Source organism: Pituophis catenifer, unplaced genomic scaffold (assembly GCF_029215685.1).
Source record: "Pituophis catenifer annectens isolate HBS135680 unplaced genomic scaffold, rPitCat1.0.hap2 SCAF_6, whole genome shotgun sequence".
Lineage (NCBI taxonomy): Eukaryota > Metazoa > Chordata > Lepidosauria > Squamata > Colubridae > Pituophis > Pituophis catenifer.
The window spans coordinates 97,500,315-97,554,600 of NW_027256886.1; the positions used below are offsets into that span (position 1 = coordinate 97,500,315).

General features: G+C 43.8%; 2 protein-coding genes across 4 annotated transcripts; one reads left to right on the forward strand and one right to left on the reverse strand.

Annotated features, from left to right (window-relative positions):
• Positions 1 to 8,920: 8,920 nt before the first annotated feature.
• On the reverse strand, positions 8,921 to 26,065 carry DYDC1 (DPY30 domain containing 1). The gene is made up of 5 exons (XM_070946013.1): positions 25,919 to 26,065; positions 24,581 to 24,703; positions 13,713 to 13,808; positions 13,274 to 13,390; positions 8,921 to 9,049 (listed from the first exon to the last, which is right to left on the reverse strand). The coding sequence occupies exons 1-5, from the start codon at positions 26,063 to 26,065 to the stop codon at positions 9,008 to 9,010; spliced, it is 525 nt and encodes a 174-aa protein (XP_070802114.1). The 3' UTR covers positions 8,921 to 9,007.
• Positions 26,066 to 46,107: 20,042 nt separating this feature from the next.
• On the forward strand, positions 46,108 to 53,697 carry EXOSC3 (exosome component 3). Of its 3 annotated transcripts, XM_070945482.1 has the most exons (5): positions 46,108 to 46,424; positions 46,984 to 47,133; positions 49,681 to 49,832; positions 53,137 to 53,223; positions 53,532 to 53,697. In XM_070945482.1, exons 1-5 carry the CDS (start codon positions 46,131 to 46,133, stop codon positions 53,617 to 53,619), a joined length of 771 nt encoding a protein of 256 aa, XP_070801583.1. In that variant the 5' UTR covers positions 46,108 to 46,130; the 3' UTR covers positions 53,620 to 53,697. The 3 variants fall into 3 exon arrangements, with proteins under 3 accessions (XP_070801583.1, XP_070801584.1, XP_070801582.1); XM_070945483.1 differs by lacking the exon at positions 53,532 to 53,697 and having other exon boundaries at positions 53,137 to 53,268; XM_070945481.1 differs by lacking the exons at positions 53,137 to 53,223; positions 53,532 to 53,697 and adding an exon at positions 51,013 to 51,801.
• The last annotated feature ends 589 nt before the right edge of the window (positions 53,698 to 54,286 follow it).

Genomic DNA, 54,286 nt, shown 5'->3' on the forward strand with positions numbered 1-54,286 from the left:
CCAATGAACCTGGAGTCAGTGGGGACAATCAGCATGCTCACAAGAGCTGATCATCTCTGCTATTGGTTGACCCACATCCCCTCATACAGAGACTCCCACACACCTGGATGGCTCTCAGCCAATTGGAGAGCCTTCATAGCAATCCATAAGCAATGTGTGGCTCTCCAAACTCAGACGGAGAACCAGATCCGGTTTGATCCGGTCCAAACCATCAGATCAAAGGAGCAAGTCATCACAGGTAGTCCTCAATTTATGACACAACTGAGCCCAATTTCTGCTGCTTAAATGGTTAAGTGTTTTTCCCCTCCTTTTACATCCTTTCTTGCCACGGTTGTTAAGTGATTCAATGCAATTGTTAAGTTAGGAACACGGTTGTTTGGTAAATCCAGTTTCCCCATGGACTTTGCTTGTCCAGAAGGTAATAAATCTGAACCACTTGCCAAGTATTAAATTTTTTTTTTTTATTGCAAAAGTTTTACAATTACATTTTCACCCCTTTTTTTCACCCCCCCACCTCCCTCCCCAAACTTCCCGTCCTCCCTAACCCTCCCTAATCCTCCCCCCCCAGACTTCCCTATTATGTACTCATAACTAATAACACTGATATATAAACCTGAACCCATCCCTCCCCCTATATAATTTTTCCTCTTTTTCTCTTTACATTAAGATATTTCTAATACATTATTTTCAAATAAAAGCTATTTGATACTTTCTAGTTTGGTATTTGTTCTGAACATATTCTATCCACCTTTTCCATTCCCATTCATAAGTCTCTTGTGAACAATCCTTTAAGTATGCTGAAATCTTCGCCATCTCTGCAAAACTAGCCATCTTCAAAGTCCATTCCTCGATAGTAGGCAAAGCTTCATTCTTCCAATATTTACCTATCAACAATCTTGCTGCAGTTATCATATACAATATTAGTTTTATTTCACCCCGTGTAAAACCCTTAACTATACCCAATAAAAACAATTGTGGAGAGAATTGAATTTTTTTCTTCAAAACATTCTGCATAACCCACCATATTTTTATCCAAAAAGCCTTAACTTTCCTACAGGTCCACCAAACATGATAATACGTAGCATCCAAACATTCGCATCTCCAACATTTTGGCTGAACATTAGGGTACATACATGACAACTTTTTAGGATCTAAATGCCATCTATAAAACATTTTATAAAAGTTTTCCCTCAGGTTCTGCGACTGTGTAAATTTAACATTCTGAACCCAAATTTTTTCCCATGTTTCCAACATCACTGGTTCTTCAAAATTTTGTGCCCACTTAATCATACAATCTTTAACTAATTCAGTTTCTGAATCCCTTTCTAGCAAAACATTATAAAGCCTTTTAATATGCATTGGACCTTTCTCTCTTATATGTCTAACCAATTCTTCCTCATGCAACATAATACCAGTTTTTTGGTCCTCTTTCCATCTCAATTGTAGTTGATTATATTGTAACCAAGTTAAATTAATTCCTTCATCCAACAGTGTCTGTAATGTCTTCAGCTGCCATCTGCCCGCATCTGTAAAAAGAACCTCTTTATATAAAAACCCCCCGAGTGACATTATATTTGTATTCCACATAGTATGACCAAGATCCAGCCATAACGGTATTTTGTAATCCCATTTGAGTCGGTGCTTCTTCCAAACTCTCATCAAAGATTCTCTAAGTATATGACTTTTAAATACTTTGTCTACTTTGTCGTCATAGAATAAATAAGCATGCCATCCAAATTCAAGATCAAAACTTTCTGCATTCAGTATTCCAGTCTTTTTACTTCCAAACCAATCACTTATTAAAGTTAAAGCTGCTGCATCATAATATAACTGTAGGTTTGGGAGTTTAAGGCCTCCTCTTTCTGGAACATCTTGCATAATTTTCAATTTCACTCTCGGCTTCTTCTCATTCCAGACAAACTTATTCACACCAGACTGCCAAACTTTCAATTGTTTGTCACTTTTAAGCACCGGAATCATTTGAAACAAAAACAGAAATCTTGGCAAAATGTTCATCTTAACTGCTGCTATTCTTCCAAGTAAAGACAGTTGCAGCTTTTTCCAAGTCTCCATGTCTTTCTGGACCTCTCGCCACAACACCTCATAATTATTTTGGAACAATTTCATGTTTGATTCTGCAACCTGAACTCCAAGATATTTTACCTTAGGTACAATTTCAAAACCTGCCCTCCTTTCAAGCTCGTGTTTACGATCTTGTGTCATATTTTTAACTATCATTTTAGTCTTTTTTGAATTCAGTCTGAAACCTGAAACTCTACCATAGTCTTGTATAATGTCGTTCATCAAGATTATTGATTCCATTGGTTGTGATAGGGTAACCACCAGATCATCTGCAAATGCCTTTATTCTATAATCCTCTTGCCTTATCATTATACCTTTCAAAATTTTAGAGTCCCGTATTGTATTTAGCAAGACTTCCAATGTTAAAATAAATAAAAGTGGGGACAACGGACATCCCTGTCTTGTTCCTTTTTCAATTTTAAACTCAGTCGTCAGACTTCCATTAATAATAATCTGTGCTTTTTGCTCTTGATAAATTGCTGAAATCGCCTGTATAAATTGGTCCCCAAAGCCCATCTTTTTTAAAGTCTTTAGTAGAAAATTCCAATCCACTCTATCAAAGGCCTTCTCTGCATCCAGAAAAACCAGCACTGCAGGGATCTGTTTATTCTTATCAAGATATTCCAATAAGTCTATTACTTGCCTTACATTGTCCTTCATATATCTGCCCTCAATAAATCCCGCTTGGTCCTCATGAATCACCTTTTGAATTACTGGCATCAACCTGTTGGCTAATACCTTCGCATAAATTTTATAGTCTGTGTTCAAAAGAGATATTGGTCTGTAATTCTCTGGTTTTTTAGGACCAACTTGTTCTTTTGGTATCAAAGATATATAAGCAGTTGTCCAAGATGGGGGTATTTTACCCCCTTGTTGAATATTGCAAAATAAATCTCTAAGTTGTCCCACCATTTCAGCTTGTAAAGTTTTATAATACACTGCAGTCAAACCATCCGTGCCAGGAGCTTTGGCTGTTTTTAACTGTTTAATTGCTGCTGTTATCTCCTCCTCTGTTATAGGATAATTCATTCTTTCCTTTTGTTGATCAGTAATTTTTGTAACTCTCTTATCATTTAAATATTTTTCTATAAGTCCATTCTGCACCTCTTCTTTGGCATATAGTTTAGTATAATAGTCCACAAAAGCTTCTTTAATTAAATTTTGTTGAAAAATTTCTTTCCCTCCAATATCAATACTATCAATAGTCCGTGTACTTTGTTTTTTCCTCAATGTATAAGCCAACCATCTGCCCGGTTTGTTAGCGTTGCAAAATGTATTATGCTTCGCGTATTGTAGGCTTGTTGCAACTTGTTCCGCCATAAGCATTTGAAATTGGTCTTTCAAAAGTTTTATAGCACTTCGTATTCTTTCATCTGTTGGATTTTTAATAAGTAACTGTTCTTTATTCTTTATTTATTTATTCTTTATTTCCATTTCCAACTCAGATCTTTTCTTTTGTCGGAACAGTCTATGTTTAGAATTCATGTAGATAAGTACCCCTCGGAGAACCAGATCCGGTTTGATCCGGTCCAAACCATCAGATCAAAGGAGCAAGTCATCACAGTAGTCCTCAATTTATGACACAACTGAGCCCAATTTCTGCTGCTTAAATGGTTAAGTGTTTTTCCCCTCCTTTTACATCCTTTCTTGCCACGGTTGTTAAGTGATTCAATGCAATTGTTAAGTTAGGAACACGGTTGTTTGGTAAATCCAGTTTCCCCATGGACTTTGCTTGTCCAGAAGGTAATAAATCTGAACCACTTGCCAAGTATTAAATTTTGATCATGTTCACACAGGGATGCTGAAACTGTTGTGTGAAAAACAGTCACAAGTCACTTTTTTCAGGGCCATTGTAACTTCGAATGGTCACTACACAAACTGTTGTAGGTTGAGAACTACCTGTCCCAAAGGTGTCTTTTTTTTTCCCCAAAAGACAACTGGATTTTGCTTCTCATTTTGCTTCTCATCCGAGAAGCTTCTTCGGTTCTGACTTCAGAACCGAAGAAGCTTCTTGGATGAGAAACGAAATTTCTTCAGGGAAAAAAAAATTCCAATTGCCTTTTTATTTGGGGGGGGGGGGAAGCACCTTTGGGACAACCATGACCTGAATGACTGAGAATCTCCATGGATTTTGAGGACTCCCTCAATTCTCTGTGGCGTCAGTAAGGTTGATCTTACTTATCATGCCGTGGTAACCTATTTCTTTAGGCAATTAAAAAAATTAGCAGCTGATGATCTGAAAAATCTGTGGTGTAGGTGGTTTTCTGCATTTTTCCCCTGAAGAATAAATCTTTTTCTTTTATATGTGGACTCAGGGGCATAGTCGGAGATCTTTGGGTCCCAAGGCAAAGTTTTCATCCTGCCCCACCACACCCCCACCCAACCACACCTGCTGGTGAAATTGCTCAAGCATGGAGTTCTCCCTGGGCTGTAAGAATTGAGAAGGGGCTGCAAAAACTTAAGAAGAAAGCTTCTCCTTCTCCTCCAGTAGTGCAGGATCTTTCACAGGTCTCTCTCTCCTTACCTTATCTGTCACTCCCTTTAAGATCAGGCTGACCTCTTCTCTTCCTTACTATTTCTGGACTGAAAAATTTCAGGTGTCCACTAGATGGCATCAAAGCACTAGAAATTGCTGAAGCACTTTGCTGCTGTCTAATGGTCATTCCACAGCATTGCAGCCCGACTATAAGAGAATAACAGGAAGACCTTGAAGGTTTAAAGAGGCAACTGGACTTTCTGTTTTTTCTTTGAAGACACTTCGCTTCTCATCCAAGAAGCTCCTCTGAAGGGAACTGAAGAAGCTTCTTGGATGAGAAGTAAAACACCTTCAAAGAAATTAGGGGACTGGAGACTAAAACATATGAAGAATGGTTACATGAACTGATTCTTGATGAACATATCTTTTCTTTTATGTACACTGAGAGCAAATGCACCAAGACAAATAACTTGTGTGTCCAATCACACTTGGCCAATAAAAAATTCTATCCTATTCTATTCTATGGCTAATCTAGTGAAGAGAAGGACCAGGGGAGACATGAAAGCCGTCTTCTAATACTTGAGGGGCTGCCACAGAGAGGAAGGGGGTCAAGCTGTTTTCCAAAGCACCTGAAGGCCAGACAAGGAATAATGGATGGAAACTGACCAAGGAGAGATTCAACCTAGAAATGAGGAGGAACTTTCTGACAGTGAGAATAATCAACCAATGGAACAGAAGTTGCCTTCGGAAGTTGTGGGAGCTTCACCACTTGAGACTTTCAAGAAAAGATTGGACTGCCATTTGTCAGAAATGGTGTAGGGTCTCCTGCTTGAGCGGGGGGTGGGGGGGTTGGACTAGATGATCTATAAGACCTTCCAACTCTGTTAATCTGTTAAAAACCAGAAAGTCCAGTTGCCTCTTGAAAACAAACCTTTGGGACAACCATGACCTGAATTACTGAGAATCTCCATAGATGACAAGGGATCTTGAAGTCTTCTTCTCACTGCTCGAGCGGGAGACTCTATACCATTCTGCATAAATGGCTGTCTAATTTCTTCTTAAAAGAGCACCCACAACTTCTGAACGCAAGCCATTCCATTGATTAATGGTTCTCACTGTTAGGAAATTTTTCCTTAGTTCTAGATTGCTTCTTTCCTTGATTAGGTTCCATCAGTGGTGGGTTGCCCCTGGTTCGCACCGGTTCTATAGAACCGGTAGTAAAACCGGCAGGAGGCTCCACCCACCGACCCCGACATCATCAAAATACTTCTACGCATGCACAGAAGCTTCTGCGCTTGCGTGTGGCCCCGGTATTAAAGGTAAGTAGAACCCACCCCTGGGTTTCATCCATTGTTTTTTGTCCTGCCTTCAGGTGCTTTGGAAAACAGGTTGAGCCCCTCCTCTTTGTGGCAGCCCCTCAAATATTGGAAGACTGCTATAATGACACCCCTAGCCTTTCTCTTGTCATTAGACAAGATATGCTCCATTTCTGCGACTATTCTTCATATATTTTCCCCTCTAGCCCCCTAATCAGGCAGGGGGGCAGAGGTCGACCCCAAGGTGCCTTGTTTGTGGGGTGCCACAGGGGTCGGTCCTCTCCTGTTCAACATTTATGTGAAGCCGCTGGGTGAGATCATCCGTGGCTTTGGGGTGGAATTCCATCAGTACGCTGATGATACGCAGCTGTACATCTCCACCCCAGGCCATCCCAACGATGCCCTTGAAGTGATGTCCCAGTGCCTGGAGGCCGTGCGGATCTGGATGGGGAGTAACAGGCTTCGACTCAACCCTTCCAAGACCGAGTGGCTGTGGTTTCCGGTGTCCCGATATAGCCAGCTGGTGCCATCGCTGGCTATTGGGGGCGAGTTATTGGCCCCCACTGATAGGGCTCGCAACTTGGGCGTCCTCGTGGATGCACGGCTGTCTTTAGAAGAGCATATGACGGCCGTGGCCAGGGGGGCTTTTTATCAGGTCCGCCTGATTCGCCAGTTGCGTCCCTTTCTGGATCGGGATTCCTTACGCACAGTCACTCAGGCACTCGTCACTTCCCGCCTGGACTATTGCAATGCTCTCTACATGGGGCTCCCCTTGAGGAGTACCCGGAGGCTCCAACTGGTGCAGAATGCGGCCACGCAGGGGATTATGGGAGTGAGGGGTCGCTCCCATGTGACACCTCTCCTGCGTGAGCTGCATTGGCTCCCAGTGGTCTTCCGGGTGCGCTTCAAGGTGTTGGTTACCATCTTTAAAGCATTCCATGGCATAGGACCTGGGTATTTGCGGGACTGCCTTCTGCCGCCGATAGCCTCCCACCGACCAGTACGCTCCCACAGAGAGGGACTCCTCAGGGTGCCGTCAGCCAGGCAATGTTGGCTGGCGACCCCCAGGGGGAGGGCCTTCTCTGTGGCAGCTCCCGCCCTCTGGAACGATTTGCCGCCAGAGATACGAAGGATATCGGATCTCCAGGTCTTTCGCCGTGCCCTGAAAACTTTTCTTTTCCATCAAGCAGGGCTGGCGTGACCCCCCCTTTTTTTTTTTAGTTTTTTAGTTGTTTGGCTTTTAATCTGTCAATGGGTTTTAATTCGAATTGTTTTAAATTTGGGCCAAAGTATATAATTCTTTTAATAATTTTAAATTTTGTATTGTTATGTGTTTTAGTTCTGGCTGTGCACCGCCCTGAGTCCACTAGGAGAAGGGCGGTATACAAATTGAATAAAATAAATAAATAAATAAATAAATAAATAAATAAATAAATAAATAAATAAATAATTGTCTTTGTTGCTCTTCTCTGTACTCTTTCTGGAGTCTCAACATCTTTTTTGTATCGTGATGACAAAAACTGGATGCAGTATTCCAAGTGTGGTCTTACCAAGGCGTTACAAAATGGTATTAACACACTTCATGTGGATCTTGATACTATCCTTCTGTTGATGCAGCCTAGGACTGTGTTGGCTTTTGGGGCAGCTGCAGCACACGGCTGGCTCCTACTTAGGATAGCTGTATGATAGCTCTGATAACTGTGATCATTATGAATGATAACTAAGATAGCTTTACTGCATGTGATCAAGATTGTCAAAGACTTGAGGCTGGCATGAGTAGCAAGGGAAAGACCCTGTATTTGGCGACCCCCAGGCAGCTGCCTCTACTGCCTTTGCTTTATTTATAGCACTGCATGGATTCAGATTCTTGATATCAGTCTGGCTGGTTAAACATCTTAATTGAATTCAGCTTTATTCTGGGCTCCCTATCAGTTTTCACTCTGCCCAGATCTGGTCAGATGGCAACAGCTGTGACAGACATATAACTATCAATGCATTCTTTACAGTGGTTGTGCAGGACGTCTCAAGTTTAGCTAAATGAACCTGCTGGAATTAGTCAGAGGGAAGGAAGGAGAACCGGTCCATATGTTTGCATTTTGATACCAGCGCCCAAAAATTCCTCCTAATTGTACCTAGATGATGTTTTCTCCAAAGCACGCTATGGATATCAAAACAGTGGTAGCAAATTCATCCATGTTGTTTTTCTCCAATAGGTGTAATTTTGTCACTCCCCTGCTTTGAAGGTTCTGTTTCATTGCTTATGTATAAGGGAGTCCTAAAAGTGGAAACTTTGAGATTACAGGAAGGTGGATCTGGAATAAATGGGGGGGGGGGGGCTTCCCAAGTGTAGGACCATTTTGACAGAAGAACCAGTTCTTCAGACAGCTTGTGATCTGCTGTTCATAAACTGTGTCTGGGAGTTCAGGTCTAACACTAATGATGTTACCTAGTTGGGTAATGAAATGTCTGCAAGAAAACAATCAAGCTCAGAGAGCACCAGGGACCCATCCTCCTTCTCCTCCTCCTCCTCCTCCTCCTCCTCCTCTTCCTCCGTCCTCCTCCTCCTCTCTCTCCCTTCTAGCATGGATGGTGTTACCTACTTGGGTAATGAAATGTTTGCAAAAACAAAACAAAACAATCAAGCGCTGAGAGCACCAGGGACCCCACAGCCCTCCTCCTCCTCCTCTCCTTCATTTTCTCCTCCATTTCACAAACCTTCTAGCACTGATGGTGTTACCTACTTGTGGTCTGCTGTTCATAAACTCTTTCTGGGAGTTCAAATCTAGCACTGATGATGTTACCTAGTTGGGTCATGCAACGTCTGCAAGAAAACAACCAAGCTCAGAGAGCATCACAGACCCCATAATTACATGAACATCACCTCTTAAAGTTGAAAATGACTCTAAGAAACTCCGCTTAGATTTGAGATCAACTCTAAGATAATATAATTATCTCACCATCATATCATTATATCTTCCAATGAAAAAATGAAACATGAAGCATGTTATGCTGCACTTTATTTATTTTTAAATTTTCAATTCACTTAACTGTATTAACTTATTCTAAGTCTCCTTGATGTGTTCATCTATGTTTGCAGAAAATCATAATGTTTCTGGAATTGACAGGAACAGATTTATTGTTCTTCCTCTGAATCGGCTACAGTAGTGAAGGCATGCTAAAAAAAAATTAGAAAAAAGGAGAAAGAGGGGAGAAAGACTGAGGAAATTTTGTAGGATTATTGGAATTTTTAAAGCCCAGCAAAATCCCCCTGATTATTTATTTCTCTATTAGTCCTTTGATGCCACCACAATAAAAAAGAAAGAAAAATTTGTAGCTTGCATTAAAAATGTACAAATTAAAACACCCACAAAAAATATAAAAAATGACCATTAAGAGAATGCAACAGGGAAAAAAAATGTACAATGTTAGAGAAGTATAAGAGATAATTGCAGAGAGTAATTATGGCTGCAAGTAGCTTTCTTCATGCTTTGGCTTTTAAAAGTTTTAATGAAATACAGGCAGTCCTTGACATACAACAGTCCATTTAGTGACCGTTCAAAGTTACAACAGCGCTGAAAAACACTTATGACCGTCCCCGCAGCATCCCCATAGTCATGTGATCAAAATTCAGGCGCTTGGCAACGGACTCATATTTATGACGGTTGCAGCATCTTGATCCCCCTTTTGTGACCTTCTGACAAGCAAACTCAATGGGGAAGCCAGATTCACTTAACATTGTGTGACTAATTTAACAACTGCAGCGATTCACTTAGCAACTGTGGTCATAAAATGGAGAAAACTCACTGAACAAATGTCTCACTCAACAACATACATTTTGGGCTCAATTGTGGCCGTATGTTGAGGACAACCTGTACAGTAAAATACAAACAGAAATGATAGATGGAGGATGGATGGATGGATAGAGAATACAGAAAAGCTGCAAGGGAGCTTGGAGGTCTAACTACCTGTTCATACAGGGGACCCTATACAAATGGTATAGGACAATCCCTTCTTAAAAGCCCCCAGTGTTGGAGCACCCACAATTTCTGGTGGCAAGCTGTTACACTGGTTAATTCATCTCACTGTCAGGAAATTTCTCCTTAGTTCCTGGTTGCTTTTGTCTTTGCTGAGCTTTCACCCATGGCTTCTTGTCTTGCCTTCTGGTGCTTTGGAAAATAGATTGTCCCCTATTATATGTCATATTATAATAGATAGATAATAGACAGATAGATGATACCGTAGCTAGCTAGATAAATGTATAGAAAAACAGCTAGGGAAGAGAGAGAGAGGAGGGGGGGGGACAAAGAAAGGAGAGAGAGTGGGGAGAAATATAGAGAGGGGAGAGAGAAAGGAAAGAGGGTGGAGAGAGAGTGGAGAGAGAAAGTATGTGTGTGAGAGAGTGGGGGGAAGAGAGAAAGGAGAGAGAGAGGAGAGAGAGGAGAGAGAGAGACAGAGAGAGAGGGGAGGGAGGAAGAAAGGAGAGAGAGTGGGGAGAAATATAGAGGGGGAGAGACAGGAGAGGGGGAGAGAGAGAGGAAAGTGTGTGTGTGAGAGAGAGGGGGAAAAGAGAGAGAAAGGAGAGAGAGTGGTGAGAGAGATAGAGAGGGGAGAGAGAGTGAAAGGAGAGAGGGGGAGAGAGAAAGGAGAGAGAGGGGGAGAAATATAGAGGGGCGAGAGAGGAGGGAGCACGGAGAGAGTGTGTGTCTCTCTGTGTGAGAGAGAGTGTGTGAGAGAGAGAGTGGGGAGAGAGATAGAGAGGGGAGAGAGAGTGAAAGGAGAGGAGGAAGAGGAAGAGGAGAGAGAGTGTGCGAGAGAGAGAGAAAGGAGAAAGAGTGGGGATAGAGATAGAGAGGGAGAGAGACAGAAAGGAGAGGAGGAGAGAGGGGGGAAAGGAGGGAGAGAGAGAGAGAGTGTGTGTGTAGAGAGAGAGAGTGTGTGTGTGAGAGAGAGAGGAGAGAGAAGGGGGAGAAAGAGAGAAAGGAGAGAGAGTGGGAGAGAGATAGAGAGGGGAGAAAGAGAGGAAGAGAGTGTGTGTGTGAGAGAGAAAGGAGATAGTGGGGGAGAGAGATAGAGATGGGAGAGTGAAAGGGGAGAGGGGGAGAGAGAGGAGAGAGAGTGTGTGTGGTGTGTGTGAGGAGAGAGAGGGGAGAGAGGGAGGAGAGAGAGAGAGAAAGGAGAGTGGAGAGAGAGAGGGGAGAGAGACAGAAAGGAGAGGAGGAGAGAGGGGGGGAAAGGAGGGAGAGAGAGAGTGAGTGTGTGTTTAGAGAGAGAGTGTGTGTGTGAGAGAGTGTGTGTGTGAGAGAGAGAGAGGAGAGAGAAGGGGAGAAAGAGAGAAAGGAGAGAGAGTGGGGGAGAGAGATAGAGAGGGGAGAAAGAGAGGAAGTGAGTGTGTGTGTGAGAGAGAAAGGAGATAGTGGGGAGAGAGATAGATGGGAGAGTGAAAGGGGAGAGAGGGAGGGAGTGGAGAGAGAGAGTGTGTGTGTGAGAGAGGAAAGAGAGAGGGAGAGAGGGGAGAGAGAGGGGGGAGAGACAGAAAGGAGAGAGGGAGAGAGGGGGAAAGGAGGGAGAGAGAGAGTGTGTGAGAGAGAGAGAGAGGAGAGAGAAGGGGAGAAAGAGAGAAAGGAAAGAGAGTGGGGAGAGAGATAGAGAGGGGAGAGAGAAAGCAGAGAGGGGGGAGGAGAGAGAGGAGTGTGTGTGAGAGAGAGAGAGAGGGAGGAAAGAGAGAAAGGAGAGAGAGGGGGAGAGGAGGGAGAGAGAGTGTATTTGTGTGTGAGAGAGAGTCTGTGTATGAGAGAGAGAGGAGAGAGGGAGGAGAGAGAGTGGAGAGAGAGGGGGAGAGAGACAGAAAGGAGAGGGGGAGAGAGGGGGGAAAGGAGGGAGAGAGAATGTGTCTGTGTGTGTGAGAGAGAGAGAGGAGAAAGAAGGGGAGAAATAGAGAAAGGAGAGAGAGTGGGGAGAGAGATAGAGAGGGGAGAAAGAGAGGAAGAGAGTGTGTGTGTGAGAGAGAAAGGAGATAGTGGGGAGAGAGATAGAGATGGGAAAGTGAAAGGGAGAGGGGGAGAGAGAGGAGAGTGTGTGTGTGTGTGTGTGTGTGAGGAGAGAGAGGGGAGAGAGGGAGGAGAGAGAGAGAGAAAGGAGAGAGAGTGGAGAGAGGGGGGAGAGAGACAGAAAGGAGAGGAGGAGAGAGGGGGGAAAGGAGGGAGAGAGAGAGAGAGAGAGAGAGTGTAGCGAGAAAGGAGAGAGAGTGGGGAGAGAGATAGAGAGGGGGAGAGAGTGGAGTGTGTGTGTGTGTGTGTGTGAGGAGAGAGAGGGGGAGAGAGATAGAGAGAGAGAAAGCAGAGGGGGAGAGAGAGGAGAGAGAGTGTGTGTGAGAGACAGGAGAGAGGGAGGAGAGAGAGAGAAAGGAGAGAGAGTGGGGAGAGAGAGAGGGAGGGGGAGAGAAAGGAGAGAGGGGGAGAAAGAGAGGGGAGAAAGGAGAGAGGGGGAAGAGAGAGAGTGTGTGTATGAGAGAGAGAGGGGGGAGAGAGACAGAAAGGAGGGGGAGAGAGGGGAGAAAGGAGGGAGAGGGAGTGTGTGTGTGAGAGAGAGAGAGAGAGTGTGTGAGAGAGTGTGTGTATGAGAGAGAGAGGAGAGAGAAGGGGAGAAAGAGAGAAAGGAAAGAGAGTGGGGAGAGAGATAGAGAGGGGGAGAGAGAGAGAAAGCAGAGGAGAGAGTGTGTGTGTATGAGAGAGAGAGGAGAGAGGGAGGAGAGAGAGAAAGGAGAGAGAGTGGGGAGAGAGATAGAGAGGAGACAGTGAGAGGAAGGAGAGAGGGGGGAAAGAGAGGGGAGAGAGAAAGGAGAGGGGGAGAGAGAGTGTGTGTATAAGAGAGAAGGGACAGGGGGAGAGAGAGAAAGGAGAGGGGGAGAGAGGGGGAAAAGGAGGGAGAGAGAGAGTGTGTCTGTGTGTGTGTGTGAGAGAGAGAGTGTGTGTGAGAGAGTGTGTGTGTGAGAGAGAGAGGAGAGAGAAGGGGAGAAAGAGAGAAAGGAAAGAGGGGAGAGAGATAGAGCGGGGGGAGAGAGAGAAAGCAGAGGGGGAGAGAGAGGCGAGAGAGTCTGTGTATGAGAGAGAGAGATAGAGAGGGGACAGAGAGAGAAAGGAGAGAGGGGGAGAAAGAGAGGGGATAGAGAAAGGAGAGAGGGGAAGAGAGAGTGTGTGTGTATGAGAGAGAGAGGAGAGAGGGGGGAGAGAGAGAAAGGAGAGAGGGGAGAGAGAGTGTTGTGTGAGGGAGGAGAAAAAGGAGAGAGAGGAGAGAGAGGAGAGTGTGTGTGTGTGTGAGAGAGAGAGGGAGGGGAAAGAGAAAGGAGAGAGGGAGAGAGGGGGGGACAGGGATGGATAAATCAACAGAGTAATTCACTTACTTCAGATTGCTCCATTTCATCTATTTCTTCAACTCGACTGAGATGAGGAGCTCCATATTTGTCACTTAGCTCAGCCAAAGTCTTTGAAACTGCCTCCTTTTCAGCGGCAACCTTTGCCTGGAACAAAAATTCATTCAAAATAATCTCCAGAGGTTGAGGATCATGCAGAATACAATCCAAGTAAAATGGACAAAAATTCTCATCTGCAATGGCATCCCTGGGCTGAGATATCAACTCTTTTTCCATCCTTCTCTTTAAATGAAGAGTGAGAAGGTCATAAAATAGGAGCCTCCAAGCGGAAAGAAAATCATCAGGTCAAGGAGTCAGCATTTTTCTCTCCTAATCCAGGCTGCGTTTGGTGAACCAGCCTGGTTCCTCCCTCTTCACTGGGGCTGTCTTTCTTGGGGGTTAATTTATGGGTAAGGGGCACTTTTCTTACCTCCATCTCTGCCTGCCGTTTCTGCTCCTGCAGGAGTTCCTCGGCCCTGTCTCGTTCCATCCTCTCCCGTTCTTCCTGTTCTCGTTCCATCTGGGCCTGCAACCATTTCATGCAATTTAGCAAAGACTCACTCCCTTGAGGTTCCCTTGGTTCAGATAAAAGAGTTTGCATCAGAAGTGTACTCCTGTTGCACACCATGGGGGGAAAAATGGGTGGAAGGGGGACATACATTGGTGGGATTCAATCAGTTTGCACCACTTTGGCCGAACCCGTTGTTATATAGATGGCTGGCCCTGTCCCTCCCCTTCCAGAAGTCCCCACGCGCCCAGTTTTGGCTCTCAGGTAAGTGCAGGGAGGCCTACTAGGCTCAAAACAGGGCATAGGGGGGTGTGGTGCGGCACCCTGTGGCCCATTTTTTCTCCCAGGGGGCTGCAGGGAGACCTACTAGGCCCCCCCCTGCAGCCCGTTTTTCCTCCCAGGGGGGTGCAGGTGCTGCCTGTCAAATCCCCTGGCCATGGCCACCATGGCCACGCCTACCCAGCCCCTCATTAGGGCAGAGAACCGGTTGTTAAATTATTTGAATCCCTCCAGTGGGGACATAGACATGCAAAGAGAGATGGGAGATCCGGAATTAAATTCTGAGCATATCGGAAGAGAGACTTGGTACTCATCCTTCTGGTCATGGCATGGAGGAGGCTTTCCTAAATGTTTATGAAGGACTCATCCTCATGATGTTGCCTTCACCTTATTTCTATTCCAATACAGAAGTGGGTTTGGGTTATTTTTAACCGTTCCAATGTTAAAATTGTGCTTTCCTCATTTTTCTTGACAATCACACTGCCATATATAAATGTTCTGTCTTGTGTCACTAATGATGAGGTCCAAAGGTACATCTGCCCAGCTACATTGGGCTTGTTATAGATATGCTCCCTTTTCTCCAGCTGCTCAGCGTTGTCCATCAAAGCTGTTTGGACTTGGTCTTTAGTAGAGACCAGATTTGGTGGTGAGAATGCCTGAGTAGATCTTTCTGGCTGGAAAAATAGGACCAACTCTGGTTTGATAAGAGCACTAGTCCTTAGATGTAGGTCTGTGCATATATGGAGGAAAGGAAAGGAGAAAAGGGTGATCTGAGTGCCTCTCCTAGAGCATTCCCATCCCAGAAATTCATCCAGGATGTAAGTAAGGAAAGAGATTCCCCCCACCCCAACAACAACAAAGCCAAAGCTCTTGACTAGAGAATGAGGGATGAAACTGATCAGGTTTGAAAATTAGCAAAAAGATGGCCAAGAGTGTCTCTGGTTGAGATCCATCAATCCGGTCTCAGCACAATGTCTTCTCTTATCTATCTGATGTGCATCTGTCACTTCTTCTCTCTGACCCTCAGTCACTTGAATGCATGGCAGGCAAACAAAATTGAGAAGATATTTTGACGCCAACTCTGGATTCCTCAAAAGTTCGATACCTAGTCGGTGTCAGCTTTGGAAGCCATATTAGGCCGGAAGCTCCCATGCTGCCACCTTCTCATGTGTGGGAAAGTAGGAGGGGGGATTTAGTAGAGGGTTGTCTGTAGACATAATAGAATTCTTCCTGTCAGTCAAGGTCAGGGCGATTCGGCATCTGGAGAAGGAGTGGTCGGAGTGCTGAGTCGAGATGGGACAGACGTTGATTGGAGCATGTGATCGACTGAGGTGTGAGGGGATGGTTTTGGGGGTTTTGATTTACTGAGGGAAAACCTGGACCTCTCAGATTCGGGTTTTCCCAGATGTGCCAGTTTACCTATTCTAATAAATAGAACTATGAAAATGCTTGCTTCAGAGTTTTTACTTGGAGCTGGGGGGTTTTCTGGAACGCTGACAATGAAACACTTGCAAGGAAACAACCATGCTCAGAGAGCTCCAAGGACTCCAGAGTTTGTTCTAAGCCAGAACTGGGGTTAGAGAAGAACCTTGGGGAGAAGAGACTGCCTTTTTGTGGGGTTTAGTCCTGTTCCAGAAGAGTGATGGTCTCAAACAACATTCGGTCTAAGTAATGCCAAGACTGACCATCAGCTGAACACACCCAAGCAGAATATTTGTCCAAGATGAAAGTGAATTTTTTTTACCAATGGCTAAGCCCTTTAGTTTAGTCATCTGTTAAAACTTGCCTTCTAATATCCAGTTCCATGGTAAGGAAAACTTTGGTGGATATTGTTCCAACTCCCTAGTGATGTTAGTTGTGAAAGTAAATAAAGCCAGGATATTTTATTTATTTATTATTTATTTATTTCATCAAGCATGTATTTTATGACATACAAGTGTAAACATAATTATAAATACAAAAAAAGGATACAAATAAAAGAAAACATTAGGACAGGGACAGTAGGCACGCTGGTGCTCTTATGCACGCCCCTTACAGACCTCTTAGGAATGGGGTGAGGTCTACAGTAGACAGTCTAAGGTTAAAGTTTTGGGGATTTGGGGAAGAAACCACAGAGTCAGGTAGTGCTTTCCAGGCGTTGACCACTCTGTTACTGAAGTCGTATTTTCTGCAGTCTAGTTTGAATTGATTTACCATGAGTATCTATTGTGTACTCTTGTATGATTTTGGTTGAAGCTGAAGTATTCATTGGCTGGTAGGACATTGTACCAAATGATTTTATGTATTATGCTTAGGTCAGATCGAAGACGGCGAAGTTCTAAGCTGTCTAAACCCAAAATTTCAAGTCTGGTGGCATAAGATATTTTGTTGCGAGCAGAGGACTCCTCCTCTTGTGAAATAACTCTGGACTCATTAGATTGTATTATTGCCCAATACGCATGCGGGTTCCAGAAAGATGACAGATGAATTGGTCTGGCAAAAGTTTTGTATGCCCTAGTTTGCAGTTCAATATTACTGGAGAAAAACTATGCAAGATTAGGTTAACAACTCTTAATGCTTTTTTAGCAATGCTGTTACAGTGAGCTCTGGCACTTAGATCATTTGACATGAGTATTCCAAGGTCTTTGACAGAGCGAGGGTCATCTGTTAGGTCGTATCCATCCAGCTTTATTTTGTGTTCTGATTTATTTATTTATTTTTGCCAATGTATAAGACAGAGCATTTGTTGGTTGAGATTTGGAGTTGCCAATTATTTGACCATTCTGACAGATAGTTGAGGTCTTTTTGTAAAGTAGCAGCATTGTCGAATAGTTTTACATGTTGAATAGTTTTACATCATCCACAAAGAGAACGTAGTTGCTTATAATATGATTGCAAAAGTAATGTATATAAAGTATAAAGAGTGTGGAGTCCTAAAACGCTGCCTTGGGGGACACCGCTTGTTAAGTTGGGTGAATGAGGACACAGCAAGCCAGGCAGTGAATGACAACAGCTCTGTTTATTAGGGTGAGAACCCAGCGACTGACCTAGGGAAACAGCTCCCCTTATATACCTTGCAGCTGTGGTGGTCAGCCAATCAGCTGAGGGTCACTTAATTCAAACTTCCCGCCAAACAAACCTATTTACATAACACTCCTCCCCTCCCAGAAGTCACTTTGGGTTTTATTTGCATACAAAGTCTCTCAGGTGACCAGGGCGTGTACGTAGCCTGGTCGACCTGCACAGTTCAGTCGGAGGGGTGGCGTCGAGCAGGTCGGAGGGACTCCCTGTTTCTCCCTGCTCTGCTAATGGAACCTCCGAGATCTCTTCGTGGGTGGCGACTTCTCCGGCTGGCGGGAACTCCTCGCTGGGGCAGCTCCGGACGCCAGGATTGTCAGCTAAGTCCTCCTTTGCACTCGCGCTTGACTTAGTTTGTTGTTCTGGCTGGTAGTCAGAGAACGGTTCATTAAAGTTTTCCTCGGCGTCTGTTGCGATTTGCCTTCTCAGTTGGTTTATGTGCCTGCGCCAAACTCTCCCGTCCCCCATGTCTACCCTGTACGATTTGGGCCCCGTGATCTCCATGATTGTCCCTGCTTCCCAGAGTGGGCCCTTCCCGTAGTTTCTGGCGTGGACTGGAGTCCCTATGGTGAACTCCCTGAGTTTCCTCTCCCCCCCTTTGAAAACCTCGGGGGAATAATTGGGATTTAGCCGATCCAGTACCCCTCGGAGCTTCCTCCCCATGAGTAGTTCTGCTGGGCTTCAGCCTGTGGCTGTACAAGGCGTGGAGTGCTGGGCTGTTAGGAACCGATCTATTCTTTCCTGCCAGTCCCCAGGGCCTAGGCGTGAGAGGGCCTCTTTGGCCGTTCTTACGAATCTCTCAGCCTGTCCATTACTAGCCGGATGGAATGGGGCCGAGAGGATGTGTCTGACCCCCAACTCCGCTAAATACCCTTCAAACTGTGTGGCTGTGAATTGGGGCCCATTGTCTGACACTAAGATGTCCAGTAACCCATGGGTAGCAAATAACTGCCTCAGCTCCCTAAAAAGGCATCTACTATGACCATGAAGGTCTGCCCGTGAAACGGCCCCGCGAAATCTATGTGGATCCTGGACCAGGGCCCCTTGGGTCTTTCCCACACCCTCACCGGTGCTGTCCGTGGATCTGGCCTAGACTCTTGGCAGGGCAGGCATCTCCCCACCCACTCGGTAATGTCTGTGTCCATGTTGGGCCACCATGAAGTAGCTCCTGGCTAGTCCCTTCATCCGTACAATCCCAGGGTGCCCCTCATGCAACAGTGTTAAGACTTTTTCCCTTAGGCACAAGGAAACAATAACCCGTTTGCCCCATAGCAAGCACTCCCCTTGCATTGTTAGTTCGTCCCGTTTGCTCGCGTACTGTTTGAATTCCCTGCTCCCAGTCTTTTCCGGCCACCCCCTCGTCACCCAACTTGCAACCATCTGGATCACATGGTCTTTGTTGGAGGCTCTGGCTACCTCTGCTGATGTGATGGGTCCCAAGTCCAAAACGTCTATCAGCAGGATGGGGATGCCAGGTGTGGGGTCATCCAGCTTGTCTGGTAATGGGCAGCGGCTGAGTGCGTCGGTGTTTCCCATGTCCTCCCCTGGTCGATGTACCAGGCGATAGGAGTAGGCTGCGAGGAAGATGGCCCAGAGTGTCATCCTGGGCAATAGGGCCGCCGGTGTTGGTCGGTCTCCCACGAGGAGACCCAGGAGCGGGCAATGGTCGGTAATCAGGTCGAAGTCCCTCCCGAACAGGTACTCGTGGAACTTTTTTACTCCCGAGACAACGGCGAGGGCCTCTTTGTCAAGCTGACTGTAATTCCTCTCGGCGCTTGACAGAGTTCGGGAGTAGTAGGCGATGGGCGCCTCTAGGCCATTTGGGAGTCTAATTGTACATTTATAATCGGCGCATATGTGCACTGACCCATCTGGTTTCACGGGTGTCACAATTGGGGTCTCCCATTTGGTGTGGTCGACTGGCACAAGCACCCCTTGCTTTATTAGCTTGTCCAACTCAATGTCTATCTTGGGCTTTAGGGCGAATGGCACCCTCCTAGGCTTTAAATGGATTGGGGCAACGTTGGGGTCGAGGTTGAACGAAATAGGGGTCCCCACATACTTGCCAAGCCTTTCGTCGAACACGTCCTGGAACTCCTGCATCAGGTTGTCCCTCAGGGTGCTCTGGATGTTCCTCACTCCGGTGAATCCCATGCCCAGGGCTTGAAACCAGTCCATGCCCAAGAGGCTTGGGAGCTTGCCGCTGACGATGGTGAGAGGGAGTCTCTCGCTGAATTCCCCATATCATACCTGGAACTCGCCAATTCCTTCACTGGGATGCGGTTCCCTTGGTAATCTTTAAGCCGGCGTCGCTGTGGTTGGAGCTGCCGCTTGTGTGCGCTGGGGATGGCTTTCTTGAGGTTGGCCCACGACATGATGGATATGGGGGATCCCGTGTCGATCTCCATCTGGCACTCACGACCCTCGATCTCGACCGCGGTGTAGGTCTTCTCGCTGGGGGATGTGCAAGCCTGGCCGATGCGGATGATATAGGTCTCTATGTCTTCGATTTTCGCGCCCTTCCGGCTTCCGCCATCTTTATTGGGCCTCTGGCACGGCGCCATCTCGAATTGGCTGGTTTGGCCATGTGGTTTGTGGCCCTTTGCTTGCTTGGCTTTGCAGACTCGAACGATGTGCCCCTTTTTCTTGCAGAACCGGCAGATCGCATCCCAGAACTTGCAGTTGTGTTGGGGGTGGGGGCCTCCGCAGCTGGCGCAATCGTCTCTGGGTCCTCATCGATCCGGCCTGGACTGCTCTGTGCGGTAGACTTCCTCCTCAGACTCCCCTTCACTCTCGGTGCTCACGGCTTCACGGTGCATGGTCGCCGACCTCTGCACTGTCCGGCCATGGATGGTCCCTTGCAGTCTCTCGGCGGCCTTTTCGGATGACTCTTGTGCTCTTGCTTCATCTAGGGCGATGTGCAGGGTCAGGTTCGATCTCGCAAGTAGCCTCCGTTGTAGCTGGACGTCTCTCACTCCGCAGATTAGTTGCTCTAGGAGCATCTCATCTAGGTCTCGGTACTCGCACTGGTTTGCGGCCTTACGCAGGGCAGCGACGTACTCGCTGATCGACTCGCTGTCCTGCTGCAGCCTTTGCCGGAACTCGTACCACTGGAAGTACTTGGAAGGCGTTGGGGCATAGTGATCTTTCAGCAGGGTCTGCAGCGTTGACCATGATATGGTGTGGACCGAGTTCGTCTCCACCAGGGCTTCGGCTGTGTCAAACACTCGTGGCCCGCAGTGGCTCAGGAACAGAGCCTTCTTCCTCACGTCCGGTAGTCCTTGCAGGTCGTTGGCCACCATGAAGCACTCAAACCGGGACATGTAGGACCCCCACTTCTCCTCCTTGGGGTTGAAAGGCGCTGGCGGGGTGTAGGCCGACATCGTTCGCAATTCTCCTGTGCTCCGCTCGCTCGCCTGGCTGGATTCTGTGGTCGGGTGTTCCGCTTCTCTCTCGGAACGTGGTTTCAGCTCTTTTCGGTTGTGGCTTCAGCTATTTCCTTGGCTTCTGGCCTCAAAATCCCACCTTCATCGCCAATGTTAAGTTGGGTGAATGAAGACGCAGCAAGCCAGGCAGTGAGTGACAATAGCTCTGTTTATTAGGGTGAGAACCCAGTGACTGACCTAGGGAAACAGCTCCCCTTATATACCTTGCAGCTGTGGTGGTCAGCCAATCAGCTGAGGGTCAGTTAATTCAAACTTCCCACCAAACAAACCTATTTACATAACACCGCTGTTAATAGGTGCAGGGTTAGATAAAGTGTTCCCTATTTTGACTACTTGCTGCTTGTTTGATAGGAACACAGCTATCCACTTATGCAGGAATCCAGAAATGCCCTAAGATTTTAGTTTTAGAAGTAGCTTATTGTATACCACTGAATCGAAGGCTTTACAGAAGTCTATATAAATTGCATCTATTGATTTACTCTGGTCAAGTTTTGAAGTCCATATGTTTTTGCAGTGTAACAGTTGCAGATTGCAGGACAATTTTTTTCTAAAGCCAAATTGCTTGTTAGAGAGTAGGTTGTTAGTCTCTAAGTAGAAGATAATGGATTGGTATATGATTGATTCCATGACTTTGCAGGTGATACAACATAATGAGATTGGTCTGTAATTATCAACTAGGCTGGGGTCACCCTTTCTGAAGATAGGGATGACTGTGGCTAGTGACCATAAATTAGGTAAGGAGCTGGTTCTGAAAGATATTTCGTAGATTATGCTAAGTGGTTCTGCTATGGTGGTTGAGAGCTTCTTTAGGAAGTAGGCATATAATCCATCAGGGCCAATCGATAGAGATGGTTTTAGGTTGCATAGTGTCTTTTCAATGGCATCTTCTGTGAAATCGACCTGTAGTAGTTCGTTGTGAGTAGATGTGGTACGATTGGGAAATGAGGGGCATGAGCCATTGCTGTTTACAAAGACTGAACTGAAGAATGTGTTGAAGAGGTTGGCCTTAATGGTTTCATCATTACAGTCTTTTCCGTTTGGTCCTTTTAGTGGTGGGATGGATCTTGAGTCTTTAAGTTTGTTGTTTACGAAATTGTAGAAGGCCCGGGTGGATTTAGTTCGTATTAGCTTTTCCTCTTGTTTGTTTGTTTGTTTGTTTGTTTATTTTATTTAATTTATATACCGCCCTTCTCCCGAAGGACTCAGGGCGGTGAACAGCCAGGATCAAATACATAAATATAAAAGTTAAAAATAATTTAAAACCAGATTAAATACTTTGGCCCACAATTAAAACATCCCATTAAAATCCAATTTAAAATTTCGGCTAGCCCGGCTTGCTGCAATAACAAAGTCTTCAGGGCATGGTGGAAGGTGTGCAAGTCCGGGATCCTCCGTACCTCCGGGGGAAGCTCGTTCCAGAGGGCAGGAGCCCCCACTGAGAAGGCTCTCCCCCGGGGGGTCACCAGTCGACATTGTCTGACCGACGGCACCCTAAGGAGCCCCGCCCTGTGGGAACGTACTGGCTGGTGGGAGGCTGTCAGTAGCAGAAGGCGGTCCCGTAAGTACCCAGGTCCTAAGCCATGGAGCACTTTAAAGATGTTAATCAACACCTTGAATCGCACCCGGAAGACTACTGGGAGCCAATGCAGCTCGCGCAGGAGAAGTGTTACATGGGAGCGCCCCGCCGCTCCCATAATCACCCGTGCGGCCGCATTTTGGACCAGCTGGAGCCACCGGATGCTCTTCAAGGGGAGCCCCATGTAGAGAGCATTGCAGTAGTCCAGTTAGGAAGTGACGAGGGCATGAGTGACCGTGTGCAGGGAGTCCCGATCCAGAACTGGCAAATCAGGCGAACCTGATAAAAAGCCCCCCTGGCCACAGCCGTCATATGCTCTTCTAAAGACAGCCGCGCGTCCAGGAGGACATCCAAGTTGCGAACCCGCTCCATGGAGACCAATGACTTGCCCCCAATAGCCAGCGATGGCACCAGCTGGCTATATCAGGATGCCGGGAGCCACAGCCACTCAGTCTTGGAGGTTTGCTGTGATAACTGATGCATTATCTGTCGGCATATGGTTTTGTAGCGACTTTTGAAGTTAGTATGTAGCCAGGTTTGTTTTTGCGCTGAAGAGATTTTTTTTGGTCTGAAGCTTCCTTATTGTTATGGGTAATTTATTTTTCCTGGTTTTGGGAGTTATTAGTGGTACACATAGTTTGATGATTCTTTTGACTTCTTGCAAAAAAATGTTATAATGGTCTTCGGCAATGATGCAGCCAGTGAATAGAGTTTGCCAATCAAGAGATGAAAGGTCATCAGTTATGAGATCATAGTTGACTTTTCTAAAGTTATACTTTGGGATTTTGTCATTATGATTGTCTATGTGAGGACGTAAGTTGAGATAAAAGTCTATCATGCTATGGTCACTGTTGGAAAAGGGTTCTTTTATTTGTAGTCCATAAATTGAATTTAAACTGTTGCAGAAGATGAGACCAAAGCAGTTGTTGAATCTAGTATTATTAGTTACTAGTTGATCTAGTCCCAGATTAGTTACAGCATTGTACAGGATTGCATGTATGGGTTCAGTTGTACATTTGTTTAGGGTCCAATTAATAAGAGGTAGATTTAGGTCACCAAGAAAGATAAGAAGGTGTGGGCAGGAGGCTGCACATGTTAGTTTGTTTGCATGTACAAGGTCATAATCAGAGGCTCTGTAACAGATTATGAAGCGAATTGTGGTGTTCAAGGAAAGATCGCATACGATGGTTTCAGGAAGAGCAAGCTCCTGTGTAACTTGAATATTTTTTAGATTTAGGGATTTTTTATAGAAGATAGCAACACCACCCCCTCTGCGGATTTCACAGCCGGACCTGTACACGTGATACTCTCTTACTGTGGTAATGGAGTCTGGTAGTGATGAATTTAGCCACGTCTCGCATACAAATATGATGTTGAATAAAGTCGTATTTAGTAGAAGGAGGAACTCTGGTATTTTGTTTAAGAGGCTTTATGAATTAAGTAGTTTGCATTTAAGGTCTGTGGCGGTGGATTTTGAGGAAGTTTGGGGCGTGCATGCCTAGCGTTGGTTGTTGGGGTGGTGGTTATTGGGGTGCGGACCATTGTTCTTACTTTTAATACAGTCAACATGGTAATCAATGAATCAATTGACATGGTAATCAATCAAAACCGTTTCTCCCCAGTTTTGGTGTATTTTGAGTTCAGTATTTTGATTGATATATCCACCAATCGCTTTCCTAAATGTTCCTTAATCTGTCTCAGAATAGGGTGCTTTACTACCAAAAAATAAATAAAAAATGATATGCTTTTCTGCCCCCTCAAAAAATTGAAGGAGGAAAGTATTTTAATTTGGCTAGGAACAATAAGCCTGTTTTAAATAGCATCACTAATTTGTAAGAAATAGGTTTCTCTGCTAAATTAATACAGGTATACCTGGACTTAATAACAACGTTTATATTTTACATCTACAAACCAGCATTGGGAGTCTAATTTGCCTTGAGATATGAAATATGGAATTGATGCACTTTAAGAAGATGGTTATAATTTCTATATAAATTGAAAATAAATAATAATTATTAATTAAGTTGAGAGGTTGAAGATGGTATTACTATGTATGTTCAAGAAGATCATTGATATTAGAATGGAACATTGAAATATTAAATAACTACTTTAAAATAATCAAGTACATTAATATTAGGATTATATAAGTTTGATTAATGTAATAATTGACTCTTGTTATTTGTATTAATATGAACTATCATACCCAGAGGCCACACTGTTCATGTTGATATGTTTAAAAATAAAAACCCAATAAACCTTAAAAAAAAGAAGAAGATGGTTCGGTGAATATTGCAAAGTCAATATTGCAAAATAAAATATTTTAAATCAGAGAACACACATTTATGCACAGTCTAAAACATACAACTGGAAGGCTTAAACAGCAATTATAACACAAATATGTACTTTTTTTTTAAAAAAGAAAGGTGTCCTACCTGTCTCTCTACTTCCAGCTTTTGCTGAATCAAAAGTTCTTCTTCTTTCATTTTTTCTAGCATTTCCACTTCTTTTTGAGCCTCCTCACGCTCTCGCTCCAGTTCTTCCCTGTCCAATTTCCTCTAAGAGTGCAATAAAACGAACATTTGACAGCTCCCACAACTGAAATGCCTTTTAGAAAATTGGGTTTTGTGGGTGGAAGTAGAGAGAACTCAAGGCCAGTCCTGCATACCAAGAGAGTGAAGAACAATGGAAGAAGAGGAGCAGACAAGCCTTTCACTTCAGTTTCTAAGTGCCACTGGTTTTCCAAAAACAGACCACATATATGGCAAAAGTAGGGATCCCATCAGTCCTTCAAAAGCAGTTTGAAGGCAGTCCCCAATCCCCTTGGACTTTTTTCTCTATTTCTGCCACCTTTAAAACACTGAGACTAAGAAGCGAAGAACATTATTTAAATGTTGGCTGTGCCTGGAGCCTGAGTAGCAAAACCCCCTTTTCTTCACTTCATGTGAGACTGAAATAAAACGTGTTATGCCCCTCATCTCATCTACAATGTGTTTAAGGTATGGGAAGGAAGGAAGGAAGGAAAAGGAAGGAAAGAAGGGAGGGAGGGAGGAAGGGAGGGAGGGAGTAAGTAGAAAGAAGAGGGAAGGGAAATACAGGAAGAAGGAAAAAAAGATGGAAGGAAAAGATGAAGAGAAGGGAAAGGAAGGGAAAGGGGAAATAAAGGAAGAAGGAAAGGAGGAAGGAAAAGATGAAAGGAAGGGAAGGATGAAATAAAGAACTATGAAAGAAGGAAGGAGAAGATGAAGGGAAGGGAAGGGAAAGGAAAGGAAAAGAGGGCAGGGAAGGGAAGAGGGAAGGGAAGGGGACAAAGTTCTATGAGGGACAGCTGAAATGCTATCATACTACCCTGTTTTCCCGAAAATAAGCCCTCCCCGAAAATATTTAAATGCAGAGCTGGAAATCAGGTAAGACAGCAAGAGGAGCCCCATCTTGCTCCACGCACCCCAAAATAATAAGACCTCCCCGAAAATACAGCCAAGAGCTTATTTCGGGGTTCAAAAAAGTATAAGACAGGGTCTTATTTTCAGGGAAACACGGTATCTTTCCCCTTGAAAGATCTCAAGCCCAGGAGCTCTCTGGCCTTGTGAAGTAGGAGCTCCTGCTAGTGGGAAAACAAAAACAAAGAACAAAAACTATGTTTAGTACTTGAAAGAACAAGAAATACAGAGTCAGCTCTCAAAAACTGCCCTCTCTCTGAAATTGCAGAAATCCTGAGGTGCCTTTAAAATTGTACAGAATCCCAAACAGGAGATTAGAAGCCAAAACCTCACCTGTAGTTCTTCAATCATGTTCTTCTTGTATTTGTAAATCCAATGGGCCAGGTACAAGATAGGATCTGGTGGACGATGTTCCGCAATTTCAGCAAGGCCTTCTGCTAAACAAGTGCCCAGGCTTTTTCTGAGGTAGGCACTCTCCATTGTTAGTTCCCAAATATCTCTAGATTAGAGAGAGCTATTAAAAAAACAAGTTGATTAATAAATTAATGTGTACATGATTTTGTTTCCATTACCAATTATTATAAGTTGTTCTGTTGAGTCTCTGATCAAAACACCATGATGGAGGAGGAGGAGGAGGAGGAGGAGGAGGAGGAGGAGGAAGGGGAGGAGAAAGAGAAAGAAGAGGAAGAGGAAAAGGAGGAGGAGAAGAAGCAGAAGTTATAATAAAAAAGATTACTTTGAAATGAAGCCAAGATAGTTTTACTCTTTCAGAAATCAGTATTGGAGAACTGGCCTACAGTTGGGAATCACTAATAGAATCCGGAATCCTGTTCAAACAGAAAACAAGCTAACTGCTACTTGAGCTCTGCTTAAGAGCATAGATAGGATACACCTCCAAAACTAGATCCACATTAGTTTGGAAAAGGAACTTTATCAATTTGAAACAAATCACAGAACATGTTCTTCTTGCTACTCACTTCCATGTCTTGGGAGAAGCTTTGTGGATAGCTAAGGATGAAGATGTTTCTCTTGCAACTCTTAGCAACTCTTGCAAGATCTTAGCAACTCAGCAATACTGCAACTCCCTAGACTCATTATATCTGATTTTGACCAGTTTTTATGCCTCGTGCCGGCAAGGGGGGTTATATGTATTTATTTATTTATTGGTTTGATTTATATGTCGCCCTTCTCCGGAGACTCAGGGCGGCTTACAATGTGTTAAGCAATAGCCTTCATACTTTTATATATACCTGCTTAGTAGGGCTTTTGCCCCCACCCCCCCAAGCGATGTTCTTTTTTATACAAAGTCAGCTTATTGCCCCCACAATCCGGGTCCTCATTTTACCTACCTCAAAAGGATGGAAGGATGAGTCAACCTTGAGCCTGGTGAGATTTGAATTCGCAGTAATTGCAGGCAGCTGGCAGCTAAGTGCTATTTAACAGCGCTTTAGTCCGCTGCTCCGCCAAGGCTCCTATGTATGTGTTTATATTACATTTATGCTATATTAATCCCAAAAAGGGACACAGTGGCTTAGTGGCTAAGACACTGAGCTTGTTGATCGAAAGGTCAGCAGTTCAGTGGTTCAAATCCCTACTGTCACATAATGGGGTGAGCTCCCATTACTTGTCCTAGCTTCTGCCAACCTAGCAGTTCGAAAACATGTAAAAAATTCAAGTAGAAAAATAGGGACCACCTTTGGTGGGAAGGTAACAGCGTTCCATGTACCTTTGGCGTTTAGTCATGCCGGCCACATGACCACGGAGACGTCTTTGAACAGCACTGGCTCTTCGGCTTTGAAACGGAGATGAGCACTGCCCCCTAGAGTCAGGAACGACTAGCACATATGTGCAAGGGAAACCTTTACTTTATATTAATCTCAAATTGGATCTTTGTACAGATCGAGGGGTAGTATTGTTTTTAAAGGCTACTTGTGATGAAAAGAAAAATTGCCGGCTTCTTTTATGGATAATGATGATGTTAGCAATATTCTTTGTTTATCAGATTATGATGTTGTCTTTCCACACCACCTACTCCTTTCCCTGAGATCTCTGCGGGGCATGCCCTGATGGTCCTAGAGATTCTTGGTTGGCAGAAGGTAAAAGGTCTGGAAGCCCCAGTGGAACAGACCAGATGGGTATTTTTCCTGGCATCTGAAGATTTTATTTATTTATTATTTAATTTGTCAAACATGTACTAGATAACAGGTATAGGTATAAACATGGACATGAACAAGGAATGAGTACAAGTAAATGGGGACAGTAGGACAGGGACAGTAGGCATGATGGTGCCCTTATGCACGCTCCCTAATTAGATCTCCTAATTAATTAATTATATTTTCGTCAAGCATGTATTTTATGACAATACAAGTGTAAACATAATTATAAATACATGAAAAGGATACGAATAAAAAAAAACATTAGGGACGGTAGGCACGCTGGTGCGCTTATGCACGCCCCTTAATTAGATCTCCTAATTCACCAGGCTTTGGTAGGAGGGCCTTTTAGAAAAGGAACTCCCTTGAAAAACGGGTGATCTCGCCTTCACGCATAGTAGCCTTATCTGAGTTCCCAGGAAAAAGTAGATTTTTTTTTAAATGCAACTTATGGTTGCGATGTTCAGCAGGAAACAAGCATTACACCGCGGAAAACAACGAATTGCATTTAAGCTTCTTGTTTGGAAGCTATTTTTTCTCCGTTCTTTGCAGCGCTTTTATGCCGGAGTTTTTAAGGCACGACTTTTGTTTCCCTTTGTTCAGTTTCGTAAGCAAAACTATATCTCTTTCTCTCTTTCTTTTCCTCAATGGGACTCAGCAGCCAATGAGATTTTCCCTCCACCCCGGATTCACGCAACAGAAGACTCCGCAGAGTCACGGGTCGGATCCCAACAAGGTGTTCGGTTGCCAGGCGACGAAGGAACGCCAAGATCGCGCGCAAGGAGCGAAAAAACCACTCCAGGTGGAGATTGCAATACGGTTAAAGATATAAACGAGGGTTGCAAGGAAGGCAGGTTTCATTCCCAGTCTGATCTTTTTCAGACGTTGCAGAAAGCGAGCAAAGGGTTGAACCGAGCGGAGTACGAGTTTCTTTCTGCTCGGAGGAATGAGAGCGCACAGGATGCAAATTTTTAAATCTTGAGTAGGTTCGTTCCTTCTGAATGAATTCTGAGTTCTAAAAGGTTCCGAAAAGGAGAATATTGATTTGGGTGTTAGATTCCTGTGATCAAAAAGCTGACCTGGTATTTTTCATCATTGTTATATGGGACCCTGAGAAGTTTGGGAGGTCTTTTTTTTTCTTGCTGAGAAATTTTATCTGGGTTGCAAATATATTTCTAGATTATAGTGTGTCCGGAAAGGCTACATGCCCTTTCATAGTTCCTTTCCAACAAAAGATGATGATTGATGATGATGATGATGATGATGATGATATATCCATTCAGTTGTGTCCAACTCAACAATTCTATGGGCCAGCTGCCCATATTAAAAAAATGACATTATGCATTACAGCAATAACAAAAGCCAGCAAAAATTACGAATTGAATAGATAGCATATGAAATAAAACAGCAACAAAGCAGCTATCAATATTACAGTTCATTGTATTTGCAATCAAATCCTCTTGTTTTCTTTTTTACCTTTTTTTTTGCAAGATTAATGGATTTCTTTGTCCATCACTCTGGGTGACATGATAGCAGTGTTCCAATATTTAAGGGGCTGCCTTAAAGAAGAGTGGGTCAGCCTATTTTCCAAAGCACCTGAAGGCAAGACAAGAAACAATGGATGGAAACTAATCAAGGAGAGAAGCAACCTGGAATTAAGGAGAAACTTCCTGACAGTGAGAACAATTAACTAATGGAATGGCTTGCCTTCAGAAGTTGTGGGTTCTCCAATACTGGAGGTTTTAAGAAGAGATGGACACCCATTTGTTCAGAATTGTATAGGGGTTGGACTAGAAGACCTGCAATGTCCCTTCCAATTCTGTTATTCTTCTAGTAAATTTTGATCCTTCTATTAACTGAGCATAGGTCTATTAGTTTAGATGATAATTATTATTTATGAGAGGTACAAAAAGAAATACTATTTTTTGAAAACAGTATCTAGCATAACGTCTTCTCTGTAAGAACAAGTAAAGACATTTAATTAGGACCTAGATTCATTCTAAGGGCTGCCCTGCTGCAATTTATTTTGTTTGTTTTATTTTGTTTCCTGTAAACAGAGAACTTGGTACAACTTCATCCAGTCCCTTGGATCAATGCAAAGTGAAAGGCAAATGATGAGAATGGATGCCAAATATTTCAAGGAAAACCTCGGAATGTGTTTGGCTGAAGGACTTGCAGAGGTAGCGGATTGCCGGCCAAGAGACCCCATCTGTTTCCTGGCCTCCTGGATTTACAACTATAATGAAAATAGAAAGAAAGAAGAAAAGGTGATACATTAAAAAAAAAAAAACAACCAAAGTTGAAGAAAGCTTGTCTCAGCAATGATTGAATCAAATTGTATTTCCTCCCAATTTTCCTATCCCTTCTAGAAAAAGTCCGAAAAGGACCACCTAGAACTTCATTATGAAGAACTTCTGGCAGAATTGGAGAGTACAGAAAAGCTGAAGGCAGAAGAACTTCTGATGGCTCAAAAATTTGAAGAGCAGCAGAAGGTCTGGGTCTCTTAATTTTACACTAGAGTACACTAAAGTACAATGGGCTATATTTGGCTCATTGGTGTAATGAGAAAAATTGTTGGAGCAGTTGTAAAAAAAATGCATATTAAAAAAAGTGTCTGTTCCTAGAGTGCGAATGGATGGATGGCAGATGGATGGATGCTAAAATGGTTAGATGGCTAGATGGTTGGTAGCTGAAGTAAACTGAATGCAGTTTTATTCTATAAAGGATAAAGAGCAAACAGAAGATACTCAGAGTTTCCAAGAGCAAACAGAAGATACTCCTGAAAAATTAATGGAAATAGGTGGAGTATCACACCAACCTTTGAGAGAAGAGGTGGCTGATAAGAAGACAGATGAAGTGAGTACCTACTTTAACAAATGCACTTGACATACTATTATTAACAGCAAAACCAGGGCTTACTTTGCATTAAAATGATGTTTACCTACTGGAAGTCACCCCAGACTCGTGATGGCGAACCTACAGCATGCATGCCAAAGGTGGCACGCAGCACCCTCTCTATGGGCACGTGAGCCATTGCCCCAGTTCAGCTCCGCCATGCATGCACAGGGGTGCATGCACAGGGGCCATGCGCGCATTGCATTTTGGGGTTCGGGGACACGTGCGCGCACTCGGTCCGAAAAAGGTTAACCATCACTGCCCCAGTCCCTTTATTTTGAGGTTCTTCACATGTTCAGAGAACTGGAAGAGGTTAAGGACACCAGATAAGATAACATGGCGCATTTCATTCAGGAAGATCATAGTTGCTTCTTTGCCTTGGATAAATCCATTCAGGTCTAAAAATCTGTACAGAATCTGCAACTTAGTTTTTGTGCAAGCTTAGTTCTTGTTCTTATTTTGAAGAATTGAAATCAGTCTTGTTTCAGACTAGGGTGATGGAATATCTAGCAGTCTCTGAGAACATGAAGGACTATTACAGATAATATTTATTTTTCAAAGTAGGAAAAAAGCATGAGAAAGAGACTCATAGCAATCCTGCCTTGATTATACGGAGTGTCAGTTGAGCTGGACAATTGCTTTGGAGGCTTTCTAGATTGTTGTGAATTCCTTCAAGGCTGTCAGACAGGAAACAAAAACCACTTGGATTTCTGGAATGATATTTTATTTATTTATTTATTTATTTATTTATTAATCAAATTTCTATACCGCCCTACTCCCGAAGGACTCAGGGCGGTGAACAGCCAAGATAAAATACAGACAATACAAATATTAAAAATCCCTTAAAATTATTAAATATTTCGGCCGAAACACAGATTAAAACACTCAATTTATAAAATCACGAATTCAAAAATTTAAAATTTAAGAATTTAAAAGAGGGGAGTTAGGCCAGGCCAGCTTGCTGAAATAAAAAAGTTTTGAGAGCACGGCGAAACGTGCGCAGGTCCGGGATCTTCCGTATCTCTGGGGGGAGCTGGTTCCAGATGGTAGGTGCCCCCACAGAGAAGGCTCTCCCCCTGGAGAGAGAGATTATATTACCTTACTTTTTTCCTAGTAAGGTAATATAAGAGAATCTTGAAAATCTAGTGTCAACTTGTGAAGCATTCCTGACCTGCTCTCGAGTTGCCATAGGCAGGGGGATGGGGAACTGAGCCTCGTAGCTGCAGCGAGGGGATCGCACTTCAGTCAAAACAAAAGCACATTCCAGCCATCTCCATGTCAAGGCCATCTTCACTGTGGATACCCACAGTGGCCAGAGGGAGGGACTCTACAACCTGAGAAATTGCTTCATTGGGGAATGTGACTATGACACACCTTGGGGGGAGGGGGAAACAGGGTCAGAGCCAGGGCATGAATTAAGTGAGGTCAGAGTTGGCTTCACTTGGAATGTGCCTGTAAGGATCGCCTCTCCTTCCAACTTAAGAAAGTACGAACTCTTGAAACGTAGTTGTTCAAAAGGATTCTTTTATTAAGCAGAAGTGAAAACCATCCAGCTAAAGCACAATCTGAACGCCCTTAGGCAAAGCAGTAGGATTAAAGTGGTAGAGACCCCTCCCTTTAGGTCAGAATGCGGATTTTAGCCAATACACAAGTGTGAAGATGTTTTCTTTACTATTTCCTTTGAGAACCTGAACGAACATGCATTCCCACCACTTCCCTTTAAAGTGAGACAACCCACATGGCTATCATATAAATTCCTGCAGGTAAAAGGAATCTCAGGCTTGCTTGGCGCCAGGATATAGGTTGTAAAATATCTGATGACACAGGCCATGCTAGTAAATCGAATCCAAGTCCCCCCTTCCTCCACTTGAATGGCAGCATCACTTTTAGGGATCTGACATGCTACCCTCCTTAGAAAACAAAAGGGTCCACCTGTAAAAAAAAAAAAAAAACAAATACACACAAGATTTCAAGATTTCATGATAGTATATCAACAAGGTTTGTTAGGGTATTGGGAGTGAAATTTTCTCAGTAAGATTGGAGCCCTAACATGGTGTTTGGCAACCCATTCATTGTGTGCTGATGGTAAATGTTTCCAAGCAACTAAGTATTGGACTTTCCCTCTGTGGATCCTAGAATCAAGGATTTCCTTGATTTCAAAGTGTTGTTCACCTTTAATCATGATGGGAACAGGTGGTGTAGATGCAGGTGGTCTGAGGGATGAGATTACTTCTCGTTTGAGTAAACTGATATGGAATACTGGGTGGATCTGCCTGAGTGTCTTTGGAAGAAGTAGTTCAACTGCTACTGGATTGATGATTCTAGTGATGGGGAAAGGTCCAATGAACTTTGGCCCTAGTTTCTTTGATGGTTGTAATGATTTCAAGAATTTTGTAGATAAGTATACTCTGTCTCCGATATGAAAAGGTTTGGGTTCCATCCTTTTCTTGTCAGCTTGAATCTTAAAAGCTTCTCTAGCTTCCTGTAAGGCTAATCTAACCACTGGCCACGTGTTTTGCAAATTGTCCATCCACTCCTTAATTGAGGGGATGGTGGGTTCTTCTGTGGGTAGTTCAGGCATGGGGCTGAAATCCTGGCCTGTTGCTACTCTAAAAGGGGTAAAACCAGTGCTTGAATGGACAGCATTATTAAACGCAACTTCAGCAAAAGGGAAAAGTTCGGTCCAGTTATCCTGTTGAAAATTAATGAAACACCTTAAATATTGTTCTAGTACCGAGTTCAAAATTTCAGAATTGCCATTAGTACACGGATGAAAAGATGTGCTCAACCCCTGGCCAGTACCAAGTAAGCCCAAAAACGCCCTCCAAAAGTTGGAGGTGAATTGAGCCCCTCTGTCAGAGATGATCCTTTGTGGAGCACCATGAAGTCGATAAATGTGTATTAGGAATAATTTGGCTAAACTTTTAGCAGTTGGGATCTTTTGGCAGGGTATAAAATGTGCCTGTTTTGAAAATAGGTCTGTCACAACCCAAATAACAGTATTTCCCTCACTGTTTGGCAATTCCACAATGAAATCCATAGCAATCTCTCTCCAAGGCACTGAAGGTTCAGCTACCTTCTGCAATAGACCTGGGGATTTCCCCTGGCGTCTTTTTGCTGCTGCACAAATGGGGCAGCTTTCTACATAGCTTTCTATGTCCTTTTTTAGTGATGGCCACCAAAATTGTCTTTTAATCAGGTGTAAAGTTTTCACAAACCCAAAATGTCCAGCTAATTTGGAGTCATGGCACCGTACCATTAAGCATAGTCTTTGGCTTGCAGGGACATACAACTTCCCCCCCACCCAAGCCAAGTCTTCTTTCATCAGACAGCTGGATTTGTTGTTCAAAAACCATTCATCAGTGGCCAATGCTTGTTTAAAATTTTGGGTGATGTCATTGTCTGTCACTGTTTCTTGTTTTTCCTGGGATCTGGTGACTACTTTAGCGGCTAGTTGACTGTTTTGTACTATAGGTTTGATTACGTCTGACCTTGCACGAATGTATTGCGGTTTTCTGGATAGCGCATCCGCCAGGAAGTTTTTCCCCCCCGGGAGGTATTTTAGAGTAAAATCAAACCGTTTAAAGTACTGAGCCCATCGTACTTGTTTTGGGGAGAGTTTCCTTGGGGTCTTTAGGGCTTCTAGATTTTTATGATCAGTCCAGACTTCAAAAGGGGTCTTACTGCCTTCTAGGAAGTGCCGCCAGGTTAACAATGCCCAACGAACTGCATACGCCTCTTTCTCCCAAATAGCCCACCTTTGCTCAGTCTCATTCAACTTTTTGGATGTGTAAGCGCAGGGCTGTAGTTGGTCTTGCTCATTCTTTTGAAGCAGGACCGCTCCTATCGCCACATCGCTGGCATCTGCTTGTATGACAAATGGTTTCTCCGTGTCCGGGTGTTGTAGAATTGGTTCTGCTGAGAACAGCCGTTTAAGTTTTTCAAATGCTGCCTGGCATTCCATAGTCCAGTTCAAAGGTTGCTTTGGTTTAGGGTTGTCCTCCCCCTTTGTTTTTAAGAGCTTGGTGATGGGGAGGGCAATCTGAGCGAACGCAGGGATAAACTGGCAGTAAAAGTTGGCAAACCCCAGGAAGCTCTGTAACTGTTTACGTGTGCGTGGAGGGTCCCAATCAAGTACAGCCTGCACTTTTAGAGGATCCATCTCAACCCCCTGGTGTGAAATGCGGTATCCCAAATAGTCAATCTTCTCTTGATGGAATTCACATTTGGAAAGTTTGGCATAAAGTTTGGCAGCACGGAGTTTGTTTAAAACTGCCCTGACTAGTTTTACATGTTCTGCTTTGGTCTCGGTATAGATTAAAATGTCGTCCAAATAGACCAGAACCCCCTTATATAAATGCTGATGCAGCACTTCATTTATTAACTGCATAAACACTGCAGGAGCTCCTTGTAACCCAAAGGGGAGCACCTTGAATTGGTAGCAGCCGAGGGGGGTGTTAAATGCCATTTTCCACTCATCCCCTTCCTTAATTCTGACACGGTAGTAAGCCTCCCTTAAGTCCAGCTTTGAAAAAATGTTCCCTTTAGCGAGGTGTGCTAACATATCTTTCATAAGGGGGAGAGGATACACGTTCTGCACACTGATAGTATTAATGTTCCGGTAGTCAACGCATAAGCGTTTTGAATCATCTTTTTTCTCTCTAAACAACACTGGGGCTGCAATTTTTGGTCGGGCTGGCTCGATGAAACCCCTTGCTAGGTTTTTCTCAATGAATGTTCTCAGCTCTTCCAACTCCCTCGGTGACATGCTGTACATCTTGGGTTTAGGGAGTTTTGTGCCGGGTAAGATTTCTATTGCACAGTCAGTGGCGCGGTGGGGGGGGAGCTCATCTGAGGCTTTTTCGCTAAAAACCTCAGCTAAATCCTTGTATTCTATGGGTATGCCCTCAGTTGGTGTGGCGTGACCAGGCATGGCCGTTTCTCGATTCTCTGCCCCCTCAAGTCCTTTATGTGGATACTCAGCGAAAGTTACCTTCCGCTGAAATTTTATGATGCCTTGTTTCCAATTGATTTGTGGGTTCCATCTTTTTAGCCACACAAGGCCCAGAACCAACGGCCATTCCACGCCAGGTGCCACTATAAAGGTAAGCCTTTCCTCGTGGCTTCCAATGCCTATATGTAGAGGCACGGTGGCCAGAGAAGCTGGCTCCCCTCCTGCTATTGACCCATCTAGTTGGCAGAAAGCAATGGGGGTTTTCAGCTTTCTTACGTTAATCCCTAACTTCCCTACTAAAGTTGGGCTGATCAAACAACGGGTGCACCCCGAATCCACTAGGGTGGGGATACTTATCTCCCTGTTCTGGTTTGGGATAAATAGTCTTAAGGGGAGGGTAAGCGGTTTAATTGGTTTGCTTACCAGTGGCTCATCATCTGGATCGCTTCCAAACGAGTGTGATTCCTCCTGTTCAGATGCCAGGGTTTCTTCCCCAAAGAGGGGAGGGGATGGGACTTCTACGGCCTCCCTGCTCCTCAGGGCAGTCTCCTTCCCACGCCGACCCAGTTTTCCAGGACCCACCCCGGTGGGTGGTTCCGGGCGGGTGTTTGCGAACGACACTCTGCAGCTCGGTGCCCTTCTTTTCCACACTTGAAACAGGCTGAAGATCTCGGGGGGAATGCGGTTTGTGGTTTGTGGGGCTCTTGCTTCCATTGGGGTGAGGATTTTGTCCATGCTCGCCCCGCTCGATACTGGTTTCTGGCCATATCGATCTCAGCTTCTTCGGCGGTGACATACCATTCATGTAGGTCATTCGGTGCCCCTCGGGCCACGCAGGCATTGTATAGATCATCACTCAGTCCGTCCTTAAAACAGCTCACCAAAATATCTTCCGGCCAGTGCACACGACACGCGAGGTCCCGGAATTCTTCAGTATACTCTGCTACTGGCCATCGCCCCTGCCTCACCACCTTAATGCGGTCATGTGCTTTGCGATCTGCCAGTGGGTCCTCGAACCAACGTCGCAGGGCCATCATGAAATGGTCGAAATTCCGCAGTTCTGGTGCGTTGGCATTATGTAGGGTCACCATCCATCTGGCTGCAGCACCCTCTAGGGCTAGGGTCACAACTCGCACTCAGGAGCCTTGGGTTTGGAAGTCACGCCCATACTCTTGCATGTAGGTGAGCACATGTGCCACAAAGAATCCTAATTGTTGCGGATTCCCATCAAACTTCACCCCAAGAGGGAGAGTTTCTCTTTCCAGCTGAGGAGCCCGGGGTTGATTGGGAATGGGTGCCGGTGTGCGTGCTGCCTGAGGGGGAGAGTTTGCTGGGTCTTCTCCCGTAGCTGCTGCACCATCTGCTCGATAGGCGGCCTCCAGGAGGGGGGTGCCTCCCCTGGCATCATCAATGACTGCTGCCCTTTCAGTGCTCTTTGGTTGTTGTCCTGGCTCCCTTCGGATGTTAAGATTTTCCAAAGTCTCCATCACCAATTGGGTTATATGCCTCTTCAGGTAGTCCTCCCTCAGGGGTGCTTCGGTCAACCCCCCCTGGTCAGTAAGGGCTTCTAGTTCCAGTTTCCACCCCGGTTTTCGGTTGCCACGATTGAGGGTGACTCCTCTGGTTCTCTCATCCCAGCCATCTTTCTTCCCGATGCCAATCGACCAGCGGGGCTTTTCAGGATTCTCCAGGGTTACCTCATCCTCTCCGATGGGTTGCACGAGACAGGCATCCGACTGGGTGGCGGTTACTGTCTCTCCCCAGCAATCGGTTTCTCCAAGCTCTCTGCTTTGTTCAGACATGGTTTGCAAGGTCCCCTCAGTAGAGCAAAGATTGCTTCTCTGGGTTGACCGTTTTGCAGATTGTGCTTTCTGTAAGGATCGCCTCTCCTTCCAACTTAAGAAAGTACGAACTCTTGAAACGTAGTTGTTCAAAAGGATTCTTTTATTAAGCAGAAGTGAAAACCATCCAGCTAAAGCACAATCTGAATGCCCTTAGGCAAAGCAGTAGGATTAAAGTGGTAGAGACCCCTCCCTTTAGGTCAGAATGCAGATTTCAGCCAATACACAAGTGTGAAGATGTTTTCTTTACTATTTCCTTTGAGAACCTAAACAAACATGCATTCCCACCACTTCCCTTTAAAGTGAGACAACCCACATGGCTATCATATAAATTCCTGCAGGTAAAAGGAATCTCAGGCTTGCTTGGCGCCAGGATATAGGTTGTAAAATATCTGATGACACAGGCCATGCTAGTAAATCGAATCCACGTCCCCCCTTCCTTCACTTGAATGGCAGTATCACTTTTAGGGATCTGACAGTGCCGACATGAAGCTCCTAATAAATAAGTGGATTTTTTAATTTTGGCTTAATTAGGGAATTCCTTAATTAGGAAATCAGTCGGAACCTTGACACCTAGATTAATATTGTGTTTTAAAAAGGGATTTTAATAATGTACTCATGTAGATGAAATTAATTTTCAATCATAGATGACAACCGAAGAAAAGATTGAACACATGCCAGAAGAATCTGAAATGCAAGAGATGTTAGAAAACAGAGTGGATCAAGATGACTTAAATGTTGTGATAAACAAGTTGGATGGACAACTACGCCATGTAAGTCCTAGTTTAAAGCTCCAGGAAGCTTTGTTGGAAACTGCTGCAGATGAAGATTTAAGTCCCAAAGTCTTGAATGACAAAGGTGAAGACCAATTGGAACAAGACATAGCAACTGAGAAGGAAAATGATGTACAAGCTGAAGGTGACACAAAGGCTGAGAAAGACAGATCTACTCAGGATGGGAATTCGGAGTAATTCCACAATTCATGTATACTTGGAAGAAGATCCTGCTGTCTTCAAAAAGCTTTGTTTAAGAAAGGATGAAAATCTTGTGTGTGTGATAGTGACACTTTTCCAGCATAGTTGCACTGGGATGTTATATGGATAAGACTGATCATCAGATGGTAAGATGTCTTGGGAAAGTACGTGTACGATGTGCCTCTTCAAATCCTGCTGTGTTCTTGAAGCTTTTGTTTTTATGCTTTTATCTGTTGGAGTGAATGGAAGGAATGGTGTCTATCTACAACTGGAAATCAGTTATACAATTGATTGCAAACAAATAAGCAGTAAGATTCTTGCACAATCACACTTATGGGTGATTTGGGAATGAATTATTCTAACCGCCATGATGGACATAGTTGACACAAGACATTTTGTATGCATATAGAACAGTGGTGAAATGTAAAATTTGTTACTACAGATTCTGTGGGCGTGGCTTGGTGGGGGAGGGGTAATGTGACTGGGTGGGCATGGCCAATTTTTTTTATATATTTTAAAAAATGCTTTTAAAAGCCTCTGACGATCCCAGCTGAGCTGCACGATCATCAGAGGCTTTTTTTTTTACTTTTAAAAGCATTTTTTCACCCAAAGAGGCTCAGCTGGGCATGGGAGGGGGAAGGGATTTTTGCTACCGGTTCTCCAAACCACCCGCCGCCATCGCTACCAGATCAGGTGATCCGGTCCGAATCGGGAGCATTTCACCCCTGGTATAGAACCATCCACAATGTTATAGATGCGTGACACTGATTTGGAGACACATTATATCAGCTTGTGGCTCTGTATATGAGGTGTATGTATATTCTAAACAGAGGCCACATTCAGAGGTACAGTGCATATAAAGTGTCTCCAAAACAGTATTAACGTCTATCTATATACGTATGTGTGTGTAAAATTAGACATGGTACAAATCTAAGACTTACATTCACATGTAATTACATTAATCATCTGTGATTAGGTGGCTATGTTTGAACATAGTCCACTTCATTATGGTTTAGTGCAAACCCAGAAAGTGAATTAATTCCTAAACCAGGATAAGGGTGTTATATGAATGTAGCAACACACTTTCTAAAAAAAAATGTTGCCAGGTAAAGTATTCAGTAGCAGACTTATTCAAACTTCCAAGCCAATTGTCATTAAAAGTAGTAGCCCTATGCCATCATTATTTGAAGGAATATTGCAGATAATTACTTTTTTAAAATAGTAAATTTTTGGAGGTCAAAAAATTATTCTTAAATATACAGAAATTCTTTTTTAGACTGATGCTGTTGTATTTAGAAATAAGACATTGTAATGAACTTTTGATTATTCTAATGGATCAGCAGTGTTTGAAAAGTAGCTCAGTTTCCCCCTCTGTTATATCACTTTGATTATAATTATGTGTATAAAGCAGTGGTGGGTTCCTCCCAGTTCGGCCCAGTTCTCCCGAGCCGGTAGCAGTGACGATATGATATCACCAAACCGGTTCTGCCCCCCCCCGCGCCCACCCCACCCCCCGCGTTATTCTTACCTTAATATTCTTCCAATAATACATTTTAGCATATTCCAAAAACATATACTTGATCGAAGTCATACTGTATTCTCATTGAGAATATCAACAGTAACTTATATCTCCAGGGGGAGAGCCTTCTCTGTGGGGGCACCTACTGTCTGGAACGAGCTCCCCCCGGAAATACGGAAGATCCCGGATCTGCGTACCTTCCGTCGCGCGCTCAAGACATTCTTATTTCATCAAGCTGGCCTGACCTAAGTTTTTCCCCTTTTTAAATGGAAATTTTAAATTTGGTCTTAAATTATTGGGGTTTTAAATTTTCAGCCAAATTATTTAATTCGTTTTACTTTATTTTAAATTTTGTACTCATATGTTTTATTCTATGGCTGTTCACCGCCCTGAGTCCTTCGGGAGTAGGGCGGTATACAAATTGAAATAATAAATAAATAAATAAATAAATAAATAAATAAATAAATAAATAAATAAATAAACTTTGTCTATTTTCTGTACAAATGCAGCAGAGTCTAGTAAGTTAAACATGTTTTGTGTTGAATAAAATGTAGCCTAAGGTTTATCAAATGTTTCCAGTAGAATTTCCCATTGCTTGGATAAAGTGGAAATTTCCAATTGCCTTTTCTATTCAGTCTTTAAAATGTATGTATCATATTAACGTATCAGCAGATATTTGTAAACACTCTTTGTGGGATTTTTCGTTTCATTAAAACTTGGTAATCACTTTAATGATAGCCTTTAATGATAGCTTTGCAAAGGTTTGGTTGCAGTTCACAAGATGGTCATTTCTGGTTTGTATAGCATATTGCAGCAATAGCTTTATTCTGTTTTCCATAATCAAAATGAGACTATTATAATTGTTGGAAGTGAAGCATAAACCATGAATCGCCTTGTAAGGGAGATGGGTGACGTAAAAATTTAATAAATAAAAATAATGATCAGTTTGCACTCTCCATTTTTAACATTATAATTCCAAGTATATAACTTGGAATTGTCTCTAGCCTTGAGAAAACACTGCTTGAAAAACAAAGCATAGAGAAACTGAATAGCTGTACACAAAAGGCATGCGGTGAAGAGGGGGCTGAGGGTTTTTTTAAAATTGTCATTAGCCAACCTTTTAAGGGGTTTTGGGAGGGGGGAGGGTTGTTTGGTGAAGGATAGGGAGGGTGATTTGTTAGGGGGTGGCCAGGCCCGGCACAGGGTCGCGTCAGGGGAGGTGCGGAGCGGGGATTTGAGGGGGTTGGTGTTGGTAGGGAAGAGGGTGATGTCATCAGGACTGTGGGTGGGAGGGGCAGGTATGGTAGGAGCAGGGGGCCATATCATGTTGTGGGGGCACACACCTGCTGTCTCCAAGCAGTAACGTGCTCCGGCTCCCAATGCTCTCCTCGTTCCCTGGGTTGTCCAGAACCTCAGAGCCTGGGTCTTAGGCTGATGCTGTGCAACGCCAGGTCCGTGGTTAATAAAGCCCCCCTCATTTGTGAGCTGATTCAGGAGGGGGGAGCGGACCTGGAGGGTATTACAGAGACCTGATTGGGCCAGGAGGGGGGGTCCCCCTTGTAGAAATGTGCCCACCGGGTTTCCGCGCATTTCATCAGCCGAGAGCCCAGGGTAGGGGTGGGGGGGGTGGCGGTTATTGTAAAGGAAGGTCTTAGGGAGGCCACTGTACCTCAGATAGCCTGAGGTACAGTGGAGATGAGTCTCTCCTTGTGAAGTGGAGCCATTGGAGGCAGATGGGCTGCTGATTGCCTACCTGGCTCCTTGCTGCGTGGCAGCGGCCCTGCCCAAGCTACTCAACGTTATAGCCGGGGTGGCGGTTGATACCCCCAGGCTTTTAATCATGGGGGATTTCAACCTGCCATCCATCGGTGAAACGTCTGAGGTGGCTCGGAAGTTCATGGCTTCCATGACGGCCATGGACCTGACCCAGTTAATTCAGGGCCCCACTCACACAGGAGGAAACATGCTGGACTTGGTTTTCGTCTCTGGTCAGTGGTTGAATGGCCTAGATACAGAGGATATAGTCATTGAACCCTTGTCATGGTCAGACCATTCTCTCCTTAGATTTGACTTTCTGACCACTACACCCTACCGCAGGGAGGCGGAACCGATTAGATGGCTCCGCCCCAGGCACCTGATGGATCCTGATAGGTTCCAAATGGAGCTTGGGCCATTTCCTGAGACTCTGGCTCACGACTCAACAGAAGACCTGGGATAGGGCGGCCGCTGGTGCTTTAGATCGGGTCATGCCTTTGCGGCCTCTGACCCGGCGTCGAATCTGCCCAGCTCCTTGGTTCTCCGAGGAGCTGAGGGAGATGAAGCGCCAGAAAAGACGCCTAGAGAGTAGTTGAAGGGCTAGTTGTTCCGAATCTGACTGTACACTAGTGAGGTCTTATATCAAGACCTACTTAGTGGCGATAAAAGCGGTGAAGTGTAACTACTTTTCTGCTCTTATCGCATCGGCAGATAATTGCCCAGCCGCCTTGTTTAGGGTGACCCCCTCCCTTCTCCATCTGGGAGTGTGGGAAGATCCCTTGCAAGGGCGTGCTGAGAATTTTGCGCATTATCTGCACGATAAAGTCGCTCAAATTCGGGAAGGCTTGGACTCTGACTGGGTGGGTTCAGGCGGGTTGTCCGAGGTGTGTCTTGAGAATGTTATCTGGGATGAGTTTGACCCTGTGACCCCCGAGGACGTGGACAGGATGCTGGGGAGGTTGAACGCAACCACATGTTTATTGGACCCGTGTCCCTCCTGGTTGGTGCTGGCTACTGGGGAGGTTACACGAGGCTGGCTCCAGAGGATTATAAACGCTTCCTTGAGTGAGGGTTTCTTGCCTCCTGCCTTGAAAGAGGTGGTGGTGAGGCCCCTCTCTGGACCCAGCCGTTTTGGCAAACTATCGTCCAGTTTCCAACCTTTGCTTTCCGGCGAAGGTTGTTGAGAGTGTGGTGGCGCGACAGCTCCTGCAGTTCCTGGATGAAACCATCTATCTAGATCCGTTCCAGTCCGGCTTCAGGCCCGGGTACAACATGGAAACAGCATTGGTCGCGTTGGTTGATGATCTCTGGAGGGCTCGGGACAGGGGTTGCTCCTCTGTTCTGGTCCTATTAGACCTCTCAGCGACTTTTGATACCATCGACCATGGTATCATGCTGTGCCGGTTGGAGGGGTTGGGAGTGGGAGGCACTGTTTTACGGTGGTTCTCCTCCTATCTCTCCGACCGGTCGCAGTCCGTGTTGGCTGGAGGGCAGAGGTCGACCTCAAGGCACCTGGTCTGTGGGGTGCTGCAAGGGTCGGTCCTCTCACCTCTCCTGTTCAACATTTATGTGAAGCCGCTGGGTGAGATCATCTGTGGTTTTGGGATGCAGTGCCATCTGTACGCTGACGACACCCAGCTGTACATCTCCACCCCAGACCACCCCAATGATGCCCTTGAAGTGATGTCCTGGTGCCTGGAGGCTGTGCGGGTCTGGATGGGGAGGAACAGGCTCCGACTCAACCCCTCCAAGACGGAGTGGCTGTGGTTGCCGGCGTCCCGATATAGCCAGATGGTGCCATCTCTGGCTATTGGGGGCGAGACATTGGCCCCCACGAAGAGGGCATGTAACTTGGGTGTCCTCCTGGATGCATGGCTGTCTTTAGAAGAGCATATGACGGCCGTGGCCAGGGGGGCTTTCTATCAGTTTCACCTGATACGCCAGTTGCACCCCTTTCTGGATCGGGACTCCTTATGCACGGTCACTCATCACGTCACTCGTCACTTCCCGCCTGGACTACTGCAATGCTCTCTACATGGGCTACCCTTGAGGAGCATTCGGAGGCTCCAGCTGGTGCAGAATGCAGCTGCGCGGGTACTTATGGGGGCGACATGGCGCTCCCACGTAACACCTCTCTTGCATGAGCTGCATTGGCTTCCGGTGGTCTTCCGGGTGTGCTTCAAGGTATTGGTTCTCATCTTCAAAGCGCTCCATGGCTTGGGGCCTGGTTACTTACGAGACCACCTTCTGCCACTGATAACCTCCCACCGGCCAATACGCTCCCACAGAGAGGGTCTCCTCAGGGTGCCGTTGGTCAGGCAATGTCGGCTGGCGACCCCCAAGGGAAGAGCCTTCTCTGTGGGGGCACCCACCCTCTGGAATGAGCTACCCCCAAGGATATGACTGATCCCAGACCCCCGGACCTTTCGCCGGGCTCTGAAGACATTTTTATTTCAGCAAGCTGGGCTGGCTTAAAATTTTTAATTGGTTAATTTTATGGGTAAGGGGTTTTAAATTGGGGGAAACCAATATAGATTTAATTATGTTTTAAAGTATTTTAATGTTTATATTGTATGTTTTTTAATCCTGGCTGTTCACCGCCCCGAGTCCTGTGGGAGAGGGGCAATATAAAAATTTAATAAATGAATGACTGAAAAGCTGAAGATAAAATACTGAAGTCAATAAAAGTCAACTTTGAGTAGTGTTGATATTGCTTTAGAAAATCAAACTTCATCTTAAAATATCCTCTTTCTTCGGAGTAGTATTCCACATTTTATGATTTTCTCATATATTGGTATGCCACTGTCAGCCAGACGGGGTCGCTAAAGTTTAATAATCCAGGAACTCACTCATCATTTCACCCTCTTGCTCTAATCTGCTAAATTAGAGAACCTGCAGTTATAAAAATATTATTTGCAAAACGTGCCTTAAAACTGATACAGTTAAAATGGCATAAGCTGGAAATCTGGACCATCAAGTGTAGTTTAACCAGTATAGGTCGTTTACCCTGTGTCAGCTTCCTTGAGAAGACTTCAAGGAAAATATATAAAATATATATTTTACAGCTGAGCTGTAAAATATGTATTTTTTAAATTCCAAAATGTTTGTAGGAAGATGTAAGTCCCAGGGCAAGTATGGTATATGAGTACCAAGATTGATCACTATTTGTAGATTTGCTGATTGATAGGCTTACCAGTGTTGAAAATGTAAGAATGGCTTGGTGTATGTGTCAGTCAGCGTAAGAAAAGCTTTATCTGATGTTGTTTTTAGTTTTTAGTCTTCTGGATAAATTGATGTAGTTGGTCAATCTTTCTTTGTGCCTGTTAGTCAACCAACATGGTATAAAACTGATCTCTGTATGATTTTGGCCCCTTTTCCCCCTGAGCCAAAGAATATTTTCACTTTCATACATTGGTATTAATAGCTTTGTTTCCAATAGGAATTCATCTTTGACCCGGTTTCATTTTGTATCTAATTGATAATTGTACCCAGCAAGAGAAAGTAACACTTATAAACTGAGGTATTTTGTAAACACTTTCTTCTTTTGATGTGCAAAGTTGGTACCGGTACAACCAATCTGTAGAAACTTCAATCTGTTTTTAAGTCCAGCTAGTGTCTTGTGGGATTCCCCCCCACCCCTCAATTTTGCATGTTGGCTCACATCTTTCAGCTATTAACAAGGTGCAATCCATGTTTTGTTTTCAAAATCAGATAAGGATGTAATCGAATCACTCAAGAGTGAATTGATATGAAGTTAAGCATCCACTGCACTTCAGTACTCAAAACAATATCCACTATTTCATTAAATTCCAAACATTTCCCCCACATTTTGAAGATGTTGATCAGACACCAAACAGCCTGAGCAAACATTGTTATTCAGATTAGTGCTGGAAGTTGATAAAGTCTCTTTGAGGAATGGCTCCAAACAAACTTTGCTACTGTTGATGATGTTGCGTGCCAACGTCACAATTCTTTCCAAGAAAACTGCATGGGTTTTAAGAGTTGAAAGTGGTTACTTTGCACAAGTTTAGTGATGCTAATCATTTGCCCTTCACCCATTATCTTGTCTCTCTTTTTCCCAGTTTTTTACTGGTGCTTATTTGCTCAGAGATGCCCCAGCTCACAAATGTCAGGCACAAAAGGAATTGTCTGGTCAGAGTTGAATTTAGAAATTATCTTAATACACGTCTGCTGATGTTTGCACTCTTTGAAGGGATAAACAATCCTCTCCGAATGGTTGCTTAATCTCTCCAACCAGATAAAAGCAAGAGGACACCAAATCCAGCATCACTCTAGAAATTGGTTTTGTTTTTTTTTGCAAACCGAAAGATGCAGGGCTTCATTTGCGCATGCGCAAGGGTCCAAGCTTGAGCGCTTGGTAAATCGCCTAGCGGCGGGGATGTTCCTTCTGCGCAGGTGCAAGGCGGTAAATCGACGGCCCGTTTTCTGAAATTATGGCAGGCGCCGCCGCTTGCTTGGCCGAGACGCGGGTAGGGCAGGTGGTAATGCCGGGGGAAGCGTTAATCTTGGCCAGCAATGGCGAAGCGGAGGGCGAGCGGTTGCGTCTGACCACGAGCGGGTCGCAGAAGGGGCGACTGGTTTGCGGACCGGGGTTGAGACGCGGCGCCGACGGCCTGCTAGTCACCAAATGCGGCCTACTGCGCTACCGTGGCCATTCCGCCCAGACCGGAAGTGGGAGCGGAAGTAGTTCCGGGGGAACCTATTGGGTGGACTCACAACAGAAGCGGGTAAGGGGGCTGCGCGTGCGCACTTCGGGGACTGGCTCTGCTTGTGGCCCCAGTATCTGCAAATGTGTGCGTGGTTATAAAACAACGCAAGAAGATACAATAAAATAGTATACACTGTAATTTTATGTTAATAGAATAGAATTCTTTATTGGCCAAGTGTGATTGGACACACAAGGAATTTGTCTATATGCTCTCAGTGTTAATGAATAAATTAAATTAATTCATTATATTAAAGTATAATGATACATAATGCAATCATATTAAATTATATATGATTATATAAAATGTTATTTATATAAAATATATAACAATGATAAAATTTTCTTATATAAGTAAATATATATATATATATATATATATATATATATATATATAGTATATGTTACATAATAAATATAAACATTTGGGGCAGGAATGCTGTTTTTATGCACAGTGGCATTTTGCAAGAAAAAAACACACTATATTCGTGGTGGATTGCAGTGGAGGAGATGTCTGCATGATACCACTGCTTTGTTTTCTGTCCAAAAGAAAAAAAAATCATTTTTTTTCTTATTGCCAGTATGTCCCAGTGAAGGGAGATCATGTGATTGGCATAGTGACAGCCAAAGCTGGGGACATATTCAAACTGGATGTTGGAGGCAGCGATCATGCCTCTCTCTCTTACTTGGCATTTGAAGGAGCGACCAAGAGGAACAGGCCGAACGTGCAGGTGAGGAACACTCAAGCACCGTGAGGAGCAGGAAAACCATCCTTTTGTACCCAGGGACATTTCTGAGCAGACCTGGGTGGAATTTGAGCTATGACTTTAGAGTTTGGTGTTCAACGTCAACATGTTTGATCTGGCTTCATGATTTGATCTTGTGGTTTGCCCTGAAAGCAGTGGTGAAATCCGAACTGGTTTGCTACTGGTTCGCTGTGTGTGCATGCGCAATACACGCCAAAAGGAGGCTTGGGTAAGTATAACAGTGAGGGGGCGGGGATCAGCTGTGCCGTTTGATTTAGCTAAACCATGCAGCACAGCTGATTGTTGGAAATACTGGTTCGGAGGAACCGGTAGTTTTTTTTATTACTGGTTTGCTTGAACCTGTAGTTTTTATCCCAAACAGTTCGCCCAAACCAGAGCGAATCTGTAGCATTTCACCCCTGCCTGAAAGTGATTTCTTTCCAGCCAACGATAATGCCAAAAAGGTAGCCTCATTTTGGCAGTTTAGCAATAGTAATAGCATATAGTCTTATATATCGCTTTACAGCCCTCCCTAAGTGGTTTACAGAGTCAGCCTATTGCCCCCAACAATCCGGGTCCTCATTTTACCAACCTGGGAAGGATGGAACGCTGAGTCATCCTTGAGCCTGGTGAGATTCTCTGGCAGCCGGCAGATAGCAGAAGTAGCCTGCAGTACTGCATTCTAACTACTGCACCACCACGGCTCATAAGGTTTGATCTGGACAGAAAGAAAGAAAGAGAGAGAGAGAGAGAGAGAGAGAGAGAGAGAGAGGGAGAGAGAGAGAAAGAAAGAAAGAAAGAAAGAAAAAGAAAGAAAGAAAGAAAGAAAGAAAGAAAGAAAGAAAGAAAGAAAGAAAGGAAGGAAAGTGTTCAGTCAGTACTTCTAATCCAGATAAAAACAGATGTGCCTGGGTTTATTCCTTGCAGTAAGATGTATCTATTTTAAGAAGCTGCAGTGGGATCGGCTCTAATACCATCACATTATTATGGGTCACCAGGATGACTTAAATGTCAAAGACGTTATCTTAAGAGCAGGCAAACCTTTGGGGAACAAGGGCATGTGAGATAGCAAGCAGATTGTACATCTGGCTGTATGAATGCGAACTGGAAATGCAGCTCATTGATCTACTGAAGGCTAAATATTAATTATAATCATGTATTAATTAAATCATTAGCTTCTCTCTGGTTCTTTTCTCTTTTCCCTTTGGGGTATTGTTCATTAGATGAGGATACCAAGCTATAATAGGACAACATTTCACAAATCAGTTGACTGATGTGTAATGAACACATACAACAGATGAGCTTGGTTTTCCTGTTTAATGAGAACTAACAACACCATTGCTGACCTGGGCAAAAGATGATAACCTCCTTGAGTTGCATGGAGATACTGTGAATGCTCTTTTGTGCATGCTTCTGTTCTCATACAAAAGATCACTTTCCTTAAATTGTCTATGAGCTTATCAGTCATCCAGGTCACGGTTGTCCCAAAGGTGCTTTTTCAAAAAACAACTGGACTTCCTTGGTTTTTCTCTTGAAGATGTTTCGTTTCTCATCCAAGAACTGAAGAAGCTTCTTCGGTGAGAAGCGAAATGTCTTCAAGAAAAAAAGTCCAGTTGCCTTTTGAAAGGGCATCTTTGGGGGACACTTTCCTCAAAGGGAGTCATGCCGAACTAACCCCAATGTTGTGACTCCCAAGCCTGTCCTCACGGAGGAAGATGACTCTGAAAGTGATGGGGAGGAACTGACAAGGCCTCCCTCTCCAGGACCCTCCTTTCTGGCAACGCCTCAGGTTCCAGCTGAAGGCCAGGAGGAAAGCATGTCGGGGCACCCACTAATAGGGGGCGATGAAGATCAATCTTGGATTGATCCCAGGCAGTGTCAGAGGGAGAGGCGGGTGCAGCAAAGGAAGAGGGGAAGGGCCAGAGATTGCTGAGTCACTGAGCCATGCCCCACAGGGGATAAAAGTGGGTGGGGTTGCTCTGCAGGCTCTGTGATGGACAAAAACTGCATATTGTGAGCTTCGGATGGGATATTTTTCGGAATTAAGGCTTGGACTTTGTGAATGACTTCTGACTACTCTTTCTTGGTTGCCCCAGCAACGGACTACAGATACGCTGACTCCTGTTTCTAGAGGTGATAAGAAACTTGGCAGGCATTTGGAAAGTAGCTGCCAGAATTTTTATCTGCCAAAGGGATTCAGGTCGGCTTGTAAAAATAAATGACTGGTAGACATCTTTTGCTCGTGTGTCTGCCTATGTGAGGTGGGGGGACAGAACACTCGATGATCCTTCAGTGACTGCAATTTTGTTACTGTGAGATAGTAGTTCAATTGTTGATCTGGAACCAGAGAGACCTAGGTTCAGGACCATTCTGTTGCCTACTTGAGGTACTTTGCACAGACTTTTTTTCTTACTCCATCATCAGCAGAGTGATGAGGACACAACTGAAGTGGGTGTCCCTTTGTGCTTCTAATGAAAAAGGCAGAATGTAAATCTGTACTGTTAAATGGCTGTTTTTTCTTTCCTTCTTTAGGTGGGTGACCTTATTTATGGCCAGTTTATCGTAGCCAATAAAGATATGGAACCCGAGATGGTCTGCATAGACAGCAGTGGTCGGGCGAACGGCATGGGAATCATAGGACAGGATGGCTTTTTATTCAAGGTCTCGCTAGGACTGATAAGAAAGTAGGTATCAAGGAATTCTTATTCTGGAACTACGTAATTTATGTCTTTCCCATGTTTCCTAGTGTAGGTTTCTTTTTTTAAAAAAAATAGTTAACAGAGGTAGTCCTCAATTTAACGACCACAATTGAGGGATAGTTGTAACATGAGGCAAAACTCACTTAACAAATATCTCACTTAGCATTGACTTCCAACTCTTCTTAGCACAGTACAGGATAAACACACTCCAACCTCAACTTACTGCTTTTACACATTAATATATAACTAGCCATTCCTATAACACCAAATCTTTCTAATCAACAAAATCAAGGTCAAAGTTTCATTTTTTTTCTTCACAAGCACAAATTCTAGAAGTGATATCCAAATAAAAACACATTTTCCTCTTTGAATAAAAGAATCAATTTAACCATTCCTGCTTTATCTTCCTTGCTATGGAAATAATGTGTATTTCTATTTGCACCTAGTAATCTTTGTGAACTGTCACCATTTTTATTTACAAAATTCATTGTATTTTTTCCAATTCTTTGACCTTTTTTCTTTTTTTCCTTCAAAATGCTAAAAAAAAGCCTCCTTTTCTTTCTTTTTCTCTTTTCTCTTGTATCTCACACCCCCTTTTCCCCACTCCCTTCCCTTAATTTCCTATTTTTTCTTATCTTCTTTGTATTTTATATAATAAAATAAAACCTTAATAATAGTTAAAAAACAAATGTCTCACTTAGCAACATAAATTTTGGGCTCAATTGTGGTCTTGAGTTGTACAGTAAATTTAGATTTGTGATTTTTTTTACTTCTGGTTTCTTCCTTTTGTCAAAATGTTTAATGGATTTCATTCACCATCAGCACTAGCTCTCTTCAATACACAGATCTCATCAGCATTTTCAGGAGTTTTGCTACTTTGATCTCCCCCCCCCTCTCTCTCTCACACACACACACTGAAAACTTGCACCCAAAAGCTTCAGAGAAGTTGTTTCATATCTTTACATGGAACAACAGTGTTCAGACCTTAGGCCTCATTTTATAACAATTCTGCTTTCCCAGAAAGGGGAAATTAAAAGCAGTCTTGACTCTTAACAAGGATATTTGGCTAGGGTTTCAAAGGAAAATAATCTATTAATAATTGAGATCGGATTGATGTCATGTATTGATTTCTTTTTTTCCTCTCTCTCCATTGTTTTAATTTCAGACTCTTGGCTCCAGATTGTGAAATCATGTGGGATTTGGGACAACTTTATCCTTTTGAGCTAGTGTTAGGAATGAATGGAAGAATCTGGGTAAAAGCCAAAACAATTCAACAGACTTTAATAATAGCAAATGTTCTGGAGGCTTGTGAGCACATGACAGCCGAACAGAGGAAATGTGTAATTGTAAAATTGTTAGAAAACTAACAATTTAATTTAGGGGAGAGGATGATGATGATGATGATGCATGATAAATTTCCAGAGAGAAAAAGAGAAAATGCTGCATATTTAAATATTTTATAGGTATCAGATAAATACAAACTAGAGCTATTAATTCTGTGTATTTTTTGGTTGTTGTTTCTTGTACTGTAGTTCTGTAGTTAGTAGTGGACTTTTTGTAAAGTTTCCCAAACGACAGCCTTGTAAATATTGGTTGAAGATTTAAAAAAGGAAATACTTGCTATTTTTAAAATTGATCTTCGTTTCATTTTATTTGCAAATATGTACAGACTTTTTCATGAGGAATTTTTTAATTCACTGAGATGTATGTACATGCATCATGAGCATCATGAGTTGGATTTGCAAAATTAACGTTTGGCATTGAATTAGACTTCTCGGTTACACATTTACTTAGCTTTCTCTTAAAGCATAAAAATATAATCAAACATTACAGTGAAAACTTTGATCCACCTATTTATGTGAGTGGCCAAAACAAAGGTCGGAACATTTTAACCGAAATGAGATAAATAACAATGGCAGCAATTTTAAGGAAAAGAAAACTTTAGTTTGATTTATTATGGCACGATCACTATTGATTTCTTGCTACTTTGTAACCCTGTGATATTGATTCCTTTCTATTTTTGTTGGTTCTTTACTATTTTCTATTGATTCTGAAAGTAATTGTGGAATTGTTTTCCTTGCTATTTTTTAAAAAAGTTAATTACACATGGCAGGTTAGAAGAGTGGCTAGCCTTTAAGGGCTCATCAGGCAGCAGCTTAGAAATGCTCCTATTCTAGGAGCATTAAAATCTGGTGTTTTTATGCTGTCTATGTGCAGGAGGGCTTTGATGGCAGATGTAGCAATGCAGCAACCTAAGCATTTCAAAGGAGCTATGCTATTTCCCAAGATTTTGATTGGACATTGATCCTGGGTTTGGATCATTGCAGCTGAATCTCTCCTTTTTTCTAAAAGTGGGATCCGTTTGTATTTTGTCAGCCATTGAGAAGATCTGGGCTATCCGTGGCTTAAATCAGTGCCTTTTGTCTTGTGAAATGGACATGGCCTTTCAGAAATCTGCAAAAGCTTGCTTGACATCTGCTGAGCACAGAGGTCTCCAGAGCAAATATATAAGAAAAAGGATATTCCTAATGTGGGAAGAAATATCCATCTGGTTCAGTTCCAAGGTGGGAGAAAGGCACTGGAGACAAAATGGAGGCTGATTGGAAAGATGATTTAGTGATGAAGCAGAATCAGATGGTGGTTCTGGTGCAGCTGACCACATGGAGTTGAAAGTGGGTTTTTTTTATACCTTCTCTTGGGCTTTGCACTTGAGCTTCCTGTTCCTGTGTAAGAACATTGGCTGTTGTCAGACTCCCATGGGGCCTTAGTAGAGTAGTAAGTAATGACTCTTACTAGAGTCATAGCTGACTCTATAGGCAAAGTACAAAGTCCTAGGAGCTAAGTTTGTCTGAGCTAAGTTTGGTTGACATTTCTGAGGGCGAGGCAATGAAGGAGCTTGTTGGGCAATTCCTATTGTGGCTGAGGGCTAATCCTACCTTTGTTCAGACCTTGCTGTAGGGAATTTCAAAATACCTTGCCTTGAATGAATTTCTGCCTGCAGTATTTGCTTTGCCTATGTATAAAGCTGTCTTTCTCTTTATCTCTTAAGTGCTGATATCTGCTGTGGGCTATTAAAGAAGGGTGGGGGCTGCTTTCTCCCTCTAAAAAAGCTTCTCACAATATAATACCCTGTCTTTTTAATATTTCTCAAAATATTTCATTCTTCTAGGAGAGGGGTGGGTGCTAACCTTCTACACTAAGTTAAGTATGAAGAGGATGGAATGGAACCTACTCCTTATTTAATTCTTATTTGATGAGTAACTTCCGGTAATTTTTTGTTTGCCTGCAGAACATGGATAAGTTCCTCAGAGGACTGGAACAGCCCTTGGCTCTCTTCACCTTTTGACTTGCTCAGCCAGATGAGTCAGCTGCTTAGGTGGGTCATCAGGCCTTGAGTAAACCAAAGGTTGATCTTATCTCACTTCCATTGTATTTTTTTTCATTAGGTTTTCTTACAGGCTTTAATTATTTATTTAGCGTATCGCATTTACAGAGGTAATGCAGTCACTGATCTATAAATATATATTTAAGTGTGTGTGTGTGTGTGTGTATATCTATAATCTCTCTCTCTCTCTCTCTCTCTCTCTCTCTCTCTCTCTCTATATATATATATATATATATATATATATATATATATATATATGTATGTATGTATGTATATATAACACACCTCCGCCCAATCAGAACACAGCCAAACTCCCACCCAATCAGTTCACACCCCCACTGGCAGTTAAAAGGAAGAAACAGCTGCGATCACACACATTCCTCCTAGAAGCACGAAGCCGAGAACACTAGCCCAAAGATGATGAATGAGACTTCGTCAAAACGTTGCCAAGAAACCTCCAATTTTACGCGGGAGAAAAACCGAATAACCAAAGACCAACATACAAACACCCGCGAAAACCTCAGAAAACAAATATATATATATAGCACTTAGACATATACCACTTCACAATGCTTTGCAGCTCTCTATAAGGATTTTACAGAGTCAGCCCCCAACAATCTGGGTCCTCATTTTACTGACCTCAGAAGGACGGAAGGCTGAGTCAATGTTGAGCCGATGACAATTGAACTGCCAAACTGCTTGAAGCCAGAATCGCTTAACAACCGTGTTCAGTAATGGCTGCAGTGATTCACTTAGCAACCATGGCAGGAAAGGTCACGAGATGGGGGCAAAAATTCACGGAACTACTGTCTCACTCAGCAACAGAAATCTGGGACTCGATTTTGGTAATTAAGTCAAGGACTACCTGATTAGAAAGAGCTTTAGCAAAAGTTAGGCTGTTCAGAGATTGTGAAACCAAACCGCAATGGCCTTTAGAGGTACACATATTTAATAATTTGAAATGCAAAGAAAGAAGCACCTTTGAAGCAGCCCATGGTTAATGTTGCTGTGAGTCTGTGAACAATGGTGAATATAAATCTAATGAAGAAGTGAA

Coding starts and splice junctions, on each gene's coding strand:
- EXOSC3 (XM_070945481.1), top strand. CDS start 46,131: ATGGCAGGCGCCGCCGCTTGCTTGGCCGAGACGCGGGTAGGGCAGGTG. Junction 47,134..49,680: donor GGAACAGGCCGAACGTGCAG/GTGAGGAACACT, acceptor TTCCTTCTTTAG/GTGGGTGACCTTATTTATGG. Junction 49,833..51,012: donor TCGCTAGGACTGATAAGAAA/GTAGGTATCAAG, acceptor TTTTAATTTCAG/ACTCTTGGCTCCAGATTGTG.
- DYDC1 (XM_070946013.1), bottom strand. CDS start 26,065: ATGGAGAGTGCCTACCTCAGAAAAAGCCTGGGCACTTGTTTAGCAGAA. Junction 13,809..24,580: donor AGCTGGAAGTAGAGAGACAG/GTAGGACACCTT, acceptor AAATGGTTGCAG/GCCCAGATGGAACGAGAACA. Junction 13,391..13,712: donor AACGGCAGGCAGAGATGGAG/GTAAGAAAAGTG, acceptor TTTTTGTTCCAG/GCAAAGGTTGCCGCTGAAAA.